Source organism: Dermacentor silvarum, chromosome 7 (genome assembly GCF_013339745.2).
Source record: "Dermacentor silvarum isolate Dsil-2018 chromosome 7, BIME_Dsil_1.4, whole genome shotgun sequence".
Classification (NCBI taxonomy): Eukaryota; Metazoa; Arthropoda; class Arachnida; order Ixodida; family Ixodidae; genus Dermacentor; species Dermacentor silvarum.
The window spans coordinates 52,606,880-52,677,940 of NC_051160.1; the positions used below are offsets into that span (position 1 = coordinate 52,606,880).

At 47.1% G+C, this 71,061-nt stretch overlaps 1 protein-coding gene across 1 annotated transcript; it reads left to right on the plus strand.

The window, feature by feature from the left end:
* Positions 1-20,381: 20,381 nt before the first annotated feature.
* Positions 20,382-59,110, plus strand: LOC125946748 (uncharacterized). Its single transcript, XM_049670646.1, has 4 exons — positions 20,382-20,552; positions 41,013-41,149; positions 41,211-41,290; positions 58,998-59,110. Exons 1-4 carry the CDS (start codon positions 20,424-20,426, stop codon positions 59,093-59,095), a joined length of 444 nt encoding a protein of 147 aa, XP_049526603.1. The 5' UTR covers positions 20,382-20,423; the 3' UTR covers positions 59,096-59,110.
* The last annotated feature ends 11,951 nt before the right edge of the window (positions 59,111-71,061 follow it).

A 71,061-nucleotide genomic window follows, 5' to 3' on the forward strand; every position in this document is an offset into this window, starting at 1 on the left:
GATACCAAAGCACTATAGCCACCACCGTAATACGAGACGGCACATGCAGGGTTAAGATTCTGGAACACTCGAACACTTACGATGAAAGGAGATGGACACGATGTTGAAGCACCAATTTATGCTTTCGGGATTTTCGCAGTCCCTAGTACGTGCGGTGTTTACTGGCGCTGAGATTTTCGCATCCCAGTGCACTTGCAAGATTGGCGTTTGCAAGTGGATGTGTGAAAGTGGGCCACCGTGTAAAGTTCATACGACTGGCTGTCATTGTGCGCCTGCTAGAGAGGACGAATGTTAAGGCAGCCACCAGTCTGTCCACCATGAGACATACCGCATATAATGAAATATGATAGACAATAACCAATACACATTCAACGTATTGAGGGTGATTCTTAACATTTATTGCATTGTTTTTCGATCGGGCTCGAGAAAGATCAGATTCTTCGCGATTTATGCGGTGCGGAGATTGCAACCCCCACACCTAATTTTGGGTAAGTTTTACTGGTTGTGAGGCAGTCCGTGTAAGTTATTTGTCATGTATCTTAATAATGCGATAGCAATTATATGTACACTCCAGGCGCATTTCTGCTATGTTCGTCGCCATCGCCGTGAGTTTCCGCATAGAAACGCGAAGGGCGATATTATAGTCGCCACGCGCCGTGTGCTGTATATGCGAATGAAAGCTTCGGTGGGTGAGCCAACGATGGCGGCTTATGGCATATTCGAGTGGTCGTTTCAGAGCGCTCTGGCCGTGCTACAAAAGTGGCAAAAAACAACTTTAGAGCTGTATTACGTCAATAACCGGGTATGGAAGTGAGAATACTGCTTCGTTATCATCAGAGGAACCCGTTTACGCAAACGGTAACGCTTAGTAACTGTTTTACATCACCTTTGTAGAGCTACCCGAGTGCTCTAACACGACCACCCGAATATGCGATTAGTCTCGTCTCGGAGCTAAATTTGGGACGGAGATACTGCACATACGTTAGATCCTTTCTTAAGGATAGAGTTGCTACCATCAAAATTGGGCAAGTTAAATCTGATGAGTTTGAGTTGGGGGCAAGAGGGACCCCGCAAGGGGCAGTAATCTCCCCTCTCTTATTTAATATTGCCATGACGGGACTCTCAAAGCGCCTGTCCTCCGTGCAATACATTGGCCATGCTTTATACGCAGACGACATTACGCTTTGGTGTCCTGGTGGATCAGACGCAGTCGCTGAACATGCGCTACAAGAAGCACTAAATGTAACGGAAGAATTCTTAACTGAAACATGGCTCAGCCTCTCACCTACCAAGTCTGAGTTATTGCTGTACAGGCCGGCGTGACAGGGCGTTAGGGGTTTGGTTCCGATGGAACAGATACCTATTGCCGTACACACGAAGGATGGTCAGGCTATTCCTCGAGTCAACTCGATCAGGATATTGGGCCTGTTACTGGACGCCAGAGGCTGTAATACAAAGACAATTGCCCACATCACCTCCAAAACAGAGAGTATGCTCCGGCTCATCTCTAGAGTCTCGAATAGAAAAGGGGGACTCGGAGAGGACAATCTTCTCAGAATATATCACGCGTTCCTGATGAGTCACATCATTTATGTGGCATCTGCACTAAATTGGACTAAGACAGAAAGGAACAAAATAGACACACTCATGCGCAAGAGCATTAAAAGAGTACTGGGATTACCAGTCACCATTAGTACAGAGAAGCTTATGCAGCTGGGCATGCATAATACCGTCTCGGAGGTGATGGAGGCCCAAAGAACAGCACAAACTCTCAGGCTATCTACATCCAAAGCCGGAAGACGTTTACTAGACTCAGTCAACTTAGCTCCAAGCTTAATCAACGACCATGACGGATCACTGTCGGAAACAATCCGGGCATCATTCGCTGTTAGTCCTTTTCCTAGGAATGTGCACCCACAGAATAACATTGGGCGACGCAGGGCTCGCGCCCGGACTATTTTAAACAGTCGCACATAGCCCAAGCTTGGCAGTATTCGTAGATGCGGGCCAATATGGACAGACCAGAAACTTTGTCTCGGCAGTAGTTGATACGAACGGCACACTCATCAACGCGGGGGGGGGGGGGGGGGTCCTACTGCGGCAGCTAATGCGGAAGGCGCGGCCGTACCCGGCCACGCGCGCCGTCATGTGTTTTCGGGGCGTAGTTAGCGTTGATGCGAGAGGGCACGACGGTCAATTCGCTCGCTGCTGTTGCCACGCTTCCTCACGAAACATTTTGATAGCGAGCTTGCGCAGTCATTGCGTGAGATATGTTTATGTTTGCTTGTGCGTGCTTGATGCCATGCTTGGTAATTCAGTTAATAAAACTATTATACTTACTTCGTATAGCTGTCAATTAATTTGCAATCCCAATCAATGCTTCGACTTTCAGACAAAACGGCGATTTTTTCAGCTACGATTGCTCATTGTGGTTGACATACATCACCTCCATACTTCTTGGATTTTTTAAAGGTTCTCAGACACTGCCGTGCTAAATTGCAGTGGGCAGGCTGCTGAGTCTAGGCGCCCCACCTGATTCAAATAACTTACCTTCGCAGAGTGCATTCACCCATTGCTAACATCAATGCTCGGACACATTTCGACTATGCTGTATTTTATTCGTTGAGGATTCTGCGGATTTGTACGCTGTAAGCCTGCTGCTGAAAAGCAGGGGTTATTTCTTTAATTGCTAGGAATGCTTGGGCTCGGCGTTTTTCTTCATCCAGGTCTCCTCGAACGGAACCGCTGCAAGGAAAAGGTCAAGAAACGGCTATCGGTATGTGGCCACCGGTCCTTGCTTGACTGGCGAAACACAGTGGGATAATTGATGGTCAGCGGCGGATGACTGGCGTGGTGACTACGCCGGTGACGACGCCGCACGAACCTTCGCTTGCTGCTGCTGGCGCGCTTGCTCACGCCAGCGTTTTGACAGCGGTTGTGTTCAGTCATCGGGTGTGATCTATTCATGTTTGCTTGTGCGCGCTGACACCATGCTTGTTATTTGAATTAGTAAGCGAATGTACCTAAGTTCATACAGCCGATAAAACTACTGTCCTTACTCCGTCTAGCTCTCTACTAATTTGGTATCGCAATTGATGCTTCGCCTTTCGGGCGAAACTGCGAATTTTCTCCTCATCCTCTCCACACCTTTATTTATGGTGCTGTCGCTGCCTGCCAGCTGCACAAGGAGTGGCCGCTGCCTAGAATCGGAAAAATTATTGTGCGCGGTAAAAAAGGTAGTGCGTGTTAAAAATAGAATGAATACACAATATAATTTTTTAACAGATTACGCCGATGGCGCAGCAATGCTATAAGAAAGCGATGCGCGCGAAAAACATGCAAGTGTGAAGAAAATAAACAAAGCGAAATAGAAAAATGAACCACAAGAGATCTCAGGCATCATAACGAATATAAGCAAAGCATCTTAGGCGTGCGCAAAAAATACGTTTGGCTTTGTTAGTAATTGATTGTTAGTTATTGAACGCAGTTTTATTGTCAAAGTAATTCCGATTGTATATCCCACGAAATATATGCGACTTACTCAAGAAATTAGTGTGCAAAGATCGCCTTGCACTTTAGACTGATAATCCATGGACAGGAAGATACGGTGTGTAATAGAGCTTTTGGAAATCGGAAAGATCTCCTAAATACCTTCAATTTTATAGCAGATTGCGTTAATCAGCGACAAATATGAATATTTTGCCAGAACGGTAATTTTGGAGCTTTTCATTCATTGCAGCGTCAAAATTTGGAAGAAACATTTTCTTTAATCGGTGCGAAGCCGAAAACGAAAAATACCCTGCACTTTTGTTTTACTGCGTCACCTTGTAATTCCGCAAGCTAGCCGGCAATTTCATACACGACAGACCAAATATTCTCCTTACAAAAAATAAGTTTTAGTCCGATGGAAAAGAACACCATAGACATCTATCGGCTCCTCGACAACAGACATGAGAACATGTTGCGACGAATACGAAAGTATATAGCTTCCACAAATACCTTATCCACGACAGCCATTTTTTTAAATGTCGACAATAACTTTCGAGTTATCTGGCGAAATATACACTCACAGTTAACAGCCTTGTTGGAGACATGCAGCAAGCGACTTGCACCATGGGCCAATGTCAGAGTTGATAGTACGAAAAGGCATTCAATCGCAATGGGTTTTTGTCAATAAACAATTTGAGCTTGTTGGAAGGAGTATATTTCGAGAGTGTGTGAGCAATTCACGTGACAAGTGTTGCATTTATTCCGTAGACAATAGTCGCTAAAGTGAAGTAAGTCTCCTCATGGTATCCGGCCACCCACCGAAAGTTTGCAAGGCTGTGGCGAGAGCATGTAAAAAAATAGGAATAGCGTTAGTGATGCGTTGTCAACCTTCGGCAGATGTCAGTTTCGAAAAAAAAGAAAGGACATCACTATAACAGGATGACTTCCGTTTAGAGGAACTTCGATCTTTTAAGTTATACTTATGAGAGCTGGCACTTCGACGAGTTGGTAAAAAATAGCGCAACTATAGCAAACTTAACGCGAACAAAAATCAGAACTGTTACATCTGAAACACCACTTCTACCTGCAGGTACTCTCAACACGTTTTCATTTGTGCAGAAAATACATTTATTTTTCCTTCACCGCGATTCAGGGACGACTCATGCATTGATCTTTTGCCTTCTGGGTATGGTATGCTTCAACGATGAAACGAGGTATATTTTGCTTGCGTTTTGCGACGATGGTAACATTGCTATATTTCATGTCTAAATATGCGATAAGCATATTCAGCTAGCCTTTGGTATCATTTAGAGCCCCAAAGTGCAAATCAAACTGTTCTTTTTTTTTTTTGGGGGGGGGGGGGGTGAATGCCACGCGTGACTTTTATAGCCAGGCAGAACTAAAGTTTATTGCCCGAAAGGTATCACTTCTGATATTGCCGCTAATGACCCATAGTTCCGTCGGCAGGTTCCCTAGGCCTAATTCTGTAGGTCACTTTATACATTGTATACGTATTGCAATCTCAGCAGCATCCCGTTTTCTGCATTGAACATGGAACTTTGTAAAAGCGTAGAACGTGTACACGTACAAGGTGTACACGTTGCACGAAATGTTCGGCATGCTTTTCGAACGCCTCTCAAGAGAACAGAAGGTCGAAGTTGGTAAAGGAATTCAATATCAGTCAATGAATTACATGCATTAGAGATTGCAAAAAAACAGAAAGCAAAAAAAGCATAACATTCTTTCAACGATGTCCAAAGGTGAAATTTATCTACATTCTTTACTCAAATGTTAAATATCTTAAAATTCCGATGTACCATGACTATCATTTCATCGCTTACAAATTCCATGCGTCATTAGTACAAGTCGACTGCATCTGAAAAACAATAATTGTCTCGAGCCTGTCAAATGTTGCTTGCGCATCAGCAACATTGATCCGTCTGCTTTCAAGAACGCGTCATATAAAATACATCTTCGATGCTTATGAGGAATTTATACTTTCATCGGAATGGGAGTGAGTGAAACAAAATACAAAAGCAAAGAAAACAATAGCGGCAGTACCAGACGCAAGCAATGCCTTCGCTCTTGTGTTATTAGCTTATGTACTCCTGAATAATCACTACAACGTACAAATTTTCAGCGCATTATTCTAAAATGTCTGTAATTTCATGGAAATATGCACTTGGTAAAACGTTGCTTTCTCCCTGGACAGTGTAAAAGCATATTTCAACACCACAAGATTATTCTCAACATTCTGACCCTACCGAGCAAAAACGATTCGTCACATGAGGCTTTTTTTTTCAAACAAATGCGACTTACCAAACGTTTAGTAAGTAGCATTTGTTATTATTCATTTCTCTGACGATACTTTGGAACAACTTTCAGTTTTAGGAACGCTCTGTGAGGCGGAGGGCACTTTTGGTCCCTCTGATTGTAGAGGCAGATAAATTTTCAAGTTAATTTAATGTTTGCTTTCAGGAAAACTTGATAGCTGAACGCTCGAGAAAGGATAGCGTCAGTGTTTCTTTTTTCTTTTTTCCCCGCAGAAATGCGTTGATATTTGCCGTGAGTTTCCGCTAAACTAAGACCTTCTTTTCGGATTTTATGAGTTCTAAAACTAACGCTGTATCAGGTTAGATACCGGTTATTCTGCAGTCTACGTCAGCTGATTTGAGAAATCGCCGGATGGTTGTTTCCGCACGCGCGTAGAGAGTACCGCCCCTTAGAAATGGGCTGCGCGAATCATTTTTGTAATGGTATACTCTACACATTTCATTTCTCTTCGACTTATTATGTAAGGGTATGTCTAAGGCTGTGCGTGTTTCGCACGTGTTTTTAGAAGACGGCAGCATTTGAGCTTCATTTAGTGCGTGGTAGTAGTTGTAAATTGGCGCGACTCTTCTTGTAGTCTTGAACGCATAATTTGCGCAAGTTTCTTGTTTTTCTTTCTTTAATGCGCGAGTCGCACGCAAGGGTTTTGACGGCAAAGTGAGAGCGAGTCTGATAGTACATCTGTGAAGTCAACGAGGTTCTCAATGGCACTATTACGTGCGTTAATAATGGATGTAGAGTGTGAACATATAACATTTCAACTATCAATAATTTAGGGTCATTCTGCAGTTCATTTGGAAGATTTTAGGTGTTGTATGCATAGATGTGTAGTGTTCTAGTTGATTCATTTTTTAAAGTCCGAATCCTCCTCCAGTCCATTACATTTTCAGGCATGGAGTAACGCCTGACACCGGCAAAAAAGTCGCCGAGACCTAGTGGGGCTATACTAGACAAGGTGCAACCAAATTAGGAAGGCCCTCTATGCTTCAATAATTTCACTACCTCACCAGAACAGGAATTGGCCTCCCGGGTGCAGTATTCGGCCCTACCTCCCAAATGACTCCTACAATCAACCCATGGCCCTCAGTCCCCAGCGGCTGCGGAGCACCTGACCAAGCCGGCGGTCAGACCTGCGACGCGGCAGAGGGTGCGAAGGATCTGTGGGTCCGGACAGGCCGCCAATGGAAACTGAACGTGGCCACGTTCAACACGTCCACCCTATCGAATGAGGCTAGATTGGCAGGGCTATTTGAAGAATTATCAGGTATTGCCTGGGATATTATTGGCCTTAGAGAGTGTCATGAGTAAGAGCCCCGCAGTGAAATAAAAGAAGAAACGGAAGAGGTGAACAGAGCGTTCCAAACGGCACCAGACCGCGAGGCGCGTGAGCCCAGCTGTGATCGAGGGAGAAACAGCACAGTTCGGTCATTATCGACGTGGCTCTGGGCCGGGAAGGACGCATCGTCAGCTACGCTCTGGCGACGGGAGACTTGGAGGTTCGGCCGAGTCCGTGACGCGGGCAGTCCGAGGTGCAGCCGTCGACCTCGGAGACGTTCGAGCGAGGCTACTTGGACCAGCTGCCACGTCACATGGCCGGGCACTCCAGAGAGGATCCCCCTTCTTCGGCAGACCAGCGCGTTCGATGATCGCCGGAACGCCACGTCGGCACATCGGGAAAGGAGCTGGATGGTAGCGGCGGCCGAGCACGTCGCTAGGCCTTACCTGTCAAGCCTCCCGGCCACGTCAGCAACAGCGACCGGGTCAAACAGGCTTCGAGGACGAGCGAATGAACGGACCGACTTCTATGCAGCAACGATTATGCGACAGTCGGCAAGAACCACGACATGGAGAAAGATCCGACAAGATTCCGGCCGGGAAAATACGTGCAACGAGAACAACGAACTCAGTAAGAGCGTTCCATTCCAGTAGCGCCACAACAGTAGGCCAGAGTTGCCAGACTTTCGAGTAGAAAACGCCCAGAACTATCGTAGACAGAATTAAGTGCATGTTTATTGATTCACTAGGTTGTACATTTGTTGGCATTTATTTATTCATGGTGTTTTAGTTCCGTGTGTACTTGCGTTTTCGTTTGAGGTTTCTGGGCTTTCGTGTGAGATTAAACGTCTGCTTGCTGTGTTGCCATGCGTCTTCCCTCTCCATCTCTCATACCACCCGCACGCCCCCGTGATCAGTGACAAACAAACAAACACATCACAATTCGCGAGCCTGCCAGGATCCGTTCCCGGATTCTATTTCAGCCCAGTCACTGATACTCGGGAGTTGCAGAGATGGATTGGGAAGCGATATCGGCCACTATTCGCAAGCAAAAGCTCAGCAACGAACAGGGCCTCAAACTAATTGAGGATGAAAGGAAACGCATCGAGGCAGAACGCGATGCAGATAAAGCCTACGAAGCGAGGATGCAGCTCCAAGAGAAAGAGCTCAAGAAGCTGCGAGAAGAGCTACCCGCATTAAAAATGAAAGCGAGTGAGGCCGGGGTAAAGATAGAATAGGTCCACTAGCGCAGTAGAGCAGCCTGACACCAGAAAGATGTCAGAAGGAGTTGACGGAGTAGATAGCGCCCGTGACGGCGTAGAGGAAAGGCTCTTGACTAGAGAACCCTTGATTAAGAAGGACTATGATATGAGGATGGGCGACATCCCGATCAAGGTTTGTTTAACCAAGGAGCCGAGGATAGTAGAGAAAAAAGTAGATTCTACTCGTAACGATATGGGGTTTGTAATGGAAAAGGATGCCAAGGATCGCCAGGCATCAGAAATGAGGAGCCAGTCAAACTCCGAGAGAAATGAGAGGGACGATAGATGCGCTAGTCGCCTAAAACGTGCAAAGCGTGAGGGTAGGAAGAAAACTCCCGGGACATGGAAAAGAAAACAGCATATCGAAACGCAGGTGCATGAAAATTTGCGGGCGTCAAAGAAAAAGATGAAGAAGCCAGAATTGAACCAGAGCTACCCCAAGCTGCACGAGAAATGTGCCAGAGTAGGAATGAGAAGGAAACATACTAGACGTAGGGAAGCATGGGAGTTCCGGAAAAGACGGAAAAAATAGAGCAGTATAACTGGTAGGATACAAAGAAATATGTTTTAGGAACGACCTCGGACAGTGGTTAGTTTTCACAAATGTGTATTTTGAACAAGTTTATTCATGTAGAGTGTTTGGGGTCAATGAACTAGCGAACGTTGCGAACAATTCAGTGCAACGTACTGTGTAGTGAAATGTGAATAGTGCGCGGAAATGTGGTGGTGACAAGTGAGCCACGAGCATACAAGAAGTGCGCAAGTCAAAGAAGAGTTCAGTTCCCAGCAGAGAAGGCCAAGAGGAAGCAGTTTTTTGGGAAAAGAACTCTTGAAGAGGGGGCCATTGTCATGAGTAAGAGCCCCGCGGCGAAATAAAAGAAGAAAAGGAAGAGGTGAACGGAGCGTTATATATATATATATATATATATATATATATATATATATATATATACTTCGATACATACCATACACAGGGCAATATACATTGCGAGAGGTACGGGGCTCGACACCCCGCACCTCCGCCAGATGTCACGTGGTAGTGACCGTGCAGAACACAGTAGGATAGCTGTGAATGACGAAACTAAAATTTTATTGGGCAAACTTGTGCCCGCGAAAGGAAGTGACACTCAAAGAACAACGATAGCGGCAAACACTGTCGGCGATCGTCGCAATCTGGGGCGCTATAACGTAAAATGATTCCAAACTGTTTTGATTCCAAACACCTGACGTCAAACTTACGTAACCACTGACGCAACGATCGGTCGGTGACTCGCAGCGTTGTCTGAACTACCCAATCAAACACTCTCCTCATTTATAGGGGGTCACCTTTGTTCGGTTTCAAAACCAATAACATTGTCTACACTCAGCGGTTTTTCTTATCTAATTGGCTGACAAGAGACGAGGAGCACGCTCTAATGGAGAGGGTTTCGATGGGGCTGAGCCAGCACAGTGAAAATAGATAACCGCATGAAGAGGGTGGTGCCGGCTTCTCCGATTGGTCCGCTTCGCCTTACTTAGCTTGCGGTGGCTGGTCGAAAATTGCGGCGGCGTGCAACGGAATGGTAAGAATGCCACTAAAATGGATCCTCAGCAAGGAAGAGTTGGCAGAGCGATGTCGTATGCATACCGAAAGGGCTCGATAACGTTTCACTGCCACGCAAAAAGGGTTATCATGCGCAAATAAATACATGCTCACAGGCAGGTGCGAGTAGCGAGGGCCTGAGCGATCGGTGGGCAGCCATCTTCTATTCCTTTCGGAACGGGGCAGTGTGTGGCTATTCTAAAAGAAATCAGTTTTGTTCGGCATATTAATGCATTTGTTTCGCGTACACGTCACTTTGACGTGGTGATTTATCGTGGTTTTGTGAGGTCGCGTGACAGACAGGCGAAGTGGGCGTAGCCAGATAACATTGGACCAATAGCAGAGGGCTAATGGTGAAAAGCCGTCGAATCAGGAATCATTATTTTTCTTTTGTGCGGTTCAGTCATGCATAATAAGTGCGTACATGTTATATCAGATGGGGAGCTATCGCGGTTTTCGTGACGTCGCGCGACAGAGAGGCGAAGTTGGGAGTGGCCCGAAAAGGTTTTGACCAATCGTGGAGGCTGATTGATAAATTGGAATCAAACAGTTTGGAATAATTTTACGTTATAGCGCCCCTGGTTCGGGAACTATGGTCGTCGAGGTTGATCCGGCAGAATCCGAGAAACGAAAGTATTGATGGTTTCCACAATTTCCTCGATGTATTCGATCGTCAAGCCCTTGCTGATAATGGGAAAAGAAAAAAAAGGAGCGCTGCTGGATAAAAATGCAAGCAACTGAATAAAATAATTTCTGGTTTTAAAAATGAAATATCCGTAATGAAAGAAAGAAATACGAAAAAAATATTTTGCAAGTAGGTGAACTCTTTTTGTGAGGGGAACTCAGATAGCTTCCTGACACACGTTTCCCTCTCACACAGAAAATAGCGTAGGCCTCCAAATTTTTCGCGTGTGTTGGTTTTGGTGTCGAAATGAAATGCGCCACCAACTGAACCGCGTCCTGAAACTTTGGGAAACAGCGCAAACAGACGACACACAAGAAGGGAGACACGGACACACAGGCGCTGACTAACAACTGGTTTTATTGTGAAGGAAAGCACACCTTATATATATATGCCAGAGTGAAGCAAGGGAAAGGGGAAAACATAACAAGGGTAACATCGTGCCAACAACGCAAGCGCAAAAACGCAAGCGCAAAAACTTCCGGACTCTTCAATTTTACAGTTTTTAGACCTTAAAATCACGTTCTGTGATGGACACGTTTGCTGGGGATACTACCCACGGGCTAAAAAGGAGCTACTGCCCTATGACTCGGCACATTCAAAGACAATTAAGAGAGGAATAGCGGTGATGTGTATGGAATCGGCTCTCCAGAAATCGTGCCCACATCAGATGACGCTCAGTTTTAACAATCAGGTAAGCCGTCTTTTGGCTGCAGGGTTTCCCGTCTCGTCTTGACTGCTGTTTCTGAAACCCTCCTTCAAAAATTCAAGCGTGGAACGGGAACTACAACGTCGGAGGATCACCGGAAGGCACATAGACCTGAGGTGGTCCCCTACATCCATAAACTCTCCCACAATCTGAAGAAGGTGGCAAGTAGGCACGGCGTGCCAATATGTTTTTCTGCCCCTAACAAGCTGGGAAAGTTGTGCCCACGTATCTGCAACACCAGTAAACGTGGATGCCAGAAGAACCACCAACCGCCGTTCGTTAAATGTTCCACTGGAGTGGTGTATTGCATTCCCATGTCTTGTGGGATGTTTTACGTCGGCGAAACTGGTCGCTGTGTCAATGACCGTTTAGGGGAACACGCTCTAAAACTGAAAAAACGAGATGACAAATACGCACATATAGTTGCGCACGTTAGCAAGTGCACTGATTGTGTGGCCCGGTTAAAGGAGACGACGATTCTAGGAAAGAGTAGTGACAAGACAGCGCGCATCAGTTTGGAAGCCTACCACATCAGGAAGTTCGGTAGCAAGTGCTTCAGCACCCCTTCCCTTGCTCTCTTTGACGCTGAATTTTATCTTCTGGATGCGGCTATCGGGGGTTCAGATTAGAAAGAAAAATAATTGTTTGCGTCTTGTTGCGCTTCGTTGGCTGTTTTTGCGCTTGCGTTGTTGGCACGATGTTACCCTTGTTATGTTTTCCCCTTTCCCTTGCTTCACTCTGGCATATATATATAAGGTGTGCTTTCCTTCACAATAAAACCAGTTGTTAGTCAGCGCCTGTGTGTCCGTGTCTCCCTTCTTGTGTGTCGTCTGTTTGCGCTGTTTCCCAAAGTTTCAAGATGTACCAACTCGCCCAAAAAGAAGTATTGATGAACCGCGTCCACACGAGCTGCAGTGCAAAGGCGGAATGCTGCTTGGGGCGGACTTGGGCGAGCTGGTCGTTTAAGCACCGCATCGCTTGATCTTATACGACCGACTGAAAGACAGCGATACTTGGTACACCACTTCCCTGCGGCACAGAAGAAAAAACCCTAACGTGTTTCATGTCTCATGGTGTAGACCCATCCGACTCAGCATTCGCTTTCCATTACATAGGCTACACAGGCGACCCCAAGTGAAAAACACAACGCGCACTTCAACTTTCCCCAGCATACGTTTCAACGAATTCGACACCTTGTGCACGTAGAGTATGTCGGCAATGTTGAAGTTGTCCTTGTTTTTGCCGAGACCATGGTCTCTAATTCGCGGTTACATGAAGAGTAGCTTCTTGGTGATACTGCGCAGGTGGTGGCCGTAGCATGGCTGCAAACATGCGCCCCTGACACCACTTCACCCAGGAATGCTCCAACGGCACGGTCGGTGGCGGCCTGGTCATTGCGGCCGGTTGACTATTTGGAATTCTTTTCGATATTCGATTAAACTGTTCGTAGCCTTTGCGTCTTATATAATTTAATCAATAACCCAAACGATGTTTTGAATTTGCAAAGTGGAATGCATAAGCTCTCGTCTATGTTTGACATATGGTGAATCAGCCTTAACATTTCAAAGTGTAAAACAAAGAGTACCGCGCATTACGTATCAAATTCAAACTCCGACTTACACCCTCAACGGCACACCTCTAGTAACTTTTGATCTTATAGATATACCGGGATACACATCATACAAAACATTTTTCGAATATGTATGTGAAGTCGTTAATTAGCAATGCTAACCGCATGCTTGGTATTTTGCTCTCACATGTAGCCAGTGCGTCTTTTATAAAATCAACGCTTGGTCTACATTGTCACGAATCACGGCGTATGTGGTCTTACTTGAGTTTGATTATTATAATTTATTTTATTACTACCGCTCCTTAAAGGACAGTTTCTTCTACTTCCCACCGACGTTTCATCTCGAAGCGGCCACGAATTCAAAGTGGTACATGACGTGCTAACCATTTTTACCGTGCACGAGCAAAGACTGGAATCGTCTTCGTCTTTCTTCAAAAAAGCCGCGTTTGAAGCTTTTCTGTTTACGACAAAAAAAAAAAAAAAACGCCCAACTTTTTTATGTAAAGCTTTCGGGCTTGGAAACTATACAGACATAAGTAAATTAATATGACCAACGTGAACGAGATCCCTATGCCCGCTTCTTAGGCATAACGTATATGTTATGCTCCTCGCAAGGTTTTGTCACCAGGTTTCTTAGATACAGCTGTCGCTGCTTCGTTTTTATTCATTGTATTTTCGGAGGGGGGGGGGGGGGAAGGTTGTTTTATGCAGCTAGAAGCAAGAAATGCATGGGGCACGTTAGCAAGTGATGCTGTGCGCCGGAATACGCCCTTCCGCACATGTCTTGCTCTACCATTCTCCGGGAGTCAGCAGCGAAAAACAAAAGCATTCATTGAGCCCTTTGAGTTGTTCTGCAGGCACATTTGTCATCCGTTACATTTCAGCTGTAATATATAATAAATTCAGCACAAATGCTACTTCTCGTTCAGCCGCAGCAGCTTCCACAACATAAATAAAGAAATAATAAATAAATAAAAATAAATAAATAAAAATAAAAAAGAAGAAAGACAAGTGTACGTGTTGTTTTTCACTACTACCAGCAAAGTATGCAAACACGCAGTATGTGAGCAGGCGAAGTGACATCAAACCACCAAGAATGCGTTTCGCCCTCACAGCTCCCCCACCCCCCGTCCCCTGGCTTTGCAGTACCGAAGGTATGCACTGTCGACTATGCGCGCAGCCGAGCCTGCGCTGCTACTCAGAACCGGAGGCGGACACAAAGAAACGTGAATGCCCGGTCAAATTGGTTATTCCCTACGCGGACCTCGCCCGCTGCCAAAAAAACGTGGTGGCTCTCGGTCTATCGAAGGAGGAGGGGCACGTACACATTCTGATTCTGCCTGTGAGCTGTCGTTGCCCACTTCGCTTGCACCACGTTTTGCTTGCAAGACATGCATCAACTTGCCCAGCAACGTGTTCAGTACCAGCGGCTTGACCTCCGCGATTACAAGCTTGTTGGCACTTTGCTATCGGGTGAAACATGAAGAACTAGCCAAACGTCTCGAAATAGCACCGTCGGAAAACTGCCTTTACTACGAAATAAGATCGTGCGTATCGGAAGGCAAATTATCGCAAGGTAGGGACAATTGTCTTATTTTTATTCTCAGGTATATTGTTTCAACTAAGCGCGTTGCCTATTATGTGTATTTTTTACTGACATAATGTACCGACGCTTCCGAACACGGCGACTACAACACCACGACTTTTTTTGCACATAGTGCTTCAGCGTCAGCTGAAACACACTATCTGTTCCAAAACACGCAGCACGGCACATTTCGGCTGGGACACTCAAGAAGACCAAGCGTAGTGCAGGGACCTTATTAGTGTTGTTTATGTGCGTAGACTGTTTGTGAGAACTCTCTAGATTGTGCATGAAGAAAGAAGAAACAGAAGAAGGCGAGCCAGGGGCAGCTTGCGCGCTTGACAGCGACAAGAAAAGAAACAAGTGAAAAAAATCACAGCATATCCACGGGGTGAATGATGATGAGTGGGCGAAGCTCCGGAGGGAATCATCGGATCTCCCGCTTAAGGGGACGCTAGCACAAACGCGTTAGAAACGTGCAGTACTCTCTAGTAAGGGGGAGCGGCCACAGCGTCTTACGCAGCCATTTACACATGCCGGAACGTGTACCGCGTTTGCCGACGCCATCACATGACTGCTGAGAGAGTATACCCCCCGTATTCATAAACGCTCCTCGACTTGAACTTGACTTGCCACCGCCTTGGGCAGCGCGTTCGAAACGCGTTGAAGGTAAGGCGGAGAGGCCACAGCGTCTTACACCAGCTTCTTACACGGGCCGTAACGCGCTAGCACAAACGCGTTAGAAACGCGCTAGAAACGCGGCCTTTCGTTAATGTTGGGTATTTATTGCCATCGTGGTGCGTGTGTCTATGTGCGCTTCGTGGCGTAGTGGGCTAACGCCGCGCGCTCGGAAGCGAGGGGTCCCTGGTTCGATTCCGCGCTATGGACACAACTTCGGAATTTTTTTTCTCATTTTTCTCAGACTGGTTACACACTACTACTACTACGACGGGGACGGAACGGGTGCCGCTATAAGGAGCTTCGCTCCTAAAACGAAGAAGAGAGGCGGGTGCCGAACGGCCAGAGGGGGCTCGTGACTGGGTAGACGCAGGATCAGTGCGCTGTTCCGGGTGCTCCTGCTACGGTACCTGAGGCGGCCCTGAGGACAACGCGCCTGCCTGTCAGTGCAGACGCGAAGTGGCGCCTGGTGTGACGCCATTTGGAGCAGGCCTGGCTGCTGCCTGCTCGTAGCTGCCTGTTGGAGCAGCTTCAGGCTGTGTCCGGGGCGAGGCCTAACCGAGGCCTTTTCTTTGCTCGAGGCCTAACCGAGGCCTTTGTTTTGAGGCCGCCTCTTGCTCGAGGGGGCACATGAAGTTGTGGCGGTTGAAGCCTGTTCGAGTGCTCTGTTCGAGTGCTCGAACAGGCTCGAACAGGTGAACAGGTGACCAGGTGTTCGAACAGGTGTTCGAACACCTGTTCGCGTTCTCTGGCCCCTGTAATGCAGCCGTGGGCCGTCACCTGCCTCATCTGATGACCCGTGCTGTCATCCTGCCTTGGCTCGCCTCCCACGACGGTCATCGTGCCTTTGGTTCATCTCCAACAAAAATCGTCGTGACTGCTCAGACGACCTACCGCCGATCGACGACATCATCAGGACTGAACCTGTGAGACCTACTTGCTCTTTCCTTGAACGCTGCGCGTAGGACTTCATGTAGACGTGTTTGTTGTAGGGACTTTTGCTCTGTATTCTGTGTTTAGTGCTTGTCTTGTCTCACTCCTATCATGTTAGATAAATGTTCGTTTACATCCGTTCGTGCGTCTCAGCCCGCCATTACCGGCTGACTGCACACAGATATACGTGCCGAAGTATTCCATCACACCAAGGTTGGATTGGCGTAATTCCTTACTCATGAAGTACATTCTGCGAGCTCTTCCTGCAACGCTAGAATCTGCTGTTTTATAGCTTGGGTGTTTATCATGAAACAATTCATCCTTTCTTTGATATCTCTGTTATAAAAGTTATGCATTGCAAAAGGCTGATTACAGCTACCCATAAACACTTACGAGAAGTCTTGTGATGAAGGCCAAGCATAAATCCCCATAATTGGCTAGTTATAACAAAAAGCACATATTTTGATGAAGGTGCGTTTTCAACTTTTTTGATGCAGGTGCGTATTTATGATTTTTTTTCAACCTAAAGAACCTTTTCGAATAGAGAGATCATGCCTGTGGGAGGTTGCCTTCAACACAATGAACGCTATCGCCGGCCGTGCAGTTCAACTGCCATACAGCCTGCATGGGAAGAAAAGCAAGAGAGCCTTTTTAACATGCGGCTGTGCAGGGTGACAACAGGTGATATGTATTTAATTTCTTATTTTTGTGCTCTTTGTATATATTCTGCACTGCTGGCAGTGTTAGAATATATACATTGTATGCAGGTGCTGGCTTTGAGAAGATGCAGGTCGACATCAATCAAGCACAAGACTTCATAAAAATGTGGCTGCCAGGCACCGTCGACTGAGCACCAGGTCGAGGGATCGTATCCCCGCCGCGGCGGCTGTATTTCGATGGAATTGAAATGCAAAAACGCCAGTGTGCATGTGTTGTATTGCAAGTTAAAGAACTCCAGGTGGTCAAAATTAATCCCGAGCCCTCCACTACGGCGTGTTTCATAATGGGAACTGATTTTGGCAAGTAAAATCCTAGAGAGAAGAAGACGCCGTCGCCTGTGTTGATGGGAGAAGGCGGCGTTACACCGCAGCGGCTCAGCCCGTTCAGCATCTTCTAAGAGCCTCTTCTGCGAGCGTAGCCTCAACCCCCAGTGCCTTCAGAAACACAGCTTTCGCAGGTAGCCCGCAGGACTGGGAATGCGAGCAACAATCTGTATCAACCTATTTTAAGACCAATAAAGAAAATATGTATCATTATTTGGTGATTTCATAGTAGATCATGGTATGCAGCATTGCAATCCCTTGAAACGTTTGCTCGATATAAAATCGTAGGGAATAATGACATTGCCTAGATACATCGCAACCTGCCAGTATGGCCCTGCCAGTGAGTAATGCGGGACAATAAGGTTGCTAAAAGCGGCAGAGCCGGCTATTGACCAATACCGGCGCTGGCTGTAGGCAAAGTGGGGCACTAGAATGACAATAAACGGCAGAGCCGGCTATCTGCCTGTATTGGCGCTGCCACTCGATGGCAGAAATAGACCCTTTGGTGGCATGCCCGCATCGGACCATTTCTGACACGAGTAGCGCTGCCGGCATCGTGCCTATATTTTTGCCGGTTCTTGCCGTGACATCGCTGTGCTGGGGCCAGCCTGGTTGTTCTGACTGGGATGTGCGTATATGGAGCAGCTTACCGGCGTTTCCTTGATGACATCGTCCTTCGCAAGAAGCCGATGTCCGCAGGTATAACCTGTTCTTCTGAAACCACGTTGTAGCCAGGAAGGAAGAGCGAGACGGCCAGACGAGGTGCCACATACGCACATGTTTAACGGTCTCTCAGAGGTGTTCCATCTCAAGACGAAGAGTACGCGCTGCCAGATCACCGACCACGCGCTGTCACGGGGATCTATGTCTCCCCGCTTTCACTAGATGGCAGCATGTACAACAGTGGCTACAAGTGGAATACCTGTCTATGCTACCTTGATGACATCGTCGTTTTCTCTTGCGAGTTTCCATGTCATCTTGTTGGTCTTCGTGCGATTCTCACTTGTCTCACATTTTCTGCCCTTCAACTTAACACAAAGAAGTGGCACTTTTCTTCACGCCAGTTGACGATACTCGGTCACATCGTCTGCAAGGAGGGCGTTCTTCCGGACCCCACGAAGCTCCGTGCCGTATCCGATTATCCCAAGCCCAATTCCATGAAAACGCTGAGAAATGTCATTGCACTGTGCTCGTATTTTCGTCGATTTATGCACAACTTTGCTTCCATCATCGCGCCTCCTACAAACCTTCTGACAGCATCTAACGGCCTGCCTGCTTGGTCAACAGCGTGTGACGAAACTTTTCGGACGCTACGGTGCTTACTAACGTTGCCACCAATATATCGTCGCTTTGACCCTATTACGCCTACTGAGATCCATACTGACGCCAGCGGTGTTGGCCTTGATGCAGTATTGGCTCGATGAACACCAGGATACCAAGAATACGTCGTTGCTTACGTGAGTAGAACCCTCAAGAAAACCAAGTGCAATTATTCTGCCACTCAGAAAGAGTGCGTCGCCATAATTTCGGCTTTGGCTAAGTTTTGTCCGTATCTTTATAGCCACCCTTTCAACGTCGTCATGGACAATCATGCTCTATGCTGGCTCTCGTCGCTAAAAGATCCCTAGGGACGCCTCGGTCATTGGGCTCTTCACCTGCAAGATTCGTGTTGTGTGCCGATCCGGACGCAAACACTCGGACGCCGATGCACTGTGCAGCTCACCGCTAGCGTCTGACATGGCTTCTCCGTCAGCTTCTTCAGCTCCTTTGTCGCCTATTGACTTCGCAGACATGTCGTTGGAGCAACGCCAGGATGCGTTGATTTGTCAACTCCTTGACTTTGTAACTTACCCATCAACTTGCCCCTCCTCAAGAACTCTACGTCGCCAAGCCACCCATTTCGCTATTCGCGATGATCTCCTCTATCGCCGGAATTACGGGTCTGATGGCCGGAGGTGGCTTCTAGTTGCACCACACCACATGCGCACGGACATGAGCGCTGATTTCCACACCAACCAGCAAAGAGCTTACGCCGGCGTTCTCAAGACCTACAACCGCCTGCCTCAGCGATACAACTGGCGCGGTATGTATGCGTTTGTGTGCAAGTACATACGTGCTTGCACTGCCTGTCAGCGGCGCAAGGCTCCACCTCAACGCCCGGCCGGTACACTTCAGCTTCTCCCTTGCCCGGCCCGTCCATTCGACCGCGTCGCTATCGACTTATACGACCCGCTTCCATCGACCACTTCTAGGAATAGGTGGATAATTGTCGGCGAGGACCACCTCATGCGTTACGCAGAGACTGCAGCTTTGCCCACAGCCACAGCAAGAGATGTTGCGTTTCTCATCTTACGCAACTTCGTACCGCGCCACGGTACTCCCCATGAATTTTGAGCGACTGAGGACGTGTTTTTCGGTCTGATGCTATTCAAGCCTTGCTCGTTCAGTGTAATATAGTTCATCGTATGGTAACTGCATATCATCCGCAAACAAATGACCTAACTGAACGATTTAATCGAGGACCAAGGCCACCACAAGCTCACGCACGACACCCACCGACCTCTCACTCCTTTCACGACTGGTGCCCTCGTTTGGCTTTAGATTCCTCCGAGTACTCCTGGCCTGTCGTCAAAATTACTGGCCCGATATTATGGGCCATACCGCATCCTGGCTAGGGCATCTCGAGTGAATTATGATGTTGATCCTTTGACACCATCCCAAAACTTACGACGTCGTGGTCGAGAAATCGTTCATGTGAGTCCCCTCAAGCCCTATTATGACCCCTCTATACTGTCAACGCCTTAAGTCTCCAGTATGGTTACGCTATTAACCGGGGGCCAATGTAACGAAGAAGTCAAGACGACGCTGAAGCAGTCAGCAAGCATGCCGCAGTGTTGGTGGTAGCCACGCGCCCCGAGCTTGCACTGGCCTGTAATTTGGCTGCTTGTCGCCCGCCGCTTCTTGACGCTCGCCTGACGTTCCTCGCCATTCCTTGACGTTTACACGTCAATAAATCACGTGCCAGTTTGTTCAATACGTTCTTTCTTTTGGGCTAAATGTTTAAAGTACAAGAATGTACTAGCACATGTGCCTGGATAGAATACGCTGCTGTTCGTGCGTTGACCTTCGACGGAAGAGCGCATGACAGCTATAAAGAAACGAATATGGTGATTGATAACGACAAAACGCTTCGTGAAAACACAATGCTAAAGACCTTCTAAAAATACAATATAAGAGACTCAGCCTTTGGGTTTCCCTGTAGAACGTTACTCTCGTGAAGCCGAGGAATGGCGGGTGTGCTCAGGCTTTTTGTAGTTGTGTTGGCGCTAATTAGCGCTGCAGAACGGTGCAGTGGAGCTCAAGAGAAAACCCTTGCTGACTCTGCCTCCGCTGCAGCTACGAATACCTTCTACCAGGTAATATTGTTTCTTGATAAAAGCAGATCCAAAAATGCAATGGTACCTCATGCGCATTGTTTTTGTCCTTTCGATAAGTGCACTGTCCAAAACGCGCATCACAGGCGAATGCGCAAGTGAAGCTTTCTTCTAATAGATATTACTTATATAAGAACACCAACGACCACTTTAAATGTGGTAACAAATAGTTTGATGCGGTATTGATTAACGAACACTTCATATTAGCAGCCACTTCAATACCAGTCACTACACCATTTTTTTAATGCAGAAGTGAATATGTGTGGTTAATAAGTTTAATGCGTTCGCTTTGCTTGGGTACTTCAGGCACTTTCCGGGAGATATCGATGTTTCTGTGTTTGTATCTGGCCGTGTTTACGATTACCTGCGTCTTAGGGTGGCCAGTGGTCACATGGTCCGGCATGCCCGATCCACTGTCGTGGAAAACGTGAAAATGTGGTGGTGCTCCATCGTGCTGAAACCACACTTGGCGCAGGTCATTCAGGAAAAGATTGTAGACAAAGTCGTCGACAATAACACCTATGTTTTTTTTTATTTATTTATTTATTTTCGATACCCTCAATCGCCGAAGCTTTGCAGAGGGGAGTGGGTAACAAATAAAGAAAAGAACAGAATGAAACATGCAGCATTATACAGTATTAGCGACAAATTGTAAACGTGAAATGAAATACAACTAAAACAAATATAACTCAACTGAAACAGAACAGAAATAAACACATCATGTTATACAATACTATTAGCAAAATTTGAACGTAAGAGAAATTTGGGAAAGGGAGAAAAGAAAACATGAAGCAAACTAAATTGCAGGCATCACGACACATGTAAAAAAAAAGACAAAGAAAGAAGTGGGAAGGAGAGATGCATGAGATGATTAAGCAGTGCTATCACATTGTAGGTGCGCAGATAAAGAACGGGAAAAAAGAGAATGATCAGAAATTGAAACAACGTCGTCAGATAGGTGGTTCCAATCGTTTGATGTGTGCGGTATGAAAGAAAAATAAAATGTGTTTGTTTTGCAAAAAATGCCTTTAACTTTGTGTTTATGGTCAATCCGGGATGAGCGATAAGTGGGTGGCGTAATAAGCTCGGTACGTAGTGATGAATGATGGAAGACCTTATGAAAGAGGCAAAGACGGAAGTACTTACGACGCAGTGACAGAAATGGCAGTGATAGAGATTGTTTCAATGCTGTTATACTTGCTGTACGATGGTAATTAGAAAGAATGAAACGTGCGGCGTTATTCTGGATTAATTCTAGAGACCTAATTAAATTTGCGTGATGAGGGTCCCAGATTGCAGCGGCGTATTCTAACTTCGAGCGCACAAGGAGTTTTGTATAGAAGCATTTTAAGGGCAGGTGGGGCTTTAGTAAAGTTACGTCGTAAGTATCCCAATGTGCGGTTAGCACTGTTACTGATCATATTAATGTGAGTATTCCATGTTATGTTGTAGGTAATAGTAACCCCCAAGTACCGGTATGATGATACATGGTCGAGTTCGATGTCACCTAGTTTGTACGTTGAGGAGCTATCGTACTGCCGAGAAACAGTCATTAGTTTGCATTTGTTAGGATTTAAATTCATGAGCCAGGTATCGCACCAACTTAAGATGTTATTTAAGTCTGTCTGCAAGATATTTTTATCGTTATCGTTGCATATTTCCCTGTAAAGTACACAGTCGTCGGCATACAAATGCACAGAAGAAGAAACGCAGTTAGGCAAATCATTAATGTATATTAAAAACAAAAGTGGGCCTAAAACTGAACCCTGTGGTACTCCCGATGTTACATTTATTTCAGGTGAGTTATGATCATTAATTGTGACGTACTGGAGGCGGTTTGTTAGAAAGCATTCGAGCCAAGACAGTATGTTACCGTCGAGATTGAGTGAGGAGAGTTTTAACATTAGTAAGGCGTGATGAACTTTTTCAAAGGCCTTCGCAAAGTCCAAAAAAATGCAGTCTATCTTGGAGTGTTTGTCAAGAATAGTATGCAGATGATGAGTGAACAGAAGTAACTGAGTTTCACAGGAAAATGTACGCCTAAAACCATGTTGGGCTGACGCAAAAAATGAATTACATTTTAAACATTTAGCTATATGTGAGTACAATATATGTTCCATAAGTTTACACATAATGCTTGTTAATGAGATGGACCGATAGTTAAGAGCGCAGTGTTTATTGCCAGACTTATGTATTGGAACTACCTTACCAATTTTCCAATCAAGCGGCAAGATTCCTTGATCAAAAGACTGCTGAAAGATCTTGAGCAAAAAGAGAGAAGAGTATGCACATGTCTGTTTCAGAAACTTTGAGTTAATGTTGTCAGTACCACATGATGAGGATGTTTTTAAGGAATTAATTAAGTGCACAATTCCAGCAGATTCAAAAATTATAGGAAACATTGGGTAATATTCACGGCACACAACTGTGTCAACAGGCGCAGTGGTGTTTCCCGAGAAATTGGCAGAAAAAATATTGTTAAATAAAAGTGCACATTCAGATGCTGGAAGCGGCTCACCAGATTCATTGTTGATCGTAAGTTCAGTCCTTTCGTTAGAATTTATTACGTTCCAAAATTGCTTTGGGTTCCTTGATAAAAGCTCAGGTAATGTATGGTTATGAAAATAATTCTTAGCAGTATACACAGCTTCTGTATACTCTGCTTCTGCACTGTGATACGCTTCCCAGCGATCTGAAGTGTTTTGCAACTTAGCCATGCGGAAGAGACGTTTCTTTTTATTACACAAACGTTTCAGATTCGTGTTATACCATGGCGTTTTTTTATTGCTTCGTACACGCCGAAGGGGCACATGCGCTTTAGTGAGATCAGAGTCTAGGTTTCTGAAGAAATCCCAGTTCTCTTGTACACTACGCCGATCAAAATTAGAACAAAAAGTATCTAAACACTGAGGCATTTCCTGGTTTATTGCAACAAAATCTGCCTTTCTATAGTCCCGGATATATTTATCTTCCTTAGTTCCACGCGAAAATGATATAGTAATATCGAAATGTAGCAACAAATGGTCACTCACACCAGGAAGATAGGTAATTGGCGATATGAGGTCAGGGTGGGTTGTCAAAACCAAGTCTAGGGTATTAGCTGATTCATTAGTTATTCTGGTAGGTTTGGTTACAACCTGCGTAAAGTTTTGGGGACGACGACGAAGTGTGTCTTTCATAGAACGCTTGTACCCTTGTCTCGTTTTGTTTCTCTGCAAAATCGGGGAGCTGCCGCTCCCTTGTTGCGGTAATGGATGAAGAAGCCGTCGAGGACCTTCCTGGCGCCCAACCATCACGTCGGGTCACGTCCAGGAAACGTGGAAACGCGTCAAGTGACACGGACAGCGAGGCAACCGAGTTGTACTCGTACTCGGACAGCGTCGACTCGTCGGACGACGATTTCACGCTTGTCATGAGCCGAACTACTAAAAGAAGACTGCTACGGAGGTCATCATCGGCAAGTGTCTCCACCGTGAAGACAACACCACAGCGCTGGCCGTACACGATGCTCTTCATGCCCGTGGACCCTGTGTCCAATCTGCGACTCCTGAACAGGCAAGTCCTTTCTGCGTTTCTTGAGGGAATCGCACCAAATGAGATCAAAGACGTGAGAATAAACGCACGGAAGAATGTACTCGCAGTAGACGTTCTACACCGTAGTGCGCTGCAAAGCCTGCGGCACGTAACGGAGATCGACAAAGTGAAAGTGCGATCCATGATTCCTACAGGCTGCAATAGCACTGTCGGCGTCATTTATGATGTCGATATTTCGATACCAACGGACGACTTGCCATATTAATAAAGCCAACTACAGAAGGCACTCTTATCACGCACATCGCAAGACTTGGCAACACACGTTGCCTGAAGCTTGAGTTTGAGGGAGACAGCCTTCCCTCACACGTCAAAGTTGGCCACGTCCGCCATCCAGTCCGGCCCTACGTACCGAAGCCCCTGCAATGCTACAAATGCTGCAAGATGGGACACGTAAAAGGTGTCTGTAGGAACAATCTCGTGTGCCCACGGTGCGCTGAATCTCATTCGGAAGAAGCCTGCCGCGCAACTGTGTTAAAGTGCCCTAACTGCCATGGTAACCATGAGGCCTCATCCAAGGATTGCCCGCGGGTGAGGAACGAGCGAGCAGTACTCAAACGTATGGTACGGGACCATTCTACACACAGAGAGGCTGCCGCTACTCTCAGGCGGCGACGACGACATCGCCACCGAAGAGCATCACGAAGAGTTGCATCTACCGATAGAGATACACCATCTTCCAGCAAAGCGGCTACCATACCAACGCCGACTTCCACAAAGACGGACACTGCGACAACGAAGAAAGGGGCAACACTCGCTCCTCCTGAAGAGTGGCCTACACTTCCACGAGCACAACCTGCCTCGAAGTCACATCAAATCGCGCCGCCCTCGATGACTTCACAAACCGCTGATGCGACGACAACTGAGGATCGCCAAGTCATAGCGATGTTGAAGTCACTTATGGACGCCATGCGCATTCTACTGAGCAGCATGAAAACGCCGTCGGCGCAGAGCGCACTGCAGGTGCTGGACACCTTGAGTCCGGTACTTGCGGCTCTAGGGTAAAACCACAGCCCGAGAGATGGCGTCGTTTCAAGAGGAGGTCAAGAATGCATCTGTCTTTCAGTGGAACGCAAGAGGGCTTAAGTCACGCATGGCCGACTTTAGACAGTTTGTCTTTACGCACCAATTCCCCATTATCGTGATATGCGAGCCAAACTTGTCAGCTCCCATCAGACTGTCCGGGTATGAGTGCTTTATGTCCTCTACCCACGGAGAGTGCAGCAAGATTGTTGTGTTTATACGCCGTGACTTGACTTATGTGCATCACCCAGTGCCTCCTGACGAAGTGAATCAATATGTTTGCTTGACAGTGAAGAAGAAAAAGCTCACGTTTACAATTCTTGGTGCCTACTTATCTCCAACAAGTCGCCTGGATTGTGAGCGCTTACAGGGAATTTTGACATCGACTCCACAGCCGTGGGTGATCATTGGCGACTTTAATGCCCACCATTACCTATGGGGAAGCTCCAAAGTGAACTCTAGAGGCAGAGCATTGGTGTCCTTTGCCTCTGAACGCGAACTTTGCCTGTCAAATGATGGAAGCCCCACTTATCTGCGTGGATCAGTGTATAGTAGCTGCTTGGACCTTACCTTCGTTTCACGTTCGTTTTCGAGAAGAGTGCACTGGTTTTCGGATTTAGAAACGCGAGGTAGCGACCACATCCCAACTTATTTGAAGATTGAAGGTCTGACTAGCTCCAGGTCCCCCAGAGCCGTCCATTGCACCGATTGGCCTAAATACAAAATAATCATGGAAGACTGCTGTCGTGACGGTACCTCCTACAACCTAGAGGGCGCGATAAAGGATGCCATAGAAACAACCACGCATTCGTCTTTGAAGAGTTCTGCCCGCACCAATTTCGACATCGAACTCGAGAAACTTCGAGCAATTCGCCGTCGTGCGGAACGAAGATATAGACGCACGAAGTCCATCCATGACTTGAGATTGGCTAGACGAACACAAAAGAAAATACAGCGTCACATGAACAAGCTGGCTTCCCGACAATGGGTATCCTTTTGCGAGTCCCTGGATCCGCGAAAACCTTTATCGCTTATATGGAGGACTGTTCGTGGCCTTCGCACAACCTTTGGTCAGCGCCACCCGTTTAAATCTCTGGCACTACATCTACAATGTAGGGAGATTGATGTCGCTGAATCTTTCTGCAGAAAGATTGCTGGCGAGGCAAATTCCGATGGAACGGGAACGGGGACGCTCGACCACCCACTGTTCTCACGCGATCCCCGCATGGAGTGCCCGTTTTCTATGGAAGAACTAGAAGCTGCGCTGGCTTTGTGCAGGCGTTCTTCAGCGCCAGGACCTGATGGCATTACGTACCGTGCCCTGTGTAACCTAGGAGACCAAGCTCGGAAAGCACTCTTGCTCCTATACAACGACTCCTGGCAGACGGGTACGGTTCCGCAGGAATGGAAGTCAAGTCGCCTCATTCCACTTCTCAAAGCTGGCAAGTCGCCTTTGGACATTTCCTCATACCGTCCTATCGCACTTGCAAGTTGCGTTGGAAAAACAATGGAAAGAATGATTTTAACACGTCTGGAATGGTACTTAGAGTACTATGAAATCTACCCAGACGCTATGACCGGATTCAGGCGTGGCCGTTCGTCTACAGACAACGTTGTTGACTTGGTAACATTTGCGCAACACCAGAAGGCCTGTAAACGACTATCTGCTGCTCTGTTTCTAGACGTTAAAGGGGCTTACGATAATGTCACCCATGAAGCCATCCTTGGCGCGTTAGAAGCAGTAGGACTTGGTGGTAAGATATATATGTGGGTGCGCAGCTACTTACAGAGAAGATCATTCTACGTGCACACTGAAAATGGCCCTACATCCGAGCATTACGGTAGCCGAGGAGTGCCTCAAGGCGGAGTGCTTAGCCCGACGCTTTTCAATCTAACCCTTATTGGATTAGTTGACAACCTGCCAAGCACCGTACAACTTTCCATCTATGCGGACGACATCTGCATTTGGGCATCAGGTGTAACACGACTTCAGCTTCGCGCTCGGCTTCAGAAGGCAGCCACAATGACATCTTGCTACCTTCGTCAACGAGGACTTGAAATTTCATGTGGAAAGTGCGCAATGGTGGCATTCACCAGGAAGCCAATGTCTGCTTACGGAATATCAATTAACAGACAACTTATACCATACAGCAGAAGTCACAGGTTCCTGGGAGTCGTAATTGACAGAGACCTGTCTTGGACTCCGCACGTGAATTACGTGAAAAAGCGGCTGTCTGCTATCTGTCACCTGTTCAGGTTCCTTGCAGGAAAAAGTTGGGGAGTATCCATACACGGTATGTTACAGCTGTACATGGTGCTGTTCGTTGGATTCCTTCGGTACAGCCTGCCTGCAATATCCAACACCTGCAAGACTAACCTCCGCATGATTCAAAGCATTCAAGCCCAAGCCCTTAAGATATGTCTTGGCCTACCACGCAGTGCGTCAACGGCTGAAACCATTGCCATTGCCCAGGATTACCCAATCACGACGCACATTGCCGTTGAGACAATGCGTACGCATCTCAGACACTATGCTAGGACCCCTTCCCACCACCTGGCGAGCCTCACTGCTGAAAGGACCTGCTCGACATTTAGCGCTACTGTCAGTGCACATCGTGCATCGTTTACTTCAGGGTACGCACCTGCGGCCAAGCCAGTGCTTCCTCCGTGGTGTTTGAGCCGTCCACAAGTACATATAACGATTCCAGGACTACAGAAGAAATCAGATGTACCGGCCCCTGCTCTAAAACAACTGAGCTTACTCCTCTTGCATGAAAAGTACAGCAACCACGTGCACATCTATACCGATGGATCGACTACGTCGTCCAGTTCTGGTGGTGCGGTGGTTATACCAACGCGAGGAATAACACTGCGGTTCAAGACATCGCATGTCACGACCTCAACGGCAGCAGAACTAACGGCTCTGCGTCGTGCACTAGAATTCATTGACTCTGAAAGACCTACAAAATGGGCTGTGTTTTCAGACTCAAAACCGGCATTACAGTGCGTGCAGTCAGTTCTCCGACGCGGCTGTCATGAACAGTTGACATACGAAACAGTGAAACTTCACCATCACGTCCAACAAAAAGGCCACGAGGTTGTATTTCAATGGGTACCTGGTCACTGTGGAATCAGTGGCAATGATTCCGCAGACAACGCTGCTCGCACATCACACCAAGAAGAGCTCCGCGTTCCAATTCCACTTTCGAGGACAGACGCCGCAAGGCAGCTTCGACACCTGGCACGCAGTCTCTCACTGACCGAGTGGAACTCGCCAAACTTACGATTAACACGACTGCATCAATTAAACCCCTCACTGCAACTCCGACCTCCATTCGGACTTCCTCGACGTGAAGCTTCGCTTCTCTGTCGCCTTTGGTTAGGTGTTGCCTTCACAAAGGCATACTCTACATTAATTGGAGTGACCGACAGTGCAGCATGCGAGGTCTGCGGCACCGACGAAACTATTGACCACCTGCTGTGCCACTGTCCACGATATGCCCAAGAGAGACAAGAACTCGCTAACGCGCTAAAAAAACTGGACGATCGGACGCTTTCCGTGCAGGTGTTGCTGGAACACCGCCCCCATCGCTCGTCGGCCCATAAAGCGGTGAAGGCACTTTTGTGCTTCTTGAGGACGACGGGCTTGTGTCAACGTCTGTGACTATTAGTGCACTAACACACGCGTCAGCGAACTAACCGCTCATTTCTCTTCTTTCCTTCCCTCCTCTCTCTCCCTGTCATCTTTGTGTTCCCTCTTCCCATTCCCCCGGTGTAGGGTAGCCAACCGGACGTTATCCTGGTTAACCTCCCTGCCTTCTGCCTTTCTCTTATTTCCTCCTCCATTTCCTCCTGCGTAAAGTTAAAACAATCGCACAAATCCAAGAAATGTTGACATTGCGTTGAAAAGGGGTGGAGCAAAGGAACACCAGTCTGCCAGCTAATGTTAGGAAAGTTTAGATCGCCAAAAAGAAAAATAGGTGACGAAGGGTACCGGGTTACGACAGAGCCTAGAAGGTCATGCAGTTCATCGACGAATGGCGACGCATAGTTTGGAGGGCGATAGCATACGCCCAGAATAATCTTCGTGTGTTTACTTGCTATTCCTACCCATACCGTTTCTAGAACGGACGAAACATTTACTTGAAAGGAAGAAATTGTTTGAGATACGGCTATCAACACGCCACCACCCTGCCTACTTTCCCTATCGCAGCGATACACGTCGTAAGTGCTATTAGCCTGAAAGATTTCTGTACTTTCTACACTTGAGTTGAGCCATGTCTCGGTTAGTATGATTAAATTTGCATTCATCGAGGAAACAACAGAGTTAAGCCGATTCCGGTGTTTCATAACGCTTCTTACGTTGGAAAAAAGAACAGGAAGGTTGTAAAGTGCAGAAACATGATTATCCCTACCCCCTGCTGATTGTTACTTTTTAGATTGTTTGGAATGAGCAGAAGGCGGATTATTTTTGCGGCTGCGAGTGCTAGTAGCGGGCCCATTGCTACTATCAGATGGCCTATCTTGGAATATACTATCATTTGAGGCGGGAGATTTATTCTTATGTGTTTGCCTCACCTGCACGCTATCACTTGCGGTGTCATACATGTAACAGGTGTCACCAACATACAACTTATCGTGCCGAACCGCGAAGGCTGGCGACTCGGGCAATGAATTTGCAAATTCAAATAGTTTTTTCCGCGCAAGTCTTGTGGACAGTGAAAAATCTTCGGTGACGGTAACATTACTACATTTAAGCTTTGATCGCTGTGAAAGGACTTGTTGCCGGGACTTAAAACGACTGAACTTGACTATAACGGGTCGGCACCTATTTTCTTGGTAGCTACCACCCAGTCGGTGCGCACGTTCAATTATATTGTCGTTTAGATTCGGGTCGATATGCTGCATCATTAGGCTTACAATTTTTTCCTCAGTTTGTGCCCATGATTCCTTGCTGTCCGGAACACCATGGAAAATTAAGTTATCACGACGAGCCCTGTCTTCGATGTCGTCAAGGCGTGAGCGGAAAACATCGCCTCTGCGTTCAATGCCCTTCACTGCCTCTTGTGCAAGACTGAGCCTTTTGTTCATATCATCAATTTTTCCACATTGGGCCTCAACTTTCAATATACGCGCGTTCATTGAAACAAATTTTTCCTCGAACGATTTATGGGCTGTTGCGACATTGCTCGCAATTTCTGCTTGACCCTGGGACAACCTACTCGTCTCAGCCTTTAGTTCCTTTAACATCGTTAGTACTTCATTTTGCCACTCATCAGGACCCGGGTTGCTTTCGACATCCCCACAACACAACAGTTTGCAAAGTACATGAACATATTCATCATATGCGATACACAGTGCGTGGGGGCACGGGAATAACAAAATATATATGTTGCTGGTACGCTTAGCGAACAGGGAATATGTGTTACTAACCTGCACGAAGTAGAAAAGCCGCAAGAAGCGAAAATGAGCCATGATCCCACAGGCGCTCTTCCCGTGCCCACTGAAGCGAGCCGAAGTTCCGATGCTGGTTAAAGCTTGCGCAGGGACTGCTTCCTTTGTCGATGCGACTGTCCTGATCCAGTGGAGCGATGTGTCTCGAGGGCAATCTCTGAAAGTCACTGGTTGGCGTGACTCGTTCCCACAGTCGCTATCTTCCGGCAAGGGGCGATTCGAAGGTTGTTCCGTAGGTGGCAGATAGGTGGGTGACACGTCACAGCACGGGTAGGTAGCGAGACGGGCCACTGCCTGCACGAAGTAGAAAAGCCGCAAGAAGCGAAAATGAGCCATGATCCCACAGACGCTCTTTCCGTGCCCACTGAAGCGAGTCGAAGTTCCGATGCTGGTTAAAGCTTGCGCAGGGACTGCTTCCTTTGTCGATGCGACTGTCCTGATCCAGTGGAGCGATGTGTCTCGAGGGCAATCTCTGAAAGTCACTGGTTGGCGTGACTCGTTCCCACAGTCGCTATCTTCCGGCAAGGGGCGATTCGAAGGTTGTTCCGTAGGTGGCAGATAGGTGGGTGACACGTCACAGCACGGGTAGGTAGCGAGACGGGCCACTGCCTGCACGAAGTAGAAAAGCCGCAAGAAGCGAAAATGAGCCATGATCCCACAGGCGCTCTTCCCGTGCCCACTGAAGCGAGCCGAAGTTCCGATGCTGGTTAAAGCTTGCGCAGGGACTGCTTCCTTTGTCGATGCGACTGTCCTGATCCAGTGGAGCGATGTGTCTCGAGGGCAATCTCTGAAAGTCACTGGTTGGCGTGACTCGTTCCCACAGTCGCTATCTTCCGGCAAGGGGCGATTCGAAGGTTGTTCCGTAGGTGGCAGATAGGTGGGTGACACGTCACAGCACGGGTAGGTAGCGAGACGGGCCACTGCCTGCACGAAGTAGAAAAGCCGCAAGAAGCGAAAATGAGCCATGATCCCACAGGCGCTCTTCCCGTGCCCACTGAAGCGAGCCGAAGTTCCGATGCTGGTTAAAGCTTGCGCAGGGACTGCTTCCTTTGTCGATGCGACTGTCCTGATCCAGTGGAGCGATGTGTCTCGAGGGCAATCTCTGAAAGTCACTGGTTGGCGTGACTCGTTCCCACAGTCGCTATCTTCCGGCAAGGGGCGATTCGAAGGTTGTTCCGTAGGTGGCAGATAGGTGGGTGACACGTCACAGCACGGGTAGGTAGCGAGACGGGCCACTGCCTGCACGAAGTAGAAAAGCCGCAAGAAGCGAAAATGAGCCATGATCCCACAGGCGCTCTTCCCGTGCCCACTTTCTTCCGTGCACATCTTTCCGTTGAAGTTTTCCTAAAGAAAGTAACGTCTAATGATCCTGTCCCCGAGTATGCCACACCACACATTCAAACTCCAACGATCTTGATGCTTTTGCTGCCGCAACCAGTGTGGATGTTCTTGTGACCAATAATGCGGATTCTGAATATTCACAGTACCATCGCGGCAAAACCGAGCTTCATCTGTCCAAATTACTCAGTGTATGAAGTCTTTTTCTTTTGATCTGGCCCCAATTGCAGAAGTCAACCCGCCTTTCAAAGTCCTCCTGACTTAGGTTCTGGTGAAACTAAACATAATAGGGATGGAAGTTATGCTTTCTTAGCACATTTGCGACTGCTCCAATACCTCGACTAAACTGATCGGCAATCAGTCGGATGCTGAGTTCTGGCATTGACGTTGCGCACGTGACAACGTCGATTTCAAAGGCTTTATCCACGATTGTCTTACCGGTCTATCTCGCACGATGGACTGACCCTGTTGTGCGAAAGCGCCGAAACACGTTTGTGAAGGTATGCCTAGTTTGAAGGGGACGCTGTGGGTGGCCAGTCGCGTACAGCCGCATTACCAATGAAGCGTTTTCATTCATCTCTGCCATTGCAAGTACCAGGGTTATTTTTTTCTTCGGTAGAATACCTCGTCCAACCAGAAGCAGCCATAATGTGCGAAGGGACTTCACGTGGATATTCTTAGATATCCTTCTGAACAGAGGCACCGCTATTACAGAAGCACTCTAGTAAATGACATTGAAGCTAACGCGTTCACAAGATGATGTCCTGGTGCGATCTGAAGAATCATAGACCTGAAATAATAGAATGAAGAACTGAATAATTATAGACCCATGAGCTTGAATTCAGCATTGTATAAAATATTCACCAAGATTAATTTCAATCAAATCAGGGCCACACTTGACTTAAGTCAACCAAGAGAACAGGCTGGCTTCAGCAAGGAATATTCTACGATGGATCATATTCATGTCATCAATCAGGTAATCGAGAAAATTGCGGAGTACAATGAACCTCTCTATATGGCTTTCATAGATTATGAAAAGGAGTTTGATTCAGTATTGATAACAGCAGTCATAGAGGCATTGCGTAATCAAGGAGTACATGAAGAATACCTGAATATCTTGGCAAATATCTACAAGGATTCCACAGCTACCTTAGTTCTCCGCAAAAAAGTTCAACGTTGCCTATCAAGAACGTGGTCAGGCAAGGAGATACAATCTTTCCAATGCTTTTCACGGCATGTTTAGAAGTATTCAAGCTCTTTGGCTGGGAAGGCTTAGGAGTGAGGGTCAACGGCGAATATCTCAGCAACCTTCGGTTTGCAGATGTCATTGCAACAGCAGTGGTTGCAATGACATCTGTAATTCGTCCCGTTGTTGCTGTTCAGCAACAATGGGGACGAATTACAAGAAATGATTGAGGACCATCACCAAGAAAGTGTTAGAGTGGGGTTAAAGATTATTGTGCAGAAGACAAAAATAATGTTCAATAGCCTGGAAAGGGAACAATAATTCAGGGCCGCCAGTAAGCCTCTAAAGTTGGTAAATGAGTACGTTTGTCTAGGTCAATTACTCACAGGGCACCCTGATCATGAGAAAGAAACCTACAAAAGAATAAAATTGGGTTGGAGTGCATACAGTATGCATTGCCAAATCTGGACAAGTAGCTTACCACTGCTGTTCAAAAAAAAAGTGTACAATCGTTACATTCTACCGGTGATAACATATTGGGCAGAAACTTTGAGGTTAACGAAGAATCTCGCGAACAAGTTAAAGGGATACGGACTTAAAAGTTGGCGGGTGGTTTTTCGCTACGTAACAAAAGTTGAACTGTTGAAAATGACCAATACAACAAGCTGCTTTGAAAAAAAAGAATGAGAAACATCTTTTTTTTGCGATTTTATGTTGCACCTTGCCTCCAAGCGGCCGCCGGCAGAAACTGAAATTTGACGTCATAACACCCACCCGCACGTGCGCGCGCATCCAAGGTCGGCCACAGCCGTCGCAGTGCATCCGGGGGTGTCGGTCCCTTGCAGCGTTTCTTTAACCCCTTTCCGCGATCTTCGCACGTCGTCCGTCTGAAACATTATCCCCGTCAGCGCTCCACGCAGGTGGTGCGTCTTACATGCGCCTTTCCGCTGTCGTCGCTGGGTATTGACGCGTTCGTCGCGGCGGAAGGCAATACCTAGACATTGCTGTTATAACAGCATCGTCGGTCGTGACACGCCGTCGCATACGTTTCCCAGAGAGGAGAAGGTGCGTAAACTTTAAATACCTGCCTGTCAGCCATCACGCCCAGCCTGGAGACCTATAAAAAATGACTTAATTTGCGCAGACTACTTCGTCGACGATGATTATGTGACCAGCCCGGCTTTGCTGAAAAGCCTCAGCATGCTGCTCAAAAGGAAACGCCTAAATCCTGACGCTGTGCCATCGGTCTTCTCACGAAAACGCAAGGCAGAAATGATCAGCGGTGCGTTTGAAAAGGGTAGGCGAAAAAATGTCGGAACTGTTTTCGTTCACTTGCAGATTTCTTGAGCAGTGTGAGGGCGAGGCTGGGGCGACATGCCCGAGGCTGGGCACGAAGGCAGTAATGTCTTTAAAAATGTTGGCAAAGCATAGTAAAACAATACAAGGCTAGGGAGCGCGACTCACGAGATCAGACATACATGGCAGCGGGGCAGACACACACAGCTCTGCTTCTCCACAGGCTTAAAGCAGGAAAAACTGGGGAGAACGCCAGACAAGTGCTGTCATCTGTCGGTTGGGTGGCGAATGGACGTGAGAGCCTCGGAGGTACTGATACCTCACAGCAGTTGCTCACGCCGACGGCATAAACTACTATTCAGTCATCCACGCAGTGCTGATGTACCCCGCAGCTTCCTCGCCTGCGTGCGTTCTTGAAAAAGCAAGTTTACAGAGGAAATAACAAATAATTCTTGCACAAGTGTCTGGTGTAGAGCAAAATCTTCGCGCTACGGTTCGCGAAAACCGCACCGGCGCTTCAACGGCCGCCTGCTCTTCGTCGCTGGACGCGGAAGGCTCGTAACCGTAAGCGGTAATATTTCTTGCCAAGTTGGAATGGTCCTCATCTGCAGACGTGTACTCATGCATCGCTGGTAGACGCACCACAACTCGAATCCATGCTCGCAATGGCGGCGTCGGCGAGCTTCAAATGGCCGTGGCCGGCCGGCTGGCTATCTGACGAGGGTGTCGTGACGTCACGCCTTCCAACTCCCGCGGGTCGGACAGCGAGGCGCACGCTCACAAAAACGCCAAAAATAAAGCCATCGGCTCAAAATGAGCTCAGTGACTACTTATTTTTGGTGTAATCACACACTGATGATCCATTTTCATAATTTTCGTAAAACTTTCACATTTTGTGTCCGTATCCCTATAAGGACTACACAAAGAGTGATGGTACGAAAATGTTAGGCCTAACGTTAAGAGACAGAAAAAGAGCGGTGTGGATCAGATAGCAAACGGGGATAGCTGATATTCTAGTTGACATTAAGACGAAAAAATGGAGCTGGGCAGTCCATGTAATGCGTAGGATAGATAACCGGTGGACAATCAGAGTTACAGAATGGATGCCAAGAGAAGTGAAACGCACTAGAGGATGGCAGAAATGTAGGTGGGGTGATGAAGTTAGGAAATTTGCAGGCGGAAGTTGAAATCAGCTAGCGCAAGACGGGTAATTGGAGATCGCAGGGACAGGCCTTCGTCCTGCACTGGACATAAATATAGGCTGATGATGATTATACCCATTATTTATTACCATAATTACCATCATAACCATATTTACACCCATTGCTATCTTTAATTCTCGGTTCTTGGCCACTTTTCGAGTTTTTCGACCCATTTTTCCGCATTGCCATGCTGATTATCATAATTATTTTAGTGATCATGATTATTGATCTATATTCATATTTCTTATGTAATTCTCTATCGATTGATATATAAAGATCCGGAAAATGTAATTGCCTTAAGGAGTTATCAATTTTTTGTACATACAATCTTTGGAACCACTTTTTCAAGATCACCTCTAAACGAGACACATAAGGCCTTCGCCTTGATAATTAATTTAGTGAACTCTTTAATGACGCGTACAGATACACGATGCGTTTCGGTTTCTAGCTTTTCCTGGATTCCCAAGAAAAGTCATCCTTAACGCGGGCTCAACTGTGAAAATAGTGCTACCGCCCACCCACCCGCTTTTAGACTCGACGCATCAGGTAACACTTTTTATTTATTTATTTATTTGTTTATTTATTCATTTATTTATTACATACTGCAGCCCGAAGACCAAGCAGGAGGGGCAAAAAGGGAACATATTGAAATAAATGAACAAGTTATACAAAAAGATTATAATAAACATTGCTACTGAACGACAAGTATACACTAACAAAGGTGATAAATATGCTTATTGGTCGAGTGACCGTCAATCCAAATTCTCCTTGGTGTAGGACGTTCGCAGAATATTGAACATGTTAGACACACTACAAAGAGTTACTCCAAAATTTGCGTAAACGCATACAAGGTGCAGCAAATTGTGCTTTCTGTGCTATCATAAAAAATAGATGCCATCTCTTCAAATTATTATGAAGTATGCTTTCCTACTACACGTTAAGTGAGCACACACGCATTTAAGGGGAGGCACAGTAAAAGTTTTTGTTGCAACCCCAATCATTGTACAAATAATATTTGTCCAATCTTCTTCAGCCTTGCTTGACATACGAACAGTATTACAATAACGTAACGTATGTGGCATTTTGATGATGATGATTATTGTGGTTTATTGGCGCAAGGGCCAGATGTGGCCAAAGAGCGCCAAAATGTGGAATTTTACAAGGAATAAAGAACAGCGTCTGTGTTGCAGTGCAGTAGTGCTTTTATAATCTCGTGTTATCCTTAGTAATCATCAGCCTCATAGATAAAATGAACAGACCACACTGAGTGGTGCTTTAGTTGAGATATAAATATAGTGGACATTCCACGTGCAAAGCATATACGCAAAATCAGGAGGGAGTATCACTTGACTCAGTAAGCCATGGCAAGCCAAGTTTCCCTGGCGCTGCCGGCCCTCTTTCGGGAACATGGAGGCATGGTTGCCGAACAAATAAATAAATATTTTCGCTCCGCAATCATTAGTGACGCCTGTCGCCAAACGCATGGTAGGATTGAGGAAGCAGCTAAATCACGGAGAAGAGAACAAAAGATTTCTGTTGCCGTGCCCTGTACTGACCTTCACGTATGCTGCTTTGAAGCACGAAGAAAGGCTGGGGCGTGTTGCCACGAACATACAATTCCTAAGGTGTCACTTGCGCCTACCGCCACGGTTAGTGGCGTCACCAGAGCCTCGCCTTGAAGCCCGTGAAGAGGGTCTCAGCGGGGTCTAACTATTGCACGCATTCCTTCAGCGCGCTCTGAATTGTAGTGATTAATGTTTAAATGCTTGCTTGGCAGTAGTTATATGGCACCTGTAGAGTACAGCGCATGCAACACAGACAAAAACATTTGAATTTTTTAAACTTCAGTTGACTCTAAGTGGCGACAAATAAATTGATTTCCCCTTTGTACACCGTACAAAATGAAAGGGACTCCAACACAAAATGAAAATCAGTTCCCTCGATGAGACACATCCAAGCCAGTGCATTGCATTCATATTTCGCGAAAATGAAAAAAAAATATCAGCCAAGCCTGGAACTGTCTGTTATATCTATTCAGACAGTAAAGAGCCATTCCGGGCCTGTTGTAAACATTTTGCCGACCAACCGCACGGTACAGAAAATAGATGTCCTAGTGCGGGAATTCAGAAATGTGAGCGTATGTAGGTACCACTGTGTCCCACGTCACAGAGAAGTAAAATTAAATGCAATAATTGCCATGCTGGTAAAGGATGATCTTAATAACACCTCAATGAGTCATAATGACGTCTCTGCACCCTACTGCGCGCATAAGGAGGCTGTGGCTGAGGCGCGAATAAGACGTCATTGAGTCCTTCCGAAAAATACTTCCTTTGTATGCTGCGCCAATTCCATCAAAGTTTTCTCGGCCAGCGGCAGCACATCTCAGGCGTCTGCTCACAGGCACTGTCACCACACAGGTCCAACGTTAGAGCGCCGCTGTTCTCGGAGAGCCAAAGCAGGTGCTCTCCCTGTGCACAAAACACCTACGCTGAACCTAATGAACTATTCTGGACCTTTCTTAGCTTGCAACAACTGGCACAAAGTCCTGAGAATGCTATCAGCGGTATTCAGACGCACGATGGGGCGCACCTGGCTACAGCTTCCACCTAGGCTGACATCTAACAAACATTTTTTGAAAGTGTGCTCTAATAACTCCTAAACCTTACAACCCATCCCCTTGCGCTTAAATTTATATGGCAATAACAAAGGATGATCGTATGCAATGAGAACCGAAACCATGTAAGCAAGCAAGATGCTCATCTCCGCCCTCTAAGTCAGAACGCTGCCCTTGCTCCAACATTTAGCGTTTCATTTCTAATCGATGCCAGCGCTGATGCGCATAAAGGCACCAGGTGCTGCCCACAGACGCGAATGCGTCAGTACGCAACGCAGTATGTTTTACTACTTTTTTCTTCAATGTAATTGTTGTCAGCTCTTGAGGCTTACGCTATGTTTACACTGTCTCAACGCGATTAGGTGTGAATGCAACAGTCGCCGGTGCGCCCGAGAACATGCTTGGCTTGTGAAGGCAGCGAACGCATGGCCTCCTAGATTATGCGGCACTGAAGCGCGCCACTTAGATACCGAGATCAAGCGTGCCACGTCACGCCCAGCTGACATGTGCTGCTGCTAGGTGCTGACCAGTTAATATTGAAATTAGTGCCATTTGTGTGTTTTCTTGTGTCCACCACTCGCCCTTTACAACCATGGTAGTAGTTTTAGTGAACACGCCCATATAATGCGTATTTTGTCTTAAAATTACACCCTTCTTGCTAAGGCTAGTGAAAAAAAAAATGTATTGAAATGCTATGAAATTGGAACAACGCACTAGTACAGCATAGATTATTGTGGACCAAGCTTTCAGTGCTATTCGGAGCTTTAAGACCGAAGTTTTGTCATGGAATTCCAGCCCCACGAGCAACGCTCATGCTTGCGGTGGGCGTATATGGTTCAATCCAGAAACACGTACAGCAGGTTATTCCGTACGACGTAGCGGCGTAGGGGGGGGGGGGGGGGGGAGGGGGGCGCAGGGGGAGAGGGGGGCGTTATGGATTTTGCAGTTTATAACAGCTGGGGCTATCAACGTGTGCTTCAGTTCCAGTAATGCTTTCTAAGGTTCAATATCCTAGCCAGAAAACTACAGTTTGTGAATTGTAGTCAGCCTCTCAATTCTGGGCATTAGTACGTGTTTCTAGGCGAGTTCGTCAAAGGGAATACCGGTCATGAATTTGAATTTTATAGAAAAATTACAGTCAAAATCGCCTGTTTTTCGCTGTCCTTGAAGCAAGATATGTGCAATTACTATATTCTAGCGGTACAAACAAATGGACGAGAGATGTGGCGCTTAAGAATGAAGCTTGAACAGAAGATCAAAACTCTGCAATGAGTTATCGAATGAAGAATATTAGGCGTAGCGTATCAAAGCAGGGAACATAGCGGCGTGGATTGAAGAAACAGGGTTAGCTGATGTTACAGTACACAATCGCAGGAACAAATGAAGTTGAGGAAACCGTGAAAATGTAGCGTGATAACTGATGGGAAGTTATAACTATGTAATTAGTGCTGTAATGAGATTTATTTAAATATTTCTCAGTCCAGTCTACCAACAGCTAGCAGCAGAGAGAAGAGCACGAGCTCTCTGGTGAACACAGAACGGGTCGTCGTCTTGGAGCTCCTACCGATAACACAAGGGGCGTCTGCTTCATTACATTGCCCCCGCGTGTGAAACGGAGCCATCCTGGCGACTCAGGGAGCAGATAAGATGAGGGGGTCGTAACATGGATTCAACTGGTTGCTTCATTAGAGTGCTTATAGAAAAAAGCGCAGTTGAGGACGGCCGCGAACAAGGCGGCGCATAAATAACAATTTTAGCCCACCAGGAGAAGCATCTCTTATGCACTGGACATGACTGTGCTGGTAGTGCTCCTGCTGACGAAGAAGAGAAAAAGTCGAATCACATGAATGTTTTTCCGCAATGTGCTGCCATCGGAAGAGGGACGCCGTGGCGGGGAGTTGTGCTCGCGTGCTCATCACTCAGTACTTAGTAAGCCGGCTTCTTCACGAACTCAGTACTCAGTGGTCCAGCCTGGAGGCTATGGCCTGTGGCTATCAGCCTCCAGTAGTTTATCTCACCCAGTACTTTGTGTTAATGATGATGTATTGCATGAAAGCAAGTCCTAGGCTCCTTACATATGAAGCAGCAGCATAATTAGGCTGCTGTTCATGAACGACGTCATCGAATCAAAAGTTGAAGCTTATCATAAATAATTCGCAAATACCATCACTAATTCTGCAATATGTGTTGTTTGAACACACGTTCAGAATTAGGGAGTGATTAAAATGATAAATAACGGGTGTCATGCTAAAGATTGCGTTTTGTTCAAAGAAAGATGCTGGGACATAAAAATGCGGTAAGCGTGTTTCGACACCAAATGCACGCATATTGAAGCAAATTATTGTTATCAATATACCTATCGAATCTTTCAAAATTGATGTATTACTCGAACCTACTCCAACCTGTTCTGAGGCTTTTAGAATTTCTTAAAGTTCTTTCAACGTCGGGCAGGGGCAAGATCATTTTCTGCTATTTCACCTTTAAAATGGGTTTGAAATGGTTTGAGCGGTAAAATTCATTTACCGCTCAAACGAGCACCATCGCCTAAAACGTTGCAATATCTTGAATTTATATGCCAACATTATCATAGTCGTTGCAATACTTGATGTGGTAGCTTCGAAATATTAAATGCGATCAAGGACTAGCAATACAAGAGCAGTTCAATATCTTAGTATAAAAGAACTTTAGTAAATATTAAGTTATATAATAAGGGAGTTGCTGGTTTCTATTTTTTGCAGTTATGGTCAAATAATACAGCTTTGTGGATGTTTTATACAACCGCTAAGCAAACCCCACCATGCTACCTGGAAGTACGAAATGACATAAACGAAACGATGGTCCAGCTCACCCCCTGGAATACACACCCAAAGAAAATGTAAGACAGAAAAACGCCCGCTTTCTTTAGGAAGCATCATTTACTATTCTTTGTCTTGCAGGATGCCGCATAGTGACCCTGAAATTTGGGAATTCTTAACGAAATACGAATGCGCAAACATGATACGGATGAAACATCGCTGTGAGTAATCTTTTCACAACTTTCTTTAAATGAATGTTGGAAACATATTTTGAGTTGTTTTTTTGAGCAGCCCCCTTTTCCTGCTCCAATGTAATATGTAGCAAAAATCCGCATCGTTGGTTTCAGGAAACACAATATGTTTTGCAATAATTCAAAGCTCCTGCCAACAATTGGCAGGCATGGAGCACACTATCAATATAACGGGTGTATGAACAAAAACTTTCAGACATTTTGAAAGGCTGCCTGTGGCAGATGGCACCATTCTACTTAATGAGCTGGTCTACTGGAAGAGGCGGACATTACTTGCCCAAAAAATTTAAATGCATAATCAACTAATGAACAATAATTCACCAATTAACCCGCCGTGGTTGCTCAGTGGCTATGGTGTTGGGCTGCTGAGCACGAGGTCGCGGGATCGAATCCCGGCCACGGCGGCCGCATTTGGATGGGGGCGAAATGCGAAAACACCCGTGTACTTAGATTTAGGTGCACGTTAAAGAACCCCAGGTGGTCCAAATTTCCGGAGTCCCCCACTACGGCGTGCCTCATAATCAGAACTGGTTTTGGCACGTAAAACCCCATAATTATTAATTAATTAATTAATTAATTAATTAATTCACCAATTAAATTTTTAAGTAATTACCTTAGGCTCATATTGCAATTTACAAATTGCAGCCGTGAAGTTCGCAAGGCGGATTCATTTTGTACGAATTCTCAGAGTGACACCCGTTGCGAGATATTATTTCCCGAATTTTGCGGTACTTTGGCGTCCCAGTTACTTTGGTGCTTCAATCTATAAAACATGGTTTTTATAAGAAAGTAACTGGAACGCCAACACATGGAATAAATCTGAGCGAACCAACTTTCTTTTATTGCGATAGCAATTATATGGACACTCAAAAGCAGATTTCTGCCGTCGGCGTCGCCATCGCCGTGAGGTTCCGTATGACGTCATTTGGAGATGAAATCGTCGCCGCGCGCCGAACGCTGTATGTGCGAGTGAAAGGGCGCGAGGGGCGCGTCTTTCACAGTGAGTGAACGCACGGCGGAGAACAAACGCGCGTTCTGCGCCGTGCTCGCTTAAGGGCTGCAGAAGTAGGCGTCTCTTTTCTCCTTTACAATCACCATATATGTAGAGCAAACGCGCCTTCTTCCGACGCGCGAGAGGCCGTGGGGGAGGGGGAGGGAAGGGAGGCGACGTTTAGCTGCGGCACCAAGTGCCTATTTATATCAGAGGCTCCGGAAACAGTCACCAACGCCGCACGCATTTTGAGCGAACGCGGACAAAACGCCGATGGCGTCGACAACAGTTCTGCGTGTTGCCGATGCTGCTGCATGTCCAAGTTTATACAGCTGATAAAGCTAATATCAGTACTCCGTATAGCTCTCTACAAGTTTGCTATCGCAATTGATGCTTCGCATTTCAGGTGAAACTGCGACAACTTTTTTCCAGTCATGGTGTAATCGCCTTCAGCACAGAAAAGTGTGCACATAATACTAACCCGCCCAATGCCACGAGCGCTTCGTCCTGCTTGAGTGTCTGGCACGTCTGACTGTTTCTTAATGATGACATTGTACAGCGTACATACACACAACAAATCGGGCACATGTTATTCTGGTTGTGAGTTGGTTACCGAAGGATGACAAGTAAAAATATACCTGCATTCTAGCCGTGATGGCACATTGCCATGCGCACATACTCATTGCCAAGTCTTTGCCATTAAGAAATTGCTTTGCTGAAAATTACAACACATTGTTATTTCATATGCTTTATATATAAACAATAAGCAGGAAGCGCTGCCTCTGTAGACAAAAAAATTTTTCGCAGTATATAATAGTGGAAAGCTTCTCACCTGCATTCTACCCGTGCTGGCACGTTGTCGTGTGCGTGTACTTGTCAATTCTTGGCAAATACTATATTGGTTAATTTGCTGCAATTAAGAAAAGACTGCGATTATATATGCTTTATACACTAAGCAGGAAGCACTGCCTCTTTACAGGAAAAAGACCTTTATTGCGGTAGATAATAGTGCAAAGATTATCTTTCTAGTGTGCTAGTGCTTCTAAAAAGTATCAAATGGTAACCAAAAAATGGTAAATTAGCAGAAAGTGATGTTAGTGGACCGGCGCTTTCGCAGGTCTAGATGGATCTTTCCTGGAACAAGGCGGCGTGCCCTGATGTCTAGGTAATCTACGCGGTGAGCAAATAGCTTTCTAAACTCGAACTTTATGGCAAGAAATGGTGTATGCGCTCATACAAAAATCATAGTGAGGTTTCCTGCAAACCAGCTCGGCCATTCCATTCTAGCTGTACCGACGTTTTCACGCCGCCGTCGTCGTACAGTCGTCTTCACGCTATCTTTCGCATAGACTAGCCGTCATCCAATTATCTTCATATCGTTGTCGTGAGGCTTTCACACTGATAACAGCACCATAATTCATACCCGTCATGACATTGTCGCCTGCCGTCTTCGTCATACCGCTTTCGCTGTTCAAACATCATTCCTTCATCGTTATTGCATCGCCGTCGCTACGATGTCGTCATGCAGTCATCGTCGTGCTTTCACAGACATCGCTGGCCCTGGCATGCGAGTGCCATAGAAAAGAGGTCCAATACCGAAAACAGTTTTTGTAGCACTTGGCGAAGTAATAGAGAACTCTAAACAAGTCTTTGCAATTGGGAAATTGCTTTGCTGAAAATTACAACACATTGTTATTTCATATGCTTTATACAATAAGCAGGAAGCGCTGCCTCTTTAGACAAAAAATTTATCGCAATAGATAATAGTGGAAAGCTTTATTTGGAGCCCTGTAGACTCCAAATAAAGGTGTCGTCAGCACTTTGGCGTATTGGTACATTACTTGAATGCTATTCAAATCAACGTCCACAGTCATCACCAGAAGGATGCTGTCGAAATCTTTACACATAGCGTTTTCGCCTGCATAGTACTGTATACTGCAACACTGCGACATTAGATAGTTTGTGAATAGCCTTTGTCGCCATAAGTATGTTAAACGTCAACCCCAATGAGGGACATTACGGTGGGCGTCCCTTCAATGCATTTAGTATAACGGTAAGGGAATGCAAACGTATGGAAGATTCTAAAAGACAGGGCGCCCTCTGGTGCTTTGTGAGAAACCTATCCTAGCCAAGACAATAAAATAGCAACTATCCTGCTATTGATATGCGAACGCGTCTCGTTAGGTGTAAGGCCGCCGGACTCGCCGGACGATGTCAGAAATTTGATGGGCTATGCGCTCATAGCGCATCGAGGGAAGCGCCGTCGAGGTCGGCAGAAAACCAGATGGGGTGATGAAGTTAGGAAATTTGCAGACGCAAGTTGGAATACGCTAGCGCAAGACGGGGGAAATTGAAGATCGCAGGGAGAGGCCTTCGTCCTGCAGTGGAAATAAAATATAGGCTGATGATGATGATGATGATGTGCTCATAGTCCCCAGCGGGCGCGGAGCAACTGACCAAGGCGGCGGTCAGACCTGCGACGCGGCAGAGGGTGCTAAGAATATCTGAGTCCGGAAAGGCCGTCACTGGAAACTTGACCTGGCAACGTTCAATACGAGTCCACTCTCGAGAGAGCCTAGCTTAGCAGGGCTCTTTCAGGAATTATAAGGTATTGTCTGGGATATCATAGCCCTTAGTGAAGTCACAACTGGTGAGGCTTATACAGTGCTGACTAACGGCCGCGTACTCTGCTACAGAGTTTTTCCAGATAAGAGAGAGAGAGAGAGAAAAACATTTATTTAGACCATTCAGATCGTTGATCTTGAGGACGAGTGGGTGGTGTCCTCATTCCAGGACTCCACTGGCCATGGCTGCTCGACGTACTTGCTGGACGAGAGCTTGTTGTCCCGCCAGGGTATCGCCGGTCAGTTGTACCTCCCACCGCTCAAATGACGTGTTAGGCGTCTTTAAATGTAGAGGTTTGCCCCCGCACCCCCACGAGATGTGAAAGAGTGTAGGGCGTGTGTCGCCGCACCAGGGGCAGATGCCGCGATATGTTTGTGGGTATATTTTGCTGTATCTGTGTAGGTTTGGGAATGTGTTTGTTTGGATAAGTCTGAGGGCTATTGCCTCTTCAGTGCTGAGATTTTTGTGAGGGGGAGGATAAATCCTGCGGTTGAGTCGCTGGATTTCGAGTCGGTCGCAGTAATTTGATGGCAGGGGCACAAAGGTAAAGGGAGGGGATTGATGAGACGATTGGTTTTGCCCCGCTCGGTTAATTAGCGCTCGAGCTAAGGCGTTCGCCCTTTCGTTCCCCTCCAGTCCCGCGTGACCCGGCGTCCAAGTGATTTGATGGGTTTCTTGTAGCCTCGGGCCTAGAATTTGAGCCGCCAGCACCGGTGTTCGTCCGTTGGTAAAGTTTCGGCAGGCCTGTTGCGAGTCGGTAACGACATGAACTTCCCTGCCCACCCTGTCATGTTGTTTTATTACTAGCGCTGCGGCTATGGTCTCAGCCGCAGCTGGGGTCTCTGCCCTGACGGAGGCCGCGAGGGTTAAGGAGTTGTCTCTCCCGTTCACGGCGGCTACCGCGAAGAGGCCCCCTGCGGGGTACGCCGCCACGTCCACGTACTGTACGTACGGGTCACTCTTGAATTGTCGGCGCTGTCTGTTGACCCGCGCCTTGCGTCGTCCTTCGTGGAGTTCATGACTCATGTGCTTTGGTATGGGGTTCGCCGTGATCTTGCTTCTGACCTCGGGCGGGAGTGATCGTTGCCCATCGAGGGCACGAAGCTCCGTGGCCGTGCCGGTCCGGTGGAGGATGGCTCTGCCCACCGCCGTGTTCTGTAGTCTGGCTTTTTGCGAAGCCATAACCGCGTCCGACAGCTCAGCGAAGGTGTTGTGGATGCCGAGAGCCGCTAACCTCTCGTTTGAGGTGGTAACAGGGAGACCCAGGGCCGTTTTGTACGCGCCTCTGATGATGGCATCGACTTGTTCTTGGTCGCGTTTGTTTAGCGAGTCGTAGTGATACGGCATGCTAAACGTTACTCTGCTGATCACCAGAGCCTGGACGAGGCGGAGCGTGATAAGAGAGAATTCGGGAAAGGATTTCAAGTCCATAAGGACATAGCGGGCAACATTGATGAATTCTACAGCATTATTTAGAGTGTGGCAGTCGTCGTTTTAAAGCTGAATAGGAGGTATTGACCCTTACAGTTTGTTTTACAGAAACGAGATGGCGCTCACGGCGGCGCGCCATACCTCTCCTCAGCGACCGCGCACAAATACGAAACCATTACCGCTTCTACCTTGCTTCTGTGCGATCAGCTGTCAGAAATGCAACCGAGTTTTCGCTAACACAGTGCTCGAATCATGCTAGATTGAATCATGTGGATTGAAGACGTGTGCAGTAGTTGACTGCAAAAATAGTGACTGGCATGTTAAGGAATAGAATGAATCTGTGTGGCCAAGTTCGCGGACCGCTGCTGCAACTGTCCGAACGTGTTACCGGCACTTCGTGATGTACGGCTTTAGGGTGCCTCGATGCCAGCGGCGGCACTGTGCATCGAGGCACCCTATACGGCTTTCCTCGAGGGTACAGAAATTTGCTGATCCGCCAGCCTTGTATCGCTAACCTTCAAGGAAAGGGTTTCATCCCCAGAACGTCGGCAAGAGTGAGTACCACTCGTTAAACAATGACAAAGACAGTAGCGCCGCTTCCTGTCATAGTAAATTTCGCGCACGTTATCTATACACATCTGTCCCAAATGGCAGGAAAACTTACGCCCACTCTATCGCCGACGACGTATCAAGTATAAGTGAATGGGCGCACACTCTAGTATATGCGCACTGTATACGCACAATAAATGACGGACTACACCTATGCGCACGAATGGTCGAAGCTGAATGTTTCGTGACGGTCCACAAGAGTAAGCGAGTTACTAGCTGTATTATATATTTTGCTACAAGGTATTACAATGTACAAAACAGCTACGTTTCAAGCCTTGTGCGAAGCAAGAACAAATCGATCGGAACTGAGCACACCCGCGAGCAATTAGGCAGAAAATAATCAGATAGTGGCCGCACCAAGGAACTTCACTGAGTCAGAAACTGACAAGCCACTGCTTCAAAATATTTGCCGAATAAAGAACAAGGAGCAAAACACACTAATCCTGTCAGAATTCATAATCGGAAAGCTGGGATAGCTTGGAATACGCATTTAGCCCCGCTTTTAGAACAAGCACCTTATACGCTGCTTGCGCCGTTTGGACATAGCTTAATCAGCTCCGAAAGCGCTTTTGCATGTTCTCTGAAGCTGTGATCAAAGCTTCGTGTCGTCCACCTAGTCACCACCTACGATATCTCCGAAAACAGAGGTTTTCTAAGCCGCGCCGGCGTCATACACTTCCATTGTAAACAAGGAGGCAACGGAGGCAGTTGAGGCAAGAAATGGACACGTCACCACGTGATCAAACATGGCAGCGCCCCCGGGATCGCCGCGAAAAGGGTCAATAGAATGAAGGTAGTACAAGCCTACGCCCCAACCGCCAGTCACGATGATGAAGAAATAGAACAGTTTTATCAAGATGGTCAATTAGCGATGAGAAAGGTGCAAACTCTGTATACTGCAGTCATGGGCGACTTCAATGCAAAAGTGGGGAAACAGCAGGCTGGTGAGCAAGCAATCGGCAACGATTCTTGGAACCGTACAGGAGAGATGTTGGTAGAATTCGCAGCAACAGGAAGTGCATCTGGAAAAACCCTAATGGAGAAACAAGGAATGAAATAGATTTCAAACTCTCTGCCGACCCCAGCATAGTGCAGGATGTAGAAGTATTAGGCAGGGTATAGTGTAGTAACCATACATTAGTGAGGTCTACGATTTCTCTCAGTCTGAAGAGAGAAAAAATAAAATTAGTCTACAAGAAGCAGGCCAACCAAGACGCAGTAAGGGTAAAAGCAGAACAATTCAGGCTGGTGCTCACAAACAAATATGCAGCTTTAGAACAGGAAGATGAGGACAACAGAGAGGTAATGGATGAAACCGTAACCAGGCTGATCTCAGAAGCAGCAATTGAAGTGGAATGTAAGGCAAAACATAAAAGTGTCAAACTCAAGAGACCAAATAGAATTCGCTGAACTGTCGAAACTGACCAACAAGAAGAAAGTAAGGGATATCCGAAATTATAACGTGGAAAAGATTGAGGAAGCAGTAAAATATGGACGCAACATGAAATCGGTGAGAAGACTAGGCATAGGACGAGATAAAATATATGCACTGAAAGATAAGCAGAGTACTATCATCAAGAATTTCGATGACATAGTAAAAGCAGCGGAAGAATTCTATATTGAACTGTACAGTTCCCAGAGCAGCCAAGCTACATTCATTCGATGTAGTGATTAACAGAATACAGAGGCCCCTTCTAAAACTAGCGATGAAGTTAGAAATGCCTTGAAAGACATGACCAAGGGAAAAGCGGCTGGAGAATATGAAATAACAGTCGATTTCTACAAAGATGAACAAAGCTTGCGGCCCTCTATACGCAATTCCTCACGGCTTCAACTTTATCAGAAAGCTGAAAGAACGCCAACGCTACTCTAATCCATAAGAAGGGAGACGTTGAAGAATTGAAGAAATATTGACCCATTATCTTATTTTGCTGTCTGTGTTGTACGAAATATTCACCAAGATAATTTGCAATAGAATCAGGGCAACACTTGACTTCAGCCAACAAAGTGGACAGGCTGGCTTCAGGAAGGGATATTCTACGATGGATCATATCCATGTCATCAATCAGGTCATCGAGAAATCTGCGGAGTACAATCAGCCTCTTTATATGGCTTTCATAAATTATGAAAAAGGCATTTGATTCAGTAGAGATACCAGCACTCATATAGGCATTACGCAACCAACGAGTACAGGATGGATACGTAAATATATTGACAAATATCTGCAAGCATTGCACAGCAACCATGGTTCTCCACAAGAAAAGTCGAAAGTTACCTATGAAGAAAGGGGTCAGGCACGGAGACACAATCTCTCCGATGCTATTCACTGCATGCTTAGTAGTATTCAAGCTCTTAGACTGGGAAGGCGTAGGAGTGAGGATCAACGACGAATATCTCAGCAACCTTCGGTTTGCAGATGACATTCTCCTATTCAATGACAATAGGAACAAATTACAACAAATTATTGAGGACATTAACCGGAACGTGTAATAGCGGGCTTGAAGATTAATATTCAGAAGACAAAGATAATGTTCAATAGCCTGGCAAGGAAAGAAGAATTCAGGATCACCAGTCAGCCTCTAGAATCTCTAAAGGAGTACGTTTATCTAGGTCAGTTCTTCACAGGAGACCCTGCTCATGAGAAATCAATTTATAGAAGAATAAAATTTGGCTGTAGTGCATACGGCAGGCATTACCCCTGTCGTCAAAAAAAGTGTGTAATCATTGCATTCTACCGGCGCTAACATATGGGGATAAAACTTGGAGGTTAACAAAGAAGCTCGAGCACAAGTTAAGGACCGCACAAAGAACGGTGGAACGAAAAATGTTAGGCCTAACGTTAATATACAGGGAGAGAGCGGTGTGGATCAGAGAGCAAACGGCAATAGCCGACATTCTAGTTTACATTAAGAGGCCAAAATGGGGCAGGGACGGCCATGTAATGCCTAGGATAGATAACGGGTGGACCATTAGACTTCCAGAATGGATACGAAGCGAGGGGAAGCGCTGTCGAAAACGGCAGAAAACTAGGTAGGGTGATGAAGTTAGGAAATTTGCAGGCGCAAGTGGAATCTGCTAGCTCAAGACAGGGGTAATTGGAGATCGCAGGGAGAGGCCTTCGTCCGGCAGTGGACATAAATATAGGCTGATGATGATTATGCGCGCATGACTAACGTTTTAGTGGAGGTTAGAAAAGCTCAAGGTATTTTTAATAGTTACTAGCGATCAACACGAGTGAGAGCTTACCCATCACGAGAACATGGGGGCTGCCATGTTCGACAACGCTATTTCTTAGCATCCGTAAGCATTACGAATGTCAAACTCGACAAATAACTGACGTTATCATAGCGCACGTAAAGTGCAGAAACACAATAACGTTCGGAGCATGCACAGTGAGGACGACGCTATTTCTTTACGCAAGTAATGCGTTTACGTTTTATTACAAACGCTATTCTAAAACTGTATAATAAAGCACTAGAGTGCCCCAATTGAAGTTCATTAATCTAACTCCTTATTGTGCTAAGTTGTGTCCGGGAAATCAAGTAAACCTCAAACAAACAAATACGGTGAGCACGATGGTCGGTCTTCAAAATACCATGTAAGGGTAAAATATATTGGCTATTTTGACATGACTCGTCTTAAGTTTCACCGTAATCGCTTGTGCTGGGGTGCATTTCAGAATGCAAACCACTATATGCATCACACACGCTATCGGATGAGACGAAGTTTTTAGCTACAGATCGGGCGAGAACTTTTAAAATACTTCCGATGCAGTTACGAGTCTGTAGCCCCAAGCAGTACTTTTGTAACAGTGGTCAGCCGGTAAAAGGAAGCAGACACACAAAAAAGAAACACGAAGAAGTACAACTGTTTTGGAAAACCATTGTCCCGATGCCGCAAAAAGCACACGAGATCAAAAAGTACACCTAATGTAGAAGAATAATAACAAAAAATAGGAATTTAAGATTTGAGAGTTCGTTAAATCACGTAACACGAACTAAGAATCATTACATGGGCGACCTCAGGTTTTCCAAAGCGCCACTGTGCTAAGCGTAACACCGTTAGGCACTACTTCACAGTCCTCTGTGCGCCAAGACGCGGGAGCATCTTGTACGGTCCGAAGTAGCGTCGCAAAAGCTTACACTGACTCGTATCAGACGTCGTATCGACGTCCAAGCCAGGATATGGTCGCCATGCTAGTATTACACATCAAAGTGTCTAAATCAACGTCACGAGTACGCTCGAATACTCCAATTTGTTTCCCCAAGATATGATAATTATATAAGAAAAAAAGGTCGCAGTTTCGCCCAAAAAGCGAGGCATCGATTACAATAACAAATTAGTAGACATCGGTATGAAGCAAGTATAGTGGTTTTATCGGCCACAAAATTATGTAAGTATTAACTTACCAACTGAATTATCAAACATGGTGTCACGCGCACACAAGCAAACATGAACACATCTTACTCGATGACTGCGCGCACTCGCTGTCAAAACGCTGGAGTCAGAAAGCGCGGCACAGCAACGAGCGAATTTACCTTCGTGCTGCTTCTCGCTTCAACGCGAATTAAGCGGCAAGAACACAGCGCACGCGAAGCTATCAGCGCTCGGCGCAATCTCTGTGCCCAATCGCAGATCGCTTTCAAGATAGGCCACGCGCGGCAGCGCTACACGCAGCCGCTGCTGGATAGAACGCCCCTCCCCCCCCCCTCTCCCCGTGCGTAGCGTGCGACTGAAGACGGCGTGCTTCCTCCCCGATGCCCTCCCTTGAGCAAGCGAGATTGAGCCACCATCGTCGGTTCACCCTCGCCCGCGTTGCATCGCACATACAGCATACGGCGCGTGGCGACGATGTTATTGCCCTTGGACTTTACAAGGGAAGTCCCGGTGACACCTGCGGCGTCGACGACAGCAGAAATCGCCTGGACTCTCCATGTAATTGTATTGCAATAGAATCTCTTCCACAACAGATTCCGCGAAGGTACGCACAACCTTCAGAGTACAGTGGTCACAATACTTACAGAGCTGCTTATCTGACACGCATATCTTCCGGTCATCAAGTGTGCTAGGGAGGCCTCTGCGCTAACAAGAGTCCGAATTTGTGCGGCGCAACGTCACTTAAACGAACAGTTATTACCAGCGTGGCTAAATGTTCGCTATTTGTAAAATATGCGTTTAGAAGTGTCTCTAGACGTTAAATACGTTAGAGATAATACGTTAAGTAGAATGTACCTTAAGTGGAGAAGAATTGGGCATCGGGAATGCGGAAATCACAAAAGTGTTGCGCAAGAAGTTCGAACAGTTTTCAGGCTATGGTTGATATAACAATTACAAAAACAGTGAAACCACGTCATAGTCCACAATGGCAAATGATAGCACGCAGCGAGTCCTCACTACCGCTCAACAACCACATCTATTCCACGATAGGATCATGCGTATAGGTGCGTAATTTTCGAGGGTCTGCGGTATATTTATTCCATTGTGCTTAAGTGAGCTCATTTGCACTTGCCAAAATAGTACTTATATTCTGTTATTATTACACAAGCTCTCGAGCACATTCCTTTACCTTACTTAAATGTGGGACCCCGCAGTGCGATCGATGTGTGTCATGCAGCAGAGAGAACGTATTGTTCACTGCCGCAGACAAAAATAAAGTCGCAGTTTCGCCGGAAAGAAGGTGAAGCATCGATTGCGATAGCAAATTAGTGGACAGTTATACAAAGTAAGGATGATACTTTTATCGGCCGCATAAACTTGTAAACGTTCACCTACTAACTAAATTAACAAGCATCGTGTCACGCGTGCACAAGCAAACATGAACACATCTTACTTGATGACTGCGCGCAGTCGCTGTCAAAACGCTGGTGTCAGAAAGCGCGGCACAGTAACGAGCGAATCGATCTTCGTGCGGGCGCCTCCTCGTTGCCTCTCCCCGGAGCCTTGTGGCCCCGGCGCGCGCGCCCGGAGTAGAACGCACCCCTCGCCCTCCGTGCCCACCCTCCGGAGCGTTGCGCTCGACAGGAAGACGGAGCGCTTCCTTTCCGCTTCCCTCACTTTCGTGCGCGAAATTGAGCCACGATGGCCGACTCACCCTCTCACGCTTCCACTCGCACATACCGCATACGGCGCGCCGCGACGATTTTGTCGCCCTTGGGCTTTATAAAGAATCTCCCAGCGACGGCGACGACGACTGGGAACGGCAGAAATGAGCCTAGACTTTCCATGTAAGTAATATCGCAATGAAAAAAAGCTAAAGAAAGCACTATAATCAGCTGGTATCGAACCTATCTGCCAAGGCAGCGATAATGGATTTTGAGAATTAGAAGCACTAAAGCGAATTTGTATGTAATAGGTACGTATGAAGTGGAGCCATACCTTGACAGCTAGGCCACGTCATTAGCCATGACGATGTGAGCCCGGGCAAGACGGTAGCCATCGGAAGGTTGATTGAACAAACTTCTAAGGCCATCCACCGATTACTAGCTCTTTGTGCGAGCCATCCTAGACCTTACAGGAGTCTCCAATAGCCAAGCCCCTCATCCGCATCACCAAACAAAACGCGCCGTTCGGGCTAAACCCATCCCAAGAAGGCGCATTCCGGAAACTTCAACGTTGCCTGCATTCATCGCCGATAGTTTGCTTTTTTGACGAGAGCACCAGGTTAACACGGACGCCCGGAGCGTTGTCCTTGGCACTGTGCTAATCCAAAACAAGAATGGGCTCGAACGAGGTATCGACTACACAAGCCGCTGTCTGTTGAAAGCAGAAGTCAAATATGCAACGGTCAAACAAGTGTGCCTGGGTGTTGTTTGGGCTTTGGCTAAATTTGCCGATACATTTTTACGGCAAGCAATTCTTGGTCGTCAGTGACCACCATGCCGTGTAATGGCTTACTTACTTGTAAGATCGCTCAAGTTGGCTTGCTAGTTGGAGCTTGAGACTGCAGGAGTTCGACGTCAGCTTGGTTTACAAATCAGGCCGAAACCACTCCGACGCCCACTGCTTAACAAAAGTACCGGTTGATCCAGCCCCACAAGGTGGTGACAACGACGACGCTTTTGTGACCAGCGCTAAAATTTGGAAGCACCTTCGCACAGGAGTAACGCCCTTATTCTGATATGCAGGCTTGATTGCATACATGAAAGGCAAGAGCGATTCTCTGCCCAGGCCATTGAATTGTGCGCGCCCATATTTTTACCTCCCGAACGGCAAGCTCGTGAGGAACAATTGCGTACCGAAGCATATCACTAACTTCTTGTCGTTCCAACGAACTTGCGGCAAAAAAAAAACTAAAAAAAAAACTTCACAATCATCCCACGACGAGTAGACAACAGGGCATTTGGGTTTCACTCAGACATTGCGAAATATCCACAAGAAGTAATGCTGGCCGGCAAGGTCTAAACGATAAAGTAACGCAACTTCGGGCCCCGAAAGTTTACCCCACGGCTTGAGCCGCTCGTCTATGCAGTCGTTGCTGACGGAGTTATGCAATCTCCAGGACTAACGTCATGGAGATTGCATAACTTAACGCTCATAACGGAGAAGCCTTTATGCGCGTTAGCAGACTCATGCGGATTTTTATATATCCATTGGATGTTTTCAAGTTTATTGTATTACTGCGATGCTTTGTTTACAAAATATGTACATGCTTTTAACGAGCGAGCATTCTTACGTGCGTTTGTATCATCGTTTAATCATGCGATAAGGCACCCTTTTCTATGGCTTTTCTGTTTTCACCGAATGACAGTGCTTCGAGATAACGATGAGTCTGAATGTTTTTGCCCTTTCTAGAAGAGCTGGGCCCAGTCCTATAAGTTTGGCATGCATGCACAGGTATGATTGCTAGCACTTTTTTAAAAGTGCGTAGTCACCAGCGTTGAGTAGAGAAATCTTGCCAGGCGGATATATAATAATAAACCGGCGAATGCTGAGCCATTCATTGAAGGACACCGACAACCCTTGCTCTCATCAGCCACCGCTGAGTTAACGGTCTGTTTTGCTTTCGGGCACAAGGTCGCCCATTAAACTGTTACCGCTCTGTCGTTTGACTTCGTCTCGCTGTGTACTGCCTGGGCACCGTCAGTACTGCTTAACAATATTTTTTTCACCGGATTTGCCACAGAATCTAAGCACCAACTTGTCTTACATAAAGCTATGCAATGCCTGGTTAATTGACGCAACAGACTTTCTGTAAAATTTTGTTGATAATCGTTTGGGCAGCTGTTTTATTTGTTGGGCCAGAACACGTTACTTTTTGTAAATAAATGTAAGAAGCACATGTAAAATATTTGATTACAAGCATATTTAAATGTTTAACTTTAGCGCAGGATGTTCAAGTTGAATTACGTGATTTTCATCAGGTCTATGGAACAGCTTGATCTTGGATTTTCTTGATCTTCCTACGTGCAACAAAAATGTACGAAATTCAGTTCGATGTCCTCGTTTCTCATCACGCATAAGGCAACTTCGAATTTTCGGCCTAGCAGCCATTGGGCAACTTGTGTATTAACTATTTTTGATGCGTTGCAAACAAGCACTTTCTACATGTTTAATAATTTCAAGCCTACTTTCTTATGCTAGTGAATATAAAAGTAATTGCACTAAAAGCTTCGATATGTACACAGTCATCATCATCATGAACCTGTATTTATGTCCAGTGCAGGACGAAGGACTCCCTGCGTTCTCCGATTACCCCTGTCTTGCGCTAGCTGATTGAGACTTGCGCCTGCTAAATTTCCTAACTTCTTCATACTACCTAGTTTTCTGCCATCCTCGACTGCGCTTCCCTTCTTTTGGTATCCATTCAGTAACACTAATGGTCCACCGGATGGATATTTGTCATATCCATCCTACGCATTGCATGACCTGCCCAGCTGCATTCCTTTCTCTTAATGTCAATTAGAATATCGGCTATCACCGTTTATTCTCTGATCCACACCGCTCTCTTCCAGTCTCTTAAACTTAGGCCTAACATTTTTCGTTCCATCGGCCTTCGTGCGGTCCTTAACTTGTTCTCGAGATTCTTTGTTAACCTCCACGTTTCTGCCCAATATGTTTCGCTCTCGAGTGAGGCTAGCTTAGCACGGCTGTTTTAAGAATTATCAGGCATTGCCTGGGTTATAATTGGCCTTAGTCAAATTAGAAGAACTGGTGAGGCTTATACAGTGCTGAATAACAACAACGTCCTATGCTACAGAGGTCTTCCAGATAAGACAGAATTCGGGGTAACATTTCAAGATCATAAGGACATAGCGGGTAACATTAAATTCTACAGCATTATTGAGAGGGTAGCAGTCGTCGTAATAAAGCTTAATAGGAGGTATAGGAGTAGGACGCCTCAACCTCTAGGCACGCTGATGAAGAATTAGCAATGAGAAAGGTGCAAACTCAGTATACTGTAGTCATTGGCGACTTCAATGCAAAACTGGGGGGAAAGCAGGCTGGTGAGCAAGCAATTGGCAACTACGGCATCGTTTCTAGGAACACTGGAGGAGAGATGTTTGTAAAATTCACGGAAAAGAATAGGCTACGAATAATGAATACCCTCTTCAGGAAGCACAACAACAGGGAGTGGCCCTGGCAAAGCCCTAACGGACAAACAAGGAATTAAATAGATTTCATACTCTCTGCCGATCCCAGCATAGTGCAGGATGCAGAAGTTTTAGGTAGGGTAAAGTGCAGTGAACATAGGTTAGTGAGGTCTACGATTTCGCTCAATTTTAAGAGAGAAAGAATAAAATTTGTCAAGAAGAAACAGGCCAACCTAGACGCAGTGGGGTAATAGCAGACTATTTCAGGCTGGTGCCCGCAAAGAAAGATGCAGCTTTAGAACAGGAAGATGAAGACAACATACAGGTAATTAACGAAACCGTAACTAGGCTGATCCCTGAAGCAGCAATTGAAGTGGGAGATAAGGCACCAAGGCAACCAGTAGGTAAGCTATCCCAATTAACAAAGAACATAATAAAGAAACGACAACACATGAAAGTGTCAAACCAAGGGATCAGATATAATTCGCTGAACGGTCAAAACTGATCAGCAAAAAGAACGTAAGGAATAACCGCAATTACATAGACAGTATTTCACTTTATATATCACATGCAAATTGTCATACGCAATACGTCATATGCGATATTTGTCATATGTTCTATACGTACCCCTTATGTAACACCCTATGGGGACCTTTAACGAAAATAAAGTGATGTGCTGTGATGTGCGATGTCCACATCACATGCCTTTAAGCTCATGCCGAAATCTATGCGTTTTGGTGGTCACTAGATATTTTCGTTTTTCAGAGGGTTTTACATTTTTATTTTATCATTCGCTTAATTGTGTTCTAATTTTAGCTACCACAGCATTTGTAATAATTTACATTCTGCCTTCCCAGTTTTTTAGTGTTGAAAGTTCTGAATAACATCTTTCTTCATCCTGTATTGGTGCGTCAATCTCGCTGTTGCATGGGCTAACTCCCATTCTATTCAGACGTTCAGGTGCGAGTGCTTCTGTTTTGTTAAAATTGCTTTTTTTCATTTTTTTTTCTAAACCTATACTGTACAATTTGACTAGAAATGCAATTTTTTCGTGCTTCCTAGTCTGACATATATCACTGGTTCAATATGATCATGGTCATCGAAGACACACTGCTACATTTGTAAGCCTTGCCTTTGATGGAGATGTTGAACCTTAAGATATTTGCGTTTGCATTGTGGTGTTGGATGATTAACGTGCATTAGAATCTTCTTGATTGTGCAGTGGCATGGTATTAACAACTTTACCAAATTCCTTGAAGCATTTGGTCACTTAAGCGCACGATTTGTGCACTTAACCATGCTTTACGTCAAGTTGTCCTAACATCTATGTTACCATTTATCTGACCTTCTTCTGATTTTATCCATGCTATCGTAGGTTGCAAGGATTGGGACATAGGAATTGGGGTGGTTAGATGGCCGTGTTTTATTGAATAATAGAAAATGCAAAAGCATTCTCATTGCTTTGTTCATTTTAAAGTGCCAGCAGACACCCAATTTTATTTGTCTTTACATTATGAAATATAGGCCGTGTGCTTTTTGCTTCTACATAATTGTGTGTAGGCCAAATATCTCAATAAATGTACCGATATAGTTTGTCGATTTGTTTTAAATTATTCTATCTACAAATATTCATGACTATTATCAAGGTAAGTAAGATGATTTTGGGTCTTCCGACACTGTTGCAATGTGAAGTGCATTTTGGTTGTCGTCCGATTACAGAAGCTTCGCAGCATGTTGTTGATCAATTGATACAGCAGCGAGACCATCTGGTTTGCGATCAATTGACTGAGTCATTGGTGCTGGATAATTTTTAAAGTGCCTAAAACTTTGGGCCGGTGTTTCCTCAGTCACTCTTGTAAACACTGAAATCACGTGTTTCGCAGGTCTTACTGTCATCTTTGTAGCGACTCCCTGGCCGTGTTTTTCACTCTCAATCTAAGCATCCTGGTAGTTGCATAAATGTTAAAGAGTTACAACAAGTCGTATTGCCACTTTTTAGTGCGCTACAATTATGTTCACTTTTTACCTTTGAGCACTGAAACAGCAATCATTCAGCATACCTTAAGGCTACAATAAATACGAATGTTTAGAGATCGTATTTAGATCATCACAGGCGGTTTAAACCATTAAAGACGTTTTTAAAATGACTACAAGAAATGATACAAAACGCCTGATAGCAATTTTTGAACACTTACAGAATGTTTTCCAAAACATATTTTTAAAACGATTACAAGACATCTTACAAAATGCCCGATAACTCAGATTTACTGGTGCAGTAGTCGGGCTTCAGGCCGGCTACATGAGATCTGAACACATTCGACAAACACTCGGCGAGACGGCAAAAGTGCGTTTACGGCATTTCTCTGTGGACATAGGTACGAAGCACGAAAAATGACTTTTAAATGCCTAAGCACTTCCATGCTTACTTTTTTGCTTGTGTTTACCTGTAGCTAGATTGAATATTTTCAATATTCGTTCTTTTCACACGCAGCGATCAATCAAACTCAGAAGCTGCTCTACATCAATGAAGATATATCCTGTGGTGTGGTTCAGGGTGTAAACTACCTTTCCCGTGGTGAGCGTTCTTAATTTTTTTGTAGTGTAGCTTAAAAAACGAACTATTTTCCATCACCAAAAAAATGAATGTGTGTTGAGCCCGCAAAATGATACTATACACTACGCCTTCATATTTGCATCCGCACTACAAAGCCTAGTTACAAAGACACTCACCCGCCGGGGTGGCTCAGTCAGCTAAGGCGTTGTGCTGCTGAGCATGAGATCGCGGGATCGAATCCCGACCGCGGCGGCCGCATTTCGATGGTGGCGAAATGCAAAAACGCCCGTGTTCTTGCGTTGTAGTGCACGTTAAAGAACCCCAGGTAGTCAAAATTAATCCGGAGCCCTCCACTACGGCGTGCCTCATAATCAGAACTGGTTTTGGCACGTAAAACCGCAGAAAGAAGAATATACTGAAATGTTGGATATTTGCGTTATCTGTGGCATCAAGAATCTGAGCGAATGTAAATGGCCGGCATGCACAAACAAGCTATCTGAGTTGGACAGCCACGTATTTACTCTCCTTTATTACATGGTAACAGATTATGGCACACTCCAGATAAAACCTCCGCGTTGCTTTATTTCACGACTTTTTGTTGCTTCGACTATCAATAGGTGTTGAGTACAAAACATAGCTCAAAAGCCATGCTTGTAAAACCAGCCATAAATAACTAACGCTCTTTAGTTGTAAGTATTAGGACAAAAACAATTAATTATGCAGCTATGATACCATATAAAATGATTGTTCTAATTGCCGGCCCACACTCCTTTCAGTAACTTCAAACGTGCTGTTAATCAAAGTGTGCCGGTTTCCTTTTACCATTTAGATATGACCAACCCTTTCCCCCCCCCCCCCCCCTTGTATAATATCTCATTCATGAGGTCTGAGGTACAATATAAAAACAGAAACCGAATATGCTGCATATACTTTAATGACAAGTTTATGTGCACATTCAGAGCGAGATTGTTAATTAGACATCAATGAAATTTTGAGCCCTAAATGTAAACTCCTTGCGCTCTAATTTGTCCTAAGCTGACCTTCCTGGAGTGTGTAGTTGCCGGGCTGTTTACAACAGAAGTTGCGATATTTTGGCTATATTAAAAAGCAAATTATCCCAAAAGTAAAAATTCAATTTTGCTGCGTCTAGGAAATAGATAAATACGTCCTAGAACTACCGAACAAGCCACAATGCAATAAATGCGGTAGTTTATTCTAAATATGGTCACAAGTGAGACACAGTTCGCAAAAACCATGTATCTCATGCTTGTTCTTGAACATTTATTTCTAAATCATATTAATCAATTTCTTTATATTGTCACGCGCTAAGGCAAGCGCAAGCAACAGTACCAGCAGCCAGACACGAAGAATGCCAGACACGAAGGGGACGGTTCTCCAGCTGGCACGGAATCTTCGACTTCGTCGTCTTCTCCATTCTTGCTGGGCACCCAATGATGATTGTTGGCTGGCTCAAAACACCAGGTGGCATTATTCCCCCTCCCAATGAAGCATCGACTCGATGCTCAAACAGAAGACGTGCATGGAAAGTACACAAATTAGGTAAGACGCACAAAAAAATGTAAACGTGCTAGCCCAGATACGGACATGCACACTAGGCAAAAAATGCGTTCTGTGGTCAGGAAAAAAAATTCGCTTCGGAGTTCTTCGGAGGACGACGCGACTACAGCAAAAAGTTTGTTCAACAGTACACTATGTGAACATCACCGTGTAAAATACGGCTTGAGGCGGACGACATGTGCAATCTCTGCACGGGGTAATCGGCGCTTGGACGATGGCTGGTCTCCGTCAGGAATCACTTCATAGTTCACGTCGCTGACACGCCTTAGTACTGTGTACTGTCCGAAGTACTTGCTCAGGAGTTTCTCGCTGTGGCCTCGCCATCTAATGGGGGTCCAAACCCAAACTTGGTCGCCGGGCTCATAGGTAACTTGTCGATGGTGGAGATTGTACCTTATTGCATCTGTAGACTGCTGCTGTCTTATGTGCACACGGGCCAGTTGACGTGCTTCCTCGGCGCGCTGAAGGTACTCCTCAACGTCAGGAGCTAACTGGTCGAGCTCATCGATGTCGTCATACGGAATCATGGCGTCGAGCATAGTTTGGACATCTCGACCATAAACGAGACGAAACGGCGTGAATCGTGTAGTTTCCTGCGTGGCAGTGTTGTACGCAAACGTTACATACGGCAGGATTTCGTCCCACGTTTTGTGTTGCACATCCACATACATAGATATCATGTCTGCCAGTGTTTTGTTTAGTCTTTCTGTCAAGCCGTTAGTCTGAGGGTGATATGAAGTGGCCTTTCGATGACTCGTGTAACTCAACTTGAAGATGTCGTCCAGGAGCTTCGCCGTAAATGCGGTCCCTCGGTCAGTGATGATGAATGACGGTGCGCCATGCCGAAGCACAATGTGATGCATAAAAAACTGGGCAACCTCAGATGCTGTCCCGCGTGGTAGTGCCTTCGTTTCAGCGTAACGCGTCAAGTAATCGGTTGCAACAATGATCCACTTATTGCCGGATGAAGACAAGGGAAATGGGCCAAGAAGGTCCATTCCAACTTGATCAAACGGCGTACGCGGAGGGTCGATGGGTTGTAGAAGGCCTGCAGGCTTGAAGGGGGGTGACTTGCGGCGCTGGCATTCACGACATCCTTTCACGTAGCGTTTGACACAAGCAGTCAGTCTAGGCCAGTAGTACAGTTTTCGTACCCTGTCCAGAGTCCTTGAGTAGCCCAAGTGACCAGATGTCGGCTCGTCGTGGCAGGCTAATAGAATGTCGTCGCGAAGGGCTTGAGGCACTACTAGAAGATGTGGTTTGTCGCCGGCACCTGTGTTTCGTTTGTATAAGATGCCCTCTCGACAACCGTCGCGAAATCGAGCGAGGAATGGACGCGATGCCGCCTTCTAAGTGATCGATGATGGGCCTTAACTCAGTGTCCGATCGCTGTTTAGCGAGCAGATCCGGCCCGCTGAGGGCTCCCAGGAAGGCGCTGTCATCTTCCTCGTCAGTATTCTCAGATTCAACAGGTACTCGTGATAGCGTGTCAGCATCTTCATGTTTTCTGCCTGACTTGTATACGATGGTGATGTTAAATTCCTGGAGTCGTAGACTCCAACGTGCTAATCGTCCAGAAGGGTCTCGAAGGTTGGCCAACCAGCATAAAGCGTGATGATCGGTCACAACTTTAAATGGCCGCCCGTAGAGATACGGCCTAAACTTTGTAGTAGCCGAAATGACCGCGAGGCACTCCTCTGTGGTGGAATAATTGGACTCGGCGCGTGACAGAGTGCGGCTCGCGTAGGCTATAACTCGTTCAGTCCCGTCTTGCCTTTGCACCAGGATAGCTCCGAGACCGATATTGCTGGCGTCAGTGCGTACTTCTGTGTCGGCGTCCTCATCGAAATGACCAAGCACGGGAGGTGAAGACAATCGACGTTGTAGCTCGGCAAAGGCGGTCTGTTGTTCATCAGTCCAGAGGAATGGCACGTCGTCACGCGTAAGACGAAATAGCGGCTCTGCAATCTTCGAAAAATTTTCAATGAAGCGTCGATAGTATGCGCACAAGCCCAAAAATCGTCTGACACTTTTCTTGTCTGTTGGAGCTTGAAAAGCAGCTGCGGCAGCAGTCTTCTCGGGATCGGGCCGAACACCTGCCGCGCTCACGACGTGTCCGAGAAACTTCAGTTCCTCGTAACCAAAATGGCATTTCTCTGGCTTGAGAGTAAGGTCAGCCGATCGAATGGCTTCGAGTACGTTCCGAAGGCGTCGATGGTGCTCGTCAAAAGATTCCGAAAAGACAACGACATCATCGAGATAGACGAGGCAGCTTTTCCATTTGAGGTCAGCGAGAACGGTATCCATCATTCGCTGGAATGTGGCTGGAGCGGAACAGAGGCCGAAAGGGAGTACTCGAAATTCGTAAAGGCCGTCCGGAGTAACAAAGGCAGTTTTCTCGCGGTCCCGCTCATCTACTTCAATTTGCCAGTAGCCACTTTTCAGATCGATAGAGGAGAAATACTTCGCGCGCCTCAGCCTGTCCAGAGAATCGTCGACACGAGCCAACGGGTATACGTCTTTCTTTGTGACGTTGTTTAGCTTCCGGTAGTCAACACAAAACCGAAGCGTGCCATCTTTCTTTTTAACAAGCACGACTGGCGATGACCAGGGGCTGCATGAAGGCTGTATTACGCCGTCTTGAAGCATTTCCTTCACCTGCGTTTGAATGGCATGTCGTTCGGTTGGGGAAACACGATAAGGCTGTTGCCGTATGGGGTGCGCGTCGTCATAGGTGATGATACGGTGTTTCGTAATCGCCGTTTGACGTATCTTCGACGACCGTGCAAAGCAAGAGTGAAACTCGAGTAACAGCTCGCGCAAGGGTTGTTTGTTGTCTTCAGGAAGCGTTGGACTAATGTCGACGTTGCGTAAAGGTGCTTCAGCAGTGCCAATTGCCTCGGAAGCAAAACATTCAGTGACATCGGCGTTTGAGTCGGCGTAGGCGATGACAGTACCGGAGAAAAGGTGGCGGTGTTCGTAGCTGAAGTTCGTGACAAGAACGTCAGAGTGGCCATCATGAAGATCAATAAGGCTTCTTGCTACGCAAACACCTTGAGAGAGCAGGAGCGAGTGATTGCTTTCTGCGACCGCTTCACCGTGTAAGAGCCTGTCACATGACATTTGAACCACGACACTTGCACGCGGTGGTAACGTGACAGCGTCGTCGGTAACACGAAGAGGTGCTCGAGGGTGGATGGTGTTGGTCGTCGCTGCGGCGCTCTTTGTCGAGAAAGTGACGAGGCGTTGGCGAATGTCGATGATAGCTCCGTGCTCTCTGAGAAAGTCCATGCCGATGATTAGGTCTCGAGAACACTGAGGGAGAATGCTCAAGCTGGCAACAAACGTACAGCCGCGAATCTCTATTGGTGCCGTGCACATGCCGAGTGGTGTGACAATGTGCCCGCCAGCTGTACGAACTGGCGTTCGATTCCAAGGCGTCGTCACTTTCTGCCCCAGTGTCCACTAAAGCAGTCAATTCACGACCGTCGAGCAATACAGGAATGTCCAAGGAAGTTTTTCTTCCGTAATCAGCAGGTACTGTCGTCGTCGATGTATCGTCGATCCGCGTACGCGTCAGCAGGGGTCCTTGAGCACGTCCAGACTGAGCGGCCTCGCCCCCGAAGGCCGCTGTGGTTAGTTTTCCCGGCGTGGGCTGGGCGACCGACCCTGCACCACGCTCGGATATGTACGGCGAGTCGGAGAAAACCGCCGCGGCGAAGGGGAGCGTGACTGGTGTCGAGCTGATGAGGATCCGCGCTGCTGGGCAACGTATTCTTCAATTGCAGGAGGACGCTGTCCGAACCTAGGTCGCGGTGAGTTTGCTGGGAATCCGCGTAGTTCGAGCTCTCGATATGAGCACTGTCGGTAGACATGCCCAGCTTCGCCACAGTGAAAGCAAAGGGGACGGCGATCAGGTGCCCGCCACACGTCTGATTTTCTTGGGGCCTCCTGTCGGTTGTCGTGGTAATACGAGGCCGCTTGGTCGGGCTGTAGTATGGCCGGGGACGCGGTGCGAAACGGGGAGGAAGGTGGTGCAGGTTGCCGCAAAGCTTGCGAATATGACATACGGGGGCTTTTAGTTCTTACCGGTTGAGCTTCGGTGTTGAAGGGTGGTTCTCTTAGCGCATGCTGAACTTCGTCACGGACAACGCTGGACAAAGAGCTGAGCGTCGGCTGTGAAGGTACCGACAGTTTCTGGAGTTCTTCGCGGATTACGGAACGGATGACCTCTCGGAAGAAATCGACGTGGCCCCCGAGAGCTCCGAAGAAGTCCGTAGGTGAGGCAGCGTTCACTTGGCGTTCGTATGATGGTGCCCGCTGCCGAAGAGTCTGTTCCATGGTGACGGCCTCGGAAAGAAATTCTGACACAGTCTTGGGAGGACTGCGTACGAGACCACCGAACAGCTGCTCTTTCACTCCGCGCATCGGGTACCGCACCTTCTTTTCTTCTGACATGTTGGGGTCGGCTCGTCGAAAGAGACGCGTCATGTCCTCGACATACATTGCGACACCTTCGTTCGGCATTTGAATACGGGACTGGAGATCACGCTCAGCTCGTTCTCGGCGATCAGGGCTCGCATACGTCTCAAAAAGACGGCGTTTGAATTCTTCCCATGAAGTTAGGGTATCTGCACGGTTCTCATACCAAACACGTGCGCCATCGTTAAGGCTGAAATATCCGTTTTTCAGTTTGTCTGCATCGTCCCACTTGTTGAACGCGGCAACACGTTCATAGTGCCCCAGCCAATCTTCAACATCCTCATGCATGGCACCGTGGAAGGGATTCGGTGTTCGAGGATTGAGTAGCGTACAATGAATCGGCGTAGTGCCTTCCATACCGGTTGGGGTGGTCGGAGCTGCCATTGTCTCTGGGAGGAGTCCAAACTCAGGGGCTTGTCCACGGATCCTTCTGCTGGCGCGGTGTACAGGCGTAACCACCGGTACGGGACTGGAGCTCCTGCTGCTCGGAGGGGTTTGGTGCATAGATTAGATTACCCAGCACCTCCACCAGTTTGTCACGCGCTAAGGCAAGCGCAAGCAACAGTACCAGCAGCCAGACACGAAGGGGACGGTTCTCCAGCTGGCGCGGAATCTTCGACTTCGTCATCTCCGTTCTTGCTGGGCACCCAATGATGATTGTTGGCTGGCTCAAAACACCAGGTGGTATTATTATATATTGTTGAAATCTACAAGAATTAAGTTTTTGATGGTATATACAACTTTACATCCTAAGTAGAACCGCCGCCACGGTTGGTCCAAAGGTACAGAAAACGGGGGGCTCGAGCCACCGTAGAGGGACCGCCACCCGTTCCTTGACGTAGAGATCATGCTAGCGCTCCTATCAGTGGCCCTTTCGACTCACGATGGCCCGGCCGCGTGTTTATATTTGCGCCCAAGCCCAGCGCTCGACCGCTGGCGCCGCCATGCGCCGCTCGCGCGTACCATGTTTCTAGCCACCGCCGTTGGAATGGAGAACACGCTGGGCTGGTGGTGACTATTCACAACTGTGGCTGCTGTTAAGGGAGCGATGGTATTCGTAAATAAACGCATCACTGTTTTGATGATCCACATATAATCGCACTATCAGGGAGGGAGCAGTCTACCTGACTCGAGCAGTATGTTTTTATTTGGGGTGTTGCGGAGCGCAGTGCAGCAACACCCAAACAACCGCCGCTTCACGTCGGCGCCTGGCACCGCGGCTTCCGTCGCGGCACCGGGGCTCGACCGACCGCGCCGCCAAACAGAGAGGAAAAAAAGAAATTGGTGATACCAAGAAAAAAATTAAGTTTCTAGCCAAGGCGGGATTCGAACCCGCGCAACCCGAGTCTGAAAGCGAGCTTCTTAACCACTAGGCCACACTGCCAATTTAAAAAAAATAGACCACACTGCCACGCTTAGAAACCGTGCATTCATGCGAACCATATGACTGTGTTCCAGCGCCCTCGGCGAAAGAATGCACTTAGCAACATGGTACGCGTGAGCGGCGCATGGTGGCGCATATCGGTGGCAGCGGTCGAGGGCTGGCCTTGGGCGCACATTGAACCACGCGGCCTGGCCGCGTGCCGTTGTTCATTCCATCGCCCATCCGGCTGCTCTGCGTGCCTCTGATGAAAGTGCCGCTCATAAATGAAAGGAAGGCGAGGAGGGCGCGGCGCGCCGGCCCGATGGCGCGGGAGAGATAGGCGGCTGTCACGCATGACTGTTAGTGTGTGTGTCCACTCTGCCACTGCAGCGCACGCGCTCAGCCCTGCCGGCCTCTGGCGCCTGTGCTGCATACTCTCTCCGGGCTCTCGCCCGCTCGTGTCGACAACGGCGTTTAGCCGTTCCGTCACGTGGACGTCTCGCCAGCGCTGTTATCAGTTGCCCTTACGATTCACTATGGCCCGGCTGCATGCCGTTCGTTCGGAGGAACAACGCAGCGAGCGACTGCGTGCCGAGAAGCGCGAATGGGCACGCAAACGCTGCGAAAGAGCGTACGGAGCAGAACGTACACGTACGTCCAGTAGTTCGGAAGCCCTTGTCGAACAAGAGGTCGTTGGCCACAGACGCCGCGAACGACAGCAGAGCCGGCATTGTGATTGGCGCCGGCGGTCGCGCCGGAGGCGTTGCCATCTACGCGCGGAACAATTTCCTTGGTGTAGTCCAGCGATACGAGATGCCGGTGGCGAACGATGCGATCGTCTCCGCTTGCGCCGCCGTGTGTGCCATCAAGGTGCGTGATGGTCCGGTGGTCGCCGTCGTGAAGTATACGTTCTACCCACAACACCCAAGAGGGACATTGAAGCATTCTTGATAGACTTGTTTGCATGCGTTATGTTTGACGACGAAGCATCTATCGTAATGACGGGTGACTTCAACGTTGATATTTCAGGCCTGTATGGAAAGTGTTTCACTTCGTTTATGCTCGAGCGCTTCGGGTTGACGTGTGTGAACGAACCGACAATACCAACTACAACACACCGGACGTGTATAGACGTCGTGTTTATGAAGAACGTGCCTACCGTTGCCGGACACCCTATGGCGGTGTACCATAGCGACCATAACGTGATGGTCACTGTGGTCACTAAATAAATGAAAACCACCGGATCATATATATGTATCATGCCTTATTAGTTCAAATAATCAATTGCACCATCATACCTTAATAGTCATAATTGAAAATACAGAATTAACACCATAGTACAGCTTCGCTGGTCTTCCATCTCCGCCCCAGTTTAAGGGCTGACACTTTTTCAGTATTAGACCGACTTGGCCGGCTGGCTACCCCCCCCCCCCCCCCCCCCCTATGTTGCGCGCTCAGGGTGTTTGCTTATTCTCTTTGCCGGTGCTCGGCGCATTTTTCTTCTTACGCGCGTGCGCTGCGCCACGCAATAGCTTTTTTTTCTACTTAATTGAAATGCACAAAGAATGCACGGCGCGCCACGCGCGAGTACACAAATACTGCCAATGCACCCTCCAAACCATAAAGACGCATAGACATTGTTCCCGACTCAGTCTTGTGAAGACAGAACCCTGGGCGGGATATAAAGAGTGAGCGCGCTGCGCTGTAGATAAGAACTCAGCTTCTAACGTTTGTACTTGCTGCACTACGTTATTCTGTTTCTCCATGTTCGCTGGGGAGCGCTGCGAGCCGTCAAGGAGAGCGGACGTGTTTCACGTCGGCTCCGACGAATGGATGTCCTGTGTCCGAACGTTTGGTCTGCAATGCCCAAAACCAGTTGCACTGCATCCGTGAAGTTACCAGGAACTCGTGAACAGCATTCTTATCCAGGTGGGCCAATTTTTGGCAGTTCTACGGGACTTTATTCTTCGACCACGCGAACGCTGTAGACACGGAGGCCGCGGACGCGGCACCACACGCGGCCGCCATGGCTCTCGTACGGGGCGACGACCCAGATAGCATGCGACAAATGGAGATTTCGACTGCAGAGACGCCAGTTATTGATAAAACTACGGAGTGTACCATCCAGAAGAAGTTAGAACAGTGGGAACGAGCAACCTCAAGACGCGCCCGTTCCGAACAACAAAGAAGCCCTAGGCGCGGTGGTGGCAGTGACGCGACGCCACCGCTTCGGCGCTGGGCAAGCAAGCTCAAAGTAAACGATGCAAGCCACAACTTATGCCCAGATTTGAAGCGGAAGAAGCTGTGATCATCATCAAGCCGAAGGGAACTCTCAACCTCACACAATTAAGGGGCAGCAACCAGATCGGGCAAGTCATGTACGCTGCCGCCGGCATTCCGCGGGCGTCGCAGGCGCTAGCTATTTGGCTGGCCGGGGACCAGAAAGAATCATTATCGGCATCAAGAACACCCAACTTATTCGTCAGGTCCTCACGATTGGACAGCTTGAACTCGGAGGACAGGCCCGAGCTGTTCAAGCCTACCTCAAGACATCGGACAACACAAGCCGTGGTGTCATTCAAGTGGACCCTAAGGCCACTGAAGAGGATATTACTTAAGCCATTTACTCACCGGAGGCTCCAGTAGTAGGAGTCCGAAAATTCGGAAAGACCGACATAGCAGCGATCACGTTCGAGGGCCGGAAGGTGCTTTTCAACGTTTATTACAGGGAAGAAGCTGTGCCGGTTCGCCTCTACCGCAAGAGGACACCAGCCTGTCCACGCTGCGTCACGATTGGACATCGGCCCGATGTTTGCCCTAATCTGCAGACCGGCCGATGACAGGCTTGTGGTGAGACAAATCTACAAGGGCACCACGAGTGTCAACCCAGCTGCCTGATTTGCGGGGGCCCTAATCTCACGGGGTGCATCCCGTGCAACCAAAAGTACAGAAGAGGAGGTGCTGGAACTGGAGCCGGGCGGAAACGCGTCTATGGAAAATCCAATCAGCAACATCAATCCAAGAGCTCTGTAACAAGCCAAGCACCTTACTTGCAAGCACGGACGCCGGGGGAGACCCCTTCGACTCGACCGCATGCGAGACCCTTCAGCGGGGGCCCTGGGGGAAGCGGTCGTCCAGCAGACAAGCATGATGGGCCCGAGCCAGGCCCCAGACGCGCAAACAAAACTAGCAGCAACAAGGTGAGCTGGGCGGATGTGGTTGTCTCCCCTCCCCTCACGTTGGCTGAGAAGAAACTTAGGGCTGAGAACGAAAGGCTCAGGCTATAAATACAAAAACTTAGAAGACCGCAGCGAACGCTCCAGAGAACTGTATACCACCGCAGGTACCCTCCGCGCAAGCGATGGAGGAGGACAACCCTCCTCCGCCACCGTCAGGTAGTGCGACAAAGTTACCCTCACGTACGTCAGAAATCGGGCGAGGAGCATCGGGCGACCGCGTAGCGTTGGCAGCTGTACCTTCGATAGGGGAGTGTACGGCGCACGCAGACGCGGACGCAATTGCACACAAGTTCAGTGCATGGATGGAAAATATGTAAAAGTGAATGCAGGAGGAAATCGCAAAAATGGAATCGCGCATGCTACAAAGCCTACAGGCTAGCGTAGAAAGAATTAAGAGACGTTAAGCCAAAAAATTGAGCAGAACTTACAAGGAATGGCGGAGCGGACAATACATACAATGCTGGAGCCGCATCTGTCAAAACTCAAAGCTTGTGAAATTAGGATTGACCGTAAGTTACAGGAATTAGCTGAATGCTCGCGCACGAAAACACCCTGATTGACAGGCAAAATATGTACCAGGCTGATTGCATGTGATGACACACTTGACCTGAGTACAGAAAAACACGGACTAACCTCTTCCAGTCTGCAACATGGCTTGTCAAGCTAAACTGACAATATTACAATGGAACTGCAGCAGTTTTAAACGTAAGCGGGAATCCTTGCAACAGTATGGGGACTCTCTAGACGAGAGGGCGAATGTAATCGCGTTACAAGACGTTAATGTGGAGGCTAAACTCAGGCCGTACACTACGCATCAAACTAACAATCCGACCTGCATACTTGTACATAAGGATATTACGGCTTCAACAATCGACCTATAGCTCAATTCTAACATAGAACATGTGTTTATTTGTATTCTCCCTAAAACTCGTTCCTGTAAAGGAGCATACATACTAAATATATACAGCCGACCCAAACACAGGACAGCAGTTTTTGACGAAATCTTTCAGAAAGCGGCGCAGGCAGCTAAATCCGCACCTCTTATTATAGTGCGGGATTTTAATGCGTACAGCTTTCTCTGGGGTTACAACAACGAGAACCTAAAAGGCAGAAAATCGGCAGCAGCAATATCGGATATGACTTACTATTCTGACGAACGCGCAGCATCCTATGAAAATAGGCAATAGCGTGTCAAGAGACACATGCCCCGATTTAACGCCAGTCAAGAATGTTAAAAATTGCGAATGGCACAATAGGCACGATGCCTTAGGCAGTGACCACTATATACTTCGTATATGCCTAGACCACAAAAAGCATCGCAAACAAAGGGGACAAGCCC

Excerpts from the sequence above, each read along its gene's own strand:
- LOC125946748 (XM_049670646.1), top strand. The coding sequence starts at position 20,424 with ATGGCGGGTGTGCTCAGGCTTTTTGTAGTTGTGTTGGCGCTAATTAGC. Across the intron at positions 20,553-41,012 it reads CTACGAATACCTTCTACCAG|TTATGGTCAAATAATACAGC; the intron begins GTAATATTGTTT and ends TATTTTTTGCAG. Across the intron at positions 41,150-41,210 it reads AATACACACCCAAAGAAAAT|GATGCCGCATAGTGACCCTG; the intron begins GTAAGACAGAAA and ends TTTGTCTTGCAG.